We start from the raw sequence: 71,257 nt of genomic DNA on the forward strand, positions 1-71,257 counted from the left end.
TTCTTTGGTGGTCTCCCATCCAAATATTGGCCAAGGCTGACCCTGCTTAGCTTCTAAGATCGAACAAAACTGAGATAGCCTGGGCTATCCAGGGCAGAATGGAAGTGCTTTTAGCTAACAATAAGGAGCTGCCTGCCTCCTGATCATATTTTGCTGAGTTCTCCATGGATGACTGATGACCACTTCAAATGGTACAAAGCTGGGAGACTTAAGAGAAAGTAGAAGACCTGCATGCTTCCAGTTCTATAGCACTTTCAGATCTTACATTTATTAATGTATTTAGATATCAATATGCTACTTTTTCTAACTTGTTGGGACCCAAAGCAGCTGACAACATTTTCCTCACATTCCTCAGTTCTTACTCTTGCAACAGTAATCCTAGGCTGAGAGACTGATTGGCCAGAATCCCCTAGCAAGTCTGTATTAAAGGGGAATCCAGGATGTTTACTTGTTGACTTTGTTTGTATCCCACTTTTCTCCCCAATGGGGATTCAAAAGTGGTTGTTGGGAACCCTAAGTGTATGCTGCAAATTCATCTCTCTTTGAGTATAAAATAGGATTGCCAACTACCTAGAGAAAAAATGTCTTGCCCCTTTAATAGAGGCTTAATTCGTGGAAATGGGCAGCTGAAGCTTTTCAAGGCATGGAGGTAACTATTACCAACTAAATAACATGCCTTTAAGCCCCTGTTAAAGGGGCAGGGCATTTTCTCTGAGTGGTTGGGGACCCTAAAAAAGTATTCCACCTTATACCCCAGTCTAAATCTATTGCTCATAAACATAATTGTATACCTGTAAGTTCTAGTATTATGGGAAAAGGAAAAAAATTCTTCTGTACCCACTTTCTCTACCTCATGCATAATCTTACACATCTTTATCTAATCACCCTTTAATTTTTTTATCCCCTCTAATTCAAAAGCCTCAAGGTCTTTTCTCAAAGGGAAGGTGCTCCAGTCCTCTAACCACAAAAACACAGAACTGGAAGGGACTCTAAGGGTCATGTAGTCCAACACAGGAAATTTACAGCTGCTCCCCCACACTCCTCTAGGATCCAGGACCGGATCTACATGTTTTTTGAGGGGGGGGCAACATGAAAAAATGATGCCCCCTTATGGGCCATTCTATCTTATGGTCCCATAGAATACAGTGGACTCAATACCCAATTTGGCACCCCTCCCTCCATTGGCGCCCGGGGCAAGCACCCCCCTCTGCCCCCTCCCTAGATCTGGCCCTGCCAGGATCCATGGGCCAATCTGGCCTGGAGAAAATTCCTTTGTGACCCCAAAGTGGCAATTGGCATTACCTTGGGCATGTAAGAAAGGATGACAAGAAACAAGCATTGGCTCATCCCTTCCTGTCCTCCCTTTCACTCTCTGTCTAAATTCATAGTGAGTCAACATGCTGGGTGCTGTAATGTTCTGTGCACTTTTTCTACATCTTAAAAAAATGTATCTCAAAGGGGATTTCAAAGGGAAAAATCATGGCCTGACGCATGGCATCTAAGAGAACTCAGTCATCTTATCATTTGAGTAACTCCTACAACACTCCAGCCCTTAGATCATCTTAGTTGCCCTGGTCTGTGTCTTTTCTATCAGAACAATATCTTCTTCTTGTTTTTTGAAACAGGATGGTCAAAACCTATCCTCAGTTCTGAAGTAGCAGGAATAAACCAAGTGCCTTTGAGCACTTGCAGAATGCTTTCATTCATGCTAATTAATTATAGTGCAACAAACCACTGCTGGAATTATGGGGTGGGACTTTATGTCAGAGGGTGCAGCCTAACAATAGGTTTGAACATTGACTTCTCTTTTTAAAAAATGAACTTATAGGAATGGAGGTTCTGAAAGGTATTAAAATTTAAAAAGGTAAGGGAAAGCAGCAGAAAAGAAATTCCAGGCAATGCTATGGGGAAAATATGAGGATTACAACACAGTTGATCCTGTAAGAGGTTTGTATGCATTAATTTTTTTTAAAAAGATGCTAGTGCCCAGTGCTGCATTTAAACGCCACTCTCTTGCCTTCTGTTCCTAAAATCCAGTATTGTTTATTTACAAACCAATTTGTTTTTTAATAGGTCAAGAAATGCATTCTACATATCCCCAGGGACTGGCACCTTCTTTTTGAAGCCACATTTTTTCCCTGTGGAAAGCACCTCCAAGGCAGGAATTAATGCGCAACTTGTAAGTCGATTGCCTTGTGAGATGCCTTGTGAGATGAGAGAACTGGATAACATATAGCCAGTTGCATCTTCCCACTGGAACATGTGCCAATGGGGTGTGTATTTTTCTTGTATAAAAGCATTTTCCACATAGGAAAAAGCATTTTCCATTCTGTGCTCTGGCTCAAAATTGAAAGTGGCATAGTATTAATTGGAGACTGACCCCCACACACACACTGTAATATGTCTCTGTTACTAGTATCTATTGTCAGATATTTAAAAAATTAAAATTCCAGCAGGGTAGTCCCCTTTGTCTGCAGTAGCAATGATAACAGCACACAACATCTTATTGCCACTAAATACCAAAATATTTATTATTGCACCAGCTTTTGTGAGCCCACTTCAGGTATATGGAGTCAAGATGCACCTTTAAGACCAACAAAGTTTTATTCAGAATGTAAGCTTACATTCTGAATAAAACTTTGTTGGTCTTAAAGGTTCAACTGAACTCCTACTTTGTTCTACTGCTTCAGACCAACACGGCTGCCCACTTGGATCTATCTTCAGGTATATGAAGTTTTTTAACGCCCATGCATCCGACAAAGTTACACGGCAATAAATGTGTTAGTCGTTACAGTGTTACCAGGGTCTTATTATTGAGGGGGAAGTACAGTAGCGCTGTGCCACTATTCCCACGTAACAAAATACGTGTGTTGAACTGCGTGTATAAAAACGAAAAACAGCTCTTTTTTTTCCTACCCCCTCCCCATCTCCCCGCTAATTAGTTAGCGACGACTGAAATGCGTTGGGGGTGAGGCACTACGCTCTCATGCTGGGTTCTTTGGAGGGGTTCTTGTTTCCCTCTCCCACTGACCAGATTTGTCTCCGCGTCAGCGAGTGTTGTAGCGGGGTCTGCTTTTCTGCTGGCACAGGAAGGGGATGGAGGAGAAGAGAGAAAGATGGAAGGCTGGATGTAGCGCTGGAGAGGGAAGCTGGAAGAAGGGATTAGTCGAAGCCGACAGATCGGAAACCGCAAGGCTCCGGACTGCTGGAGCTGCTGGCAAGAGAAGCCTCTTTGTGATCTTGCAGCCTGGACTGTGCAGCCAGTGGTACGTCTGCTTCCACCGCCGGATCTTTGCCAAGGGGTGGGGGGGGGAGAGGGGGAAATCTTTCATGTCCGACTGAAGTGGAGACTGTGTGTCGCTCGTTTACTGGATATAGCTCCCCCCAAGCCTGGTAGCCCCGGAGACTGGCAGTGAGCATTTTCCCACTGAGCAGCGAGGGTCCCCGGGTAATTGTGGCGCTGGGTAGAGCAGCGTCACCATCTTTGCCCCGCAGGGGCCGTTGCTTTTACCCCTCTTCCTGATTTCCCGTAGTTTGGGGATGCTAGATTAGCCGACGAGACCCAGACTTCTTTTTACTGCACCTCTTAGGAGACGTTAACTATACGGAGTAACCCGCGTTTCTAGCTAGCCTAGGGCAACTTCATGTTATGGTATGAAAATCCTGCCGTGTATGCAATAACCTACTGCCTTTGTGGCACACGTGGCTCTGTGTGTACACAGAATGGAAACGCCTGCAATGGCTGTCATCACGGTTGACAATCTCAGCACAGTTTTTTTCACTGATTCCTGAATGAAAATATAAAACAAATGGAGAGATGTGGTGCAGTTTTGTTTTGGGGCTTTTGTCGGAATCGTTTTCCTTTCTTTAATAGATGCTGGCTGCCCTGTTTGTCTCAAAGATAGAAAGTCTATAAAAGAGATAGAACAATACCTTTTTTTTTTTTTTTGGAAGCGTATACAAGTGTTAAATATGCCAGATTTCTCTGTCCATCAAAGCATTCTATGAAAAATACAGGGTGTATTTTTGTAATTGCATGGCATAGGTAGGGACAGGAAAAGCCAATTCCCTTTTTCTGGTAAATCTGCTTGCCTTGAAACTGGTTTAGGGATAGTCCCTTAACAGTCTGTTATTTTCTAGTATTTGGAGACTGAGATTACCAGAAGTGTTGGGGGGTTTTGTTTTTATAGCACACTTTTCTCTACCTTAAGGAGTCTCAAAGCTGCTTGCAGTTTCCTTCCCTTCCTCTTCCCACAACAGGAATGTTGTGAGGCTGAGAGAGTTCTGAGAGAAATGTGACTGGCCCAGGGTCATGGTTTCCTGTGGAGGGACGGGGAAATCAATCCCAGTTCTCCAAATTAGACTCCACTGCTGTTAACCGCTACACCACAGCTGGCTCTCTACACACCAGCCTATATATGTCTCATGCTGCCTTACACTGACTCATATAATTGGTCCATTTATTGTCTAGTCTGATGGGCAGAGGCCTTCCAGGGTCTCAGTCTGTGAAGTCTCCCATTTAACTAAAGGAGTCAGGGATTAAACCTAGCTGTTTCTGCATGCAAAGCTCTTCTGATAAACCACAATCCCAGGAAGAACTCATTCATTCACTTCCCCACAGTTATATCCTGCCCTTCCCCAACGGAGTTTATACTGATTAGATATTCTCATTTCTTTTCATTATATCAAACCTGTGAAAAGGGTTAGGCTGAGAGAGAATGACTGGCCCAAGATCACCCATCAAGTTTAAAGGCATAAGCAAAGATTTGAACCCAGATATCCACAGTCAAGTTCTCCCTACTCTAACCACTATACCTGTCAATATTTGATGATTTATAAGATAAGGATGGTTTTAAACCACTTATAGTGGAGTATAGTGGTTAGAATGTCAGACTAACATTTGGGCAAACCAGTTTCAAATCCCCAAGCTGCCATGAGTGACTGTCGCAACTGTCTAATCTTAGCCTGCCTCACAGGGTTGTTGCTGTGGGGATAAAACAAAGGAGGGGGGAATGATGTAAGTCATTTTGGGTCCCCATTGCCGGGGGGGGGGGAAGTGGAGAATAAATAATTTTTGAAATGTTCTCTGAAAGGAAACCTATCCAGCATTTCTTTGTGTAAGGAAAGTAATATGGTAGACTGGAGTCCATTTGAAACCCGTTTCCCTGTTGTTTTTCTTTCTGAAATAGACTGCCTTGTATCCATATGCCAAGCCCTTACATCCTGTTGAGAGCAAAGGAATGGCTACAGCAGAGCTGGCTCAGGTAGGTAGGAGGTCTTCCAAATATTATTTAGAGGGCTTCCTTTGGGTTTTTTTTTCTTATTTGCTACTGCAGGTGGAAAGAGGGACTGTTGTAAGAACTGGGTGGGAGACACAACCTCCTTGGAACACCTTAAGATACTGGCAAGATCTCTGGGTTCAGATTTCACACCTTTATCTGCAGTTCATCTATAGTGCTCAGGCAGGCATTGTATCTGTGACCAGCTATGTTCACTCCCCAGTCCTTTGCAGAGGAAGGGAACAATGCAAGTATGATAATTCAATTTACAGCAGCAGTAACTGGGATCAGAACAGAATCAAACATGTCCACATTACAACTATTAATTAACTTAATCCTGATTTTCTGCCATCAATTGGCTTGGAATACAGCACACAATTGAAAGGCAATGGAAGTGACAGTTAAAATTCAATTACATGTGTTTCTTGTAGAGGAATGTGCCTAACTGCTTCCTGCCTTCTGAGGGCTTCACTGATTACCTTGAAAGATAGCTTGATAAATGTCTTGGAGCTTTGGCAGGCAGGATATATGCCCCAAGGAAAGAAGGCAGCATAGCATAGCCCCATCTTGTCAGTTCCCTGAAGACAGGCAGGGTCAGTATTTGGATGGGAGACCACCAAGGAAGACTCTGTGGATGACAGCAACAGTAAACCACCTCTGCTTCTCACTTGACTTGAAAGTTCCTTGCTGGAGTCACCACAAGTTGCTTGTGATGTAACAGCACTTATCTACATAACATATGGCCCAGTTAGCGATATGGTGTGAGTGGCAGCATTCAGCTTCCTACAAACCTGAAATTTCAGCTTAAAATAAAAGATCAAGTTGCTTTCTATTTCTTATTGCTGTTAATGTATTTTTAAAAAGGTGTCACTGATTGCCACTGACATCCCAGAGACTGGAAATGTGGCCAAATAAGACTTCCAGGGTTTGAGGGAGGAGGTGTTGCTCTTTACACCCCTCCTTGACTTAACTAGCACATTTGACCTGCTCTGTCTCTGGCCTAGGCCAATTAACCCCTCGCTGGGCAACCTGGTGGGCCCCAGTTCCCTGCAGCTCATTGTACTGGTGCTGAATTTAGTACAGACACCCAATCAGCACAGCTCACTGCATCCCAGAACTCCTGAGCTCAGGCCAGCAGCTGGGATTACAGGCTCCTGCCACCATGCCCAGCCACTCCCTTGACAAGCAAAACTGGAATAAAATGATGAAGAATAGTTGCATAAATTATATCACCCTGGAGAAAATTGTGCAAATGGGGTCAGGTGGTTCTTGGTGTCCAATTGAACTCTTTTTAGCATGAAGTATGTGTGCCCTGGGGCACAGGTGTTTACACCCTGCAAGTCAGCCTGGGGAGATTGTTGGTAGAGCTACAGACACTGAATTGGGACTATTGCTGTTTCAGGAGCTGGATACATCTGAGGAGGATGACAAAGAAAGGGAGACAAAGTTGAGTTTGCCTGATCCTAGGCAAGCATCCCTCATAAGCAATAATGAAGAGAACTGTGCAGCACTTCCAGGTAAAGATTTGATGTATATTTGAGGCTCTGCTTAGCCCCTGGACAGTTGCAATGGAATCTGACAATGATCCATAGAATTTCTTGGCAAATCCTTCTTCTTGTACCTTCTTTGTGTTAAGATAACTTGTATATTTTAACCGTGTACCTTGTATATCTTAACACCACCCTTCCTCATGTATATAGGGCTGGCAGCAAGTGTGCTAAGAGTTTCTTGTTCCAGCTAAAGAGATATTTGTTTAACCCCACTTTCTCTATTTTATTTAGATTCTTCTTATGCCCCTTTCAATGTTTAACAGGCTCTGGCTTTTCCCACATTTAGTATGTTTTGATTTGTTCACAAAAGAGAAGCTAGAGTTTAACCTGCTACTCATTTTTTCATCTTGTGCCAGTGAATTTTAATTTCTTGTATTATATGGAGTTTTTGACCTCTCTGTCAGTTCTTTGAACCTATGAAGCTGCCTTATACTGATCCATACCGAGTGGGCTTTCAAAGTCAATCTTGTCTACTCTGACTCACAGCAGATCTCCAGGGTCTCAGGGTCTTTCCCATAATCTCTTACCTGATCCTTTTAACTGGAACTGCCAGGGATTGAACCTAGGAATTTCTGCATGCAAAGCAGGTGCTGTGCCTCTGAGCCACAGCTCCATCTTTCTGTGTCCAGCATGAATTTTCCTGTGTTTTGTCAAATTAACCCACAGGCTCTCCTGCTGGAGATGCCCTTCCATCAGATACCTTTAAGTTTCAGTTTTCTAATCCTTCTCCCACCTGAGACCCAAAGATTTCAGTTTCCCAATCAGTCATGGAAACAGACCTTCCAGATTAGAATTGTTGTATAGTTGACCTAGTGAAAATCTGTGAAAGACTCACCCGCATGTGGATTTCTTTTCAGGAAGTGAGAATGAAGAGGAGAATCCAGGCAGTGTGGTGTCTCAGGTGCTTTTGCCAGGAGGCTGCAGAAGGAGGATATTCTTGGAACTTAAGAAAGGGGAAACCCATGAGAAGAAGGGGAAAAGCTATTCTGGAGAAAGGTGGACTAGCCCTCCTTCCTATATAGAAATCCTTGGAGATGCTAAAAGTTCTGCGGCCCACCAGGTACCCATTCCCTATAACAAGGAGCATGGGAAAATCCTTGCAGCCAGGCCCTCCAACCTCATCACCCAGCAGAGGCTTCACAGGACCAAGAAGCTCCACCAGTGTGCCGACTGCGGGAGAGGCTTTGGCGTCTTTTCAAATCTTATCCGCCACCAGAGGACCCACATTGGGGGAAAAACCCATAAATGTCCTGATTGCGGGAAAGGGTTTGTACACAGCTCGGCCCTTGTCACTCACCAGCGTATCCACACAGGGGAAAAGCCATATGCCTGCAATGAGTGTGGGAAAAGCTTCAATGTGGTGTCCAACCTCTTGCGGCACCAGAGGAGCCACACGGGAGAGAAGCCTTACCAGTGCCCTGACTGTGGGCGCTGTTGCAGCCAAAGGTCTCACCTGATCACCCACCGGCGCCTCCACACCGGGGAGAGGCCTTACCAGTGCCTGGAGTGCGGAAAAAGCTTCAACGTTAGCTCTGACCTGATCAAGCATCGGAGAATCCACACAGGTGAGAAGCCCTATGAGTGCCATTACTGTGGAAAGCGCTTCAGTGGCAGCTCCAACCTCATCACGCACCAGAGGCTCCACACTGGCGAGAAACCCTATGTCTGCCCCGAGTGCGGCAAAAGCTTCACTATCAGCTCCAAGCTGATCTCCCACCAGCGAATCCACATAGCAGAGAAACCGTTTGATTGCACAGACTGTGGAAAGAGCCTTACTGAAAGGCCCCACCTCTCCAGACACCAGCCCAGCCCCTACCACCGCGAGAAACGCTTCAAATGCATTGACTGTGGGAAGAGTTTCACTACCAGCTCCTACCTCATCACCCATCAACGGACCCACACTGGGGAGACTCCCTACATCTGTGGAGACTGTGGGAAAAGCTTCACAGTCATCTCCAACCTGGCCAGACACCAGAGGATCCACACAGGTGAGAAGCCCTATAAGTGCCCGGACTGTGGAAGGAGCTACAGCCAGCGGGCCCACCTGACAACACACCTGAGAGTCCACACTGGGGAGAAGCCCTATGTCTGCTCTGACTGCGGGAAGAGCTTCCATGTCAACTCGTCCCTCACCAAGCACCGAAGAATTCACACCGGCGAGAAGCCCTACATGTGTCCTGACTGTGGAAAAACTTTCAGCCAGAGCTCCAACGTCATCACTCATCAGAAGCTCCACCATGGAGGTAGCCTCCTTGGTGGCCCTATTAGGGTCCTTCAAATCCAATAGTTCTTCACATTTCTATGGAGAGGCTGTTGCCTATCTAATAATCTGGCTGCCTTTCACGAACATAATGGAAGGTATCTTCCCTTGCCTTGCTTCAGTTGCCTACCTCCTGTTGAATTGTGGGTAGGGATTCCCCTCTTCCTTTGCAGTGGATCAGATCGCCTGCTGTCATTAACTGCTCAGGCTAGGGGAGAGGAAGATGCATTGAAAACTTCTGCTTGACTAGCAATCACACTCCAAATTGGCTGGAACCCTTCATGTGGGAAGAAGAAGAAGAGACTGGATTTATACCCCGGCTTTCACTCAGAGTCTCTGAGTGGCTTACAATCTCCTTTTCTTTCCTCTCCCTACAACGAACACCCTGAGAGGCTGCAGCCAGCTTGCTTAGTTCCCATCAGAGAACCTTTCTAGCCCAGAGTTGTTGATGTTCTGAATTCAAGGAAAGCAGTGTTTCCTCTAAGCTGTGCGTTTGAGTAGCTGCTCAGCAACCCAGGAAGCCCTGCTCAGCAGCAATCTGGAGCCACTCAACGTCTTGCACTGCCCACTGCCCATTTTAAGATCACAGCACTTATATTCTACTTGGATGTGAACTGCTCTGCTCAGTAGGGAAGAAAAATTAGAGGGGACATGGAAGGAAAGCCTTCCTGTCTGTTCATTATGTCCTATTAACTATAAGACAATTTCACTTGGGAGAGGAATCTCCTTTTGTTGAGGGAATTATGTGTTGGGAAATTGGAGCCAGTCTTCAAATCCGCAGAGACTTTTTGGCTCAGGAGAAGCCCTTAAGCCCCCAGCAGAACCCAATAATTCTTCTACCTAATGAAGAAGCGCTTGAGCTTTGGCCTTCCAGGAAAAAGAACTGTGGCACTTTTAAGCTGTTTAGAGCAATCCCCATTGGCCTTTTTGGGATTTAATTTAACAGCAGCTGGTCCTGAACTATTCCTTTGGGTCTGGTGGTGGAGGGATCAGCCCCTTGGGTAAAAATAACTTCTAGAACAGTGGTGTCGAACTCAATTGTTATGCAGGCCAGATCTAACATAAATGAGACCTTGTTGGGCCGGGCCATGTGTATACCTATTTAAGATTAGGTAGCGGAGATATAAACTTTATAAAGGACACAAACAAACACAATTAAATATTTTTTTAAAAAAAATCTTAAAACATTAGCACTTGTTGGTCTTAAAGGTGCTTTCTTTGTATTTCTCCTGTGGGATCCAGGGAATAGGGCAAAGAAAGCTGTAGCTCTTTTCTTCCTTCCCCAGGAGACTGAGGGGAGGAGCCTCAGCCAATAGAAGGAAGAGAGACTTGGCTCAGTAGCTCTGCTGTGCGATTGAGAGAGCCTGGAAGAACAAGCTCTGCCTTTCCCCTTCCTCCCCAAGGGAAGAGTCTCAGCCTATGGAGAAAATAGAAGTTTTGCTCTGTAGCTCCTGTGCGATTGAGCAAGCCTTGAAAAGTAAGTTGTTATGCAGAAGGAAGCAAGAGAGAGGGAGAATGAAGCTGATGACAGCCAGTTGCTCGGGGGCCTGATAGGAGCCCTCCAGGGGCCTGATTCAGCCCCTGGGCTCCATGCTTGACACCCCTGATCTAAAAGGATCAGTTAGTATGTGATGTGAAAGACCTTTGGTGGAGAGCTTGGAGACCCACTGCCAATCAGAATAGGCAATCCTGACCAGGATAGCCCAAGGATCTGACCCAGTATATAAGATAGCCTCATGAGGAATATTGTGGATTTCATGCTAAGACGTGTTTGGTGCCTGTCATATGATAATAAAAGAATGGTTTTGTTAGTTGCATTGTATTTTTTTTCTTCATTGGTTTACCTGTAATGCACGTGGGATTATTGCAAATGACCTGTTTGTTCTGGAGTCTTTGACTCACTAGATTTTATGCAGTGATTGTATTTGCTATGGCTGCACCCGTAGTTCTCAAAACAAACCTACAGAGTTGACCAAACATAAAAAGACATGAGCTGGGAATCTCTTTACAAAAGTTGCTTGTAAAGGCTGACCCTGCCTTGCTGTGGTAACATAGCCTTCCTATGGTAACACAGCTTTACCTAGGTTTGGTCTCAGTAGCTCCCCAAGTAACACCAGGGCTTTTTTTTCCTGCCAAAGCCCACAGGAGCAGAGCTCCACCTGGGCTGGCCAGGGCTCCAGCTGGTCCAACCCGCTATGCAGCAGCCACATGCTCCCAGACCAGGCAGTGTGGCCTAGTATGCAAATCAACTCCTGCTTGGCTTTTCCTACAAAAAAAAAAAAAGCACTGAGTAACACACACCAGAAAGCAAAGGAAGGCTTTAGTGAAGAAATCCAAGAAAAGGTATAAAAACAAGGCATGTAGTTCAGTGACATTGAAATGCACAAAAATAACAAAAAACAGTGAGCCATTGATTCTCTCTCATCTTAACTTACCTCACAGGGTTCTAAATGGAGGTGAGGAGAACAAATCTCAAAGGTGTTTCAGGGTCTCTGCTGGAGAGAAGAGTGGGGTATACATATTTAAATACACACATAAAATAAGATTTCTTGCACTCACAAGCAACTAGATTCAAAGAAGGTGAGATTCTTACAAATAAAAATGCTGAAACTCAAGCCCAGATATTGGGGTTTCCCACCATTAGTATACTTGACCATGCTAGATGACAATACAGTCATCAGGAATAGTGGTGAGGTACTGTTTTTTTAAAAAAAATTCATTAAGGTTGTTTGAACGTATAACACTTCCATATACCAAGTCATTTCATTGAGACATCTAGCTCATTAGTCTTGCTGACTTCAGAATCTCAAAGAAAGCTCTTCCCTTACACCTGCAGCCAGAGATCCTTTCCTTCAATGAAGATGCAACTCAAGACCCTCTACCCGCAAAGCCATAAGAACAAAAGCCTAGCTTAAGTGCAGGCCTCATTTTGGGCAGGAGTTCACAGGAGCAGAGCTCCAGAATTTCTAAATTTTGTTGTGCTTTCTCCCCGCCACCCCCAAATACTTGTTTCAGGGCTCCATTGTCCAACCCCTGTGAGAATTTTGCTGAACTCTAAGATTCGACAAACTTTCTAATATTTCCCACACACAAAAAATAGGAAAATAACCAAAACATATAAAGCAGACAGATGGAAATCTTCATCATGCCACTGTGGCCACATAGGAGAAAGTAATTTAAAAAGTATGATGGGAGTAAGGTTTTATTATGACAATTATAATTCAAGAAGCCTTTTAAGGTAGATGCTGAGTTGATATAATTTAGTACACCTTCCAGTGATGTCGGGGGGGGTGTGGTATAAGCAAATGAGTTGTGCTAATGAGCTCCAGGACCTCTTTTCCATTAAATGACTCCTGAACAAGTTGAATTACTGCTTTGTAACAAAAACAAGTCAACGAGGATTTGGCAAGATCTCTGTAGTTGCAGCTTTTAAATCATTTTTTATATGAAATACATCAAAGTAGTGTGTTAGTTAAGAGCCCCATGGCGCAGAGTGGTAAAACTGCAGTATTGCAGTTGAAGCCCTCTGCTCATGACCTGAGTTCGATCCCAGCAGAAGCTGGTTCAGGTGGTAGGGTCCAGGTTGACTCAGCCTTCCATCCTTCCGAGGTCGGTAAAATGAGTACCCAGCTTGCTGGGGGGAAAGCGTAGATGACTGAGGAAGGCAATGGCAAACCACCCCGTAAAAAGTCTGCCTTGAAAACGTGAAAGCAGTGTCACCCCAGAGTCGAAAATAACTGGTGCTTGCACAGAGGACTACCTTTACCTTAGTGTGTGAGTAACATGCTGGATGTTAGATTCAGGTGGGGTAGCCATGTTGGTCTGAAGCAGCAGAACAAAGTTTGAGTCCAGTGGCACCTTTAAGACCAACAACGTTTAAAAAATAAATAAAGCTTTGTTGGTCTTAAAGGTGCCACTGAACTCAAACGTTGTTTTCCAAGATGTTGCATGTCTTATTCTGGAGGCGGCATCAAGCATGACACCCTCTCTGACTGCCCTCTGCTATCCCACTGAGCTTAAAACCACTGCAATTTCTGAGCATATAGCAAGCTCAGAAATTGAAATGTTCAATATTACCTACAATAGAAGAATATCTGGTGAAGATGATGGAACTTACTGAGATGATGGAACTTATCTTTTTGGGTAAAATTATTGAGAGGGCAGTAGCACTACAGCTACAAAGTTTTCTGGATGACGCTTCCATCCTAGACCCCCACCAGTCTGACTTCCACCCAGGTCATGGGATGAAGACAGTGTTGGTAGCCCTGGTGGATGACCTCCAGCGGTATCTGGACCGAGGCGGCTCGGCAGTACTGATGTTGTTAGACCTATTGGCTGTGTTCAATACAGTTGACCATCGGTTGCTGACCCGCTGCCTCGCCGACGCAGAGATTCAGGACTTGGCCTTGCAATGGCTTTCCTCTTTCCTAGATGGTCGGGGACAAAGGGTGGCAATTTGGGGGAGAATCATCCCGGAGGCACGCACTTAAATGTGGAGTGCCTCAGGGGGCAGTGCTCTCCCCATGCTGTTTAACATCTACATGCGCCCCCTTGCTCAGATTGCCCAGAGGTATGGGTTGGGTTGCCACCAGTACGCTGATGACACCCAGCTCTATCTGTTGATGGATGGACGGTCTGGCGGTGTCCCAGAAAATCTGGACGTGGCGTTGCAAGCTGTGGCAGGATGGCTTAGACTGAGTCGCTTGAAGCTGAATCCAACGAAAACAGAGGTCCTTTCCCTGAGTCGCAGCGATCTAGGCAGGGAAATCCCCTTACCAGCATTTGACAGTATGCCACTGACAATGGTGCACAGTCAGAAGCTTGGGGGTGCTGCTGGGGCCTGCCTTGACAATGGAGGCCCAGATAGCAGCCATTGCAAAATCCACTTTTTTCCATCTTAGGCAGGTGAGGCAGTTGGTCCCCTTCCTTGAACGCACCGACCTGGCAACTGTGATCCATGCAACGGTCACCTCGAGACTGGACTACTGTAATGCCCTCTACTTGGGGCTGCCCCTGTCTTAGTGTTTCAAACACTTTTATTAGTAACATATGGTAATAAATTTCAATTTCTTACTTCATTAATAATTACCTTTTTAAAATCTATCCCATATATTACTTTCTACCCACCCCTCCCCCCGTTACTTGACCCCCGCCGGAGTCATATACTTAAAATCTTAATATTAAAGGTACCCTTAATTAATAAGAACCAAAATTAATATCCTCCTCCCTCTTGTACTTAGTCATTATCAAAAATTGTCCAATGTCCTTTTATTTTCCACTCTTTTTCTATGTAACTTCTGAACATTTTTCACTCCATCTTAAATACTTCTAAATCATAGTCTCTTAAGGTCCTTGTTAACTTGTCCATTTCACTCCATGTCATAACTTTTACAATCCAATCCCATTTCACTGGTATTTTTTCTTGCTTCCACAACTGCGCATACAATGTCCTAGCAGCTGAGAGCAAGTACCAAAATAAAGTTCTATCTTCTTTTGGAAATTTTTCCATTTGTAATCCCAACAGAAAAGTCTCTACAACTTTGTTAAATTTGTATCCCAAGATCTTAGAAATCTCTTGTTGAATCATCTGCCAGTACTTTTTCGCTCTTTCACAAGTCCACCACATATGGTAGAAAGAACCTTCATGTTGTTTACATTTCCAACATCTATCTGGCATCTTATTGTTCATCTTTGCCAACTTTTTAGGAGTCATATACCATCTGTACATCATCTTAAAACAGTTTTCTTTAATACTCTGACATGTTGAGAGTTTCATAGAGTTCTTCCACAAATAGTCCCATGCGTCCATCTGTATTTCTTTATTTACATTAATTGCCCACTTAATCATTTGAGATTTCACTACTTCATCTTCCGTAGACCATTTTAAAAGTAACATAGATTTTTGAAATTAATTTTTCATTATCTCCAAGCAGAACTTTTCCATTTCTGTTTGTTCTCATCTTATTCCTTCAGTTTTAACATCACTTTCTACCAAACTTTTTATTTGTTGCATTTGAAACCAATCATACTTATTATTCAACTCTTCAGAAGTTTTCAATTCTATTTTACCGCTTTGGATTTTTAATAATTGACTACATGACATCTCTTTTTTCCTCTCCTGTCTCAGCTGTTATTCTTATTACTTCTGCTGGCACTATCCATAGTGGTTTTCTCTCATCGCCATATTTCTTATACTTCATCCAAACATTTAGTAGATTATTTCTTATATTATGGTGAGGAAAAAAACCATCCGACTTTTTTTCCCATAGTACTTATAAGCGTGCCAGCCGAATTTATTTCAACCTTCCAACGTTAAAGGTTTTTTATTCAACAGCGTCACTCAATCTTTTATCCACACAAGACAAACTGCTTCATGATATAATCTTAAATCTGGTAGTTGAAATCCTCCTCTTTCTTTAGCATCTGTTAAAACTTTCATTTTAATCCTTGTTTTTTTCCAGGCCCATACAAATTCTGAAATCTTTCTTTGCCATTTATTAAATTGTTTACTGTCTTTCACAATCGGAATAGTTTGAAACAAATACATTATTCTTGGCAAAATGTTCATCTTAATTGTAGCTATTCTACCAAGCAGTGACAAATTAAGCTTGTTCCATTTTATCATATCTTCGTCCATTTTACACCATAACTTTTCATAATTGGTTTTAAACAAATCAATATTCTTCATTGTTATTTCCACGCCCAAATATTTTACTTTAGGGGTAACTTCACATCCCGTTAATCTCGGCAATTCCTTTTGTTTACTTACTTGCATATTTTTACACAAAATTTTTGACTTTTCTTTATTAACATAAAGTCCCGCCAATTCTCCAAAATCTTGTATTTTGGCTAACAACAAAGGTGTTACTTGCATAGGATTTTCATTTATAAACATTATATCATCTGCAAATGCTCTATATTTATAGGAAAATCCTTTAATTCTCATTCTTTCAATTTCTTCATCATCTTGTATTTGCATCAATAAGATTTCAAGAGTCATTATAAACAACAATGGTGAAAGTGGACAACCTTGCCTTGTACCTTTGCTGATTATCATTTCTTTTGTAACATCTGCATTTATACATAACCTTGCACGTTGTTCAGAATAAATTGCTTTTATCATTCTTATAAAGTTTCCCCCCAACTTTATTTTCTCCATTACTGCAAACATAAAATCCCAATTCAAATTATCAAAAGCTTTCTCTGTGTCTGCAAAGAATAATGCAACTTCCTTCTCTGGATGTCTTTCATAGTATTCTACAATATTTACAACAGTTCTAACAGCTCTAACAGTTCTAACAGTTACAACAGCTCTGTTGTGAGCCGCCCTGAGCCACTTTTGTGGGAAGGGCGGAATACAAATCATAGAATAAAATAAATAAATAAATAAATAAATAAATAATATTGTCTCTTATTTGCCTTTTAGGGAGAAAACCCACTTGGTTTTCCTTTATAAAATTTATTAGATATTGTTTAAGTCGTTCTGCTAAGATTCTTGTGTATATCTTATAATCATTGTTTAATAATGAGATTGGTCTATAGTTCTTTACATTAGTGACATCTCTATCTTCCTTTGGAATCAACGAAATTACTGCTTCCTTCCATGTATTTGGTATTTTCCCATTTATTCTTATCACATTCATTAATTTTTGAAGTTTCGGTATTAATTCTTCTTTAAACGTTTTTAAAATTTTTGCCATAAATCCATCTGGTCCAGGAGCCTTTCCAATTTTCATTGCATTAATTACTACTTCAATTTCTATTTTTTCAATTGGATCATTCAAAACTTTTTCCATATAATCAGTTAAGGGTGTTATTTTAATCTTCTGCAAATACGCTTCCATCTTTTCCTTCTTTACTTTAACACCTTTAAATAGTTTAGCATAATATTTAAAAAAATCTCTCTTTATTCCTTCTTGATCTACCATCTCTCTTCCATCAGCCACAATTTTATTAATAATTTTACTTTCTCTCTTCTTCTTCAATTGCCAGGCCAAATGTTTTCCAGGTTTATTCGCTCCCTCGAAAGATTTCTGGTTTTAATTTTTTCAAATTCCATTCCAATTCTTTATTTAACAGATCTCATTTGTGCTTGCAATATTGTAATCTCCCTTAGAATATTTTTTTTTCCTGGCCTTTTCCTTAATTCACCTTCTTTTTTTTTAATTTCATTTTGAATGTCCAACATCTGTTTATCTTTTGCTCTCTTGTCTTTATTATTCAATGTTATTAGTAATCCTCTCATTACTGCCTTGTAGGCATCCCATACCATCTGAAATTCTATATCCTCTCTGTCATTTACTTGGAAGTACGCTTTGGTTTCATTTTCTAGAGATGTCATTATTTCTTTATTTTGTAGTAAATCTTCATTTAATCTCCATCTTCTTGACTTTTTTGACAGTTTTGTAATCCACATTATTGGGTTATGATCAGCTCCTATTTTAGGTAATATCTCTATTTTCTTTGTTATAACCCCCAAATCTTTAGTACCCCACAACATGTCAATTCTAGAGAAACAGCTATGTCTAGCTGAAAAAAGGTATAGTCCCATACTTCAGGATTAAACTTCCTCCATATATCTTCCAAACTCTCCTGTTTGACCAATTCAAAAAAAGGCTTTGGCAATTTCCCTTTATCGGTTTTTTTTCTTCCAAGATCTATCTATTGTATTCTGAATTGTTCCGTTAAAGTCCCCCATCAATAAAATTTGCTCATAGGTAACTTCATCAAGATGTTGTGTAATATTTTTAAAGAAAATGTCTTTAGCACCATTTGGAGCATAAAGTCCCAGCAACAACATTTTTTTGGCATTCAAAGTAATTTCTACCACTATATATCTTCCATCCTTATCTTTAAATACCAAATTTTGGGTCTAATTCTTGTTTAATATAAAATACTACTCCTCTCTTCTGTTCAGCCAATGTAAAAAATTCTAGTCCCAATTGTTTATTCCCTAAAAATTTATAATCCTTTTGTCTAATATGCACTTCTTGCAAACATACTATATTACAATTTTGGTTTTTTTATCCAATTAAACGTTGCCTTTCTTTTTTGTGGTGAATTTAGTCCATTTACATTCCAAGGTATCAATTTGTAATCCATCATGGTGCAAATTCTTTATTGTCTTCATAAAATCTATGCAGTTCCTGTGTATTTGTGATTGTAATCCTTTTCCCTTGAAGTTCAAAGCTCAAACCTTCAGGTATTATCCATCTATACCTCATTCCATTGTCACGTAGTTTTTCTGTCAATTTTTTATATGCCTTTCTGTCAGCTAACACTTGTCTTGGTAGTTCTTTTATCATTCTTACTCTACTGCCTCCCACTGTCAATGTCTTTTCAAAGTTTTTATTCATGATTTTTCCCACCATTTCTTTTGTCATAAATCTTATGACCACATCTCTTGGCAGATTATTCTTTTTTGCATAGAGTGAATTTACTCTATACATATAGTCATACATATTCCTATTGTCACTTTTTCTTGTAATTTTAATAAGGTGGAGTCATGTGTTTTCACTCTCTCTTCCACTTCTTGTACTTTCTTTGTTATTACCACAGTGTCATTTCTGAGATTCTCTATTTCTTTTTTTAATTCTTTCTTTGAGTCCTCAAAATCCTTTTTTATTTCTTTTTTTAGAGGCAGTTATCATTTCTTTCACCCCCTTCATTATCCTAGCTTCTGTTGCATCTAATTGGGCTTGTATTTTCTCTATTGAAGCAGACCTAGCACGAGTTTGTTTCGGGTCTGACATATAAAAGAAATCAAAAATTTTAATCTCACCAAATTAAATTTGAACCATCAGGTTTGATAAAGTGAAGCTTGCCCTTTCCAATGCACCCAATTTCGCTGTCCTCTGAGCCTCCCAGGCTCAGATATTAATGTTTAAAATTTTTATTTCTCCCAAAATGGCAGTCACAACTTTTGCTTCACTTAAAATTTTTTCCCTTTTTTCCCTTTTACCAGTTCAAATCTTCTTATCTACTATCCAACAGTAGTAATTTTTTAATTGCCAAATCTGTTAACTCCACCAAATTTTAATGTCCCAATCACTTTAAAAACAATGTTAAAACTTAGTCCTCCCAACAACAATGGCCACCGATGTTTCTCTCTGGTATTATAATCCTAGAGTAGGCTGTTTGCTTTTTGACTTCCTTCTTCTTCCTCCAATACTTCCTGCTTTTCTTGCCTTCAAATCTCGTTTCACTGGTAGAGAAATCTCACGATATCTGACGTATTTCCTGTGTTGACTGCGAACGCTGCAGATCTGTGACGATGGGGCTGCCTCCTCAACCACAGATAGACTAAACAATAAATTCCTTTCTTCTTTTAACACTGTCTTTTAAGTTTACAAAGTTCAAATTTAGCCCTTTATCTTCTTCTCCGTCCTTTCAGGCTTTCAGTATTTCCAACTCCCACCTTTTACTTTTGTTTTGTTTAACTTTAATTAGTCCCAGAATGAAGAAATAGCAAATAGTACCTTTTTTCCGTAGTTTATCCAAATCAACAGCAGTCCTTTGCAGATTAGATGTTTAAAATTGTAAAAGAAAGTTTGGATCCTGCCGAGCTTATGCCAAATTGATGACTCTGGAAACTTCTGCAGATGATGAATATGCAACTCCTCTTCGGAGATCCCTCAAAGCCTCAAAGGAGCCCCCCCCCCCCGGGACTCCCTTTCAGCCAAGGTAATTCTCCTCAAAGTATCTGTGCATATCTTGGACAATTCTCTAGCTGAGAAATGTAGGCAGAAGGCATTAATTTGCCTTTTACTACCCTGAACAAAAGTGCCAGCCTGCCCCCGTTAGGGAAAGCAACTCAGCTCGCCATTTTCTAATCCTGGAAGTCAGGGCTGCCCCTTTCTTGAACCCAGAAACTGCAGCTAGTGCAGAACGCAGCAGCCAGGCTGCTATTGGGGCTTCCCAGGTGGGAGCACATACAGCCGGGACTGTGGGAACTGCACTGGCTGCAATAGTATACTGGATTTGCACAAGGTGCTGGTTATCACCTTTAAAGCCCTGTATGGCCTTGGACCTGCTTACCTTAGGGACCGTCTCTCCCCACACATTCCCCAGAGAGTACTTAGATCTGGATTTCAAAATCTATTAGCAATCCCCGGGCTGAAGGAGGCCAGATTAAAGACCACTAGAGGAGGGGGCCTTCTCGATTGCAGCCCCCTTCAACTACCAGAGGAAGTGAGGGCCTTGTGGGACCTTGCTCAGTTCCACAAGGCCTGTGAGACCACTTTCTTCCGGTTGGCTTTCAACTGACACTGAGCCTTGCATCATAGGGAAATTGAAGAAATACTGTGTCATGAGCCCTGACAAGGAGGAGCTGGAAGGGTTGCCCGCCAGTTCCTCATCTGAACAAACAGCAGCTGGCCCATCAATCACTCTCCAGGCACCAGTGTCAGCTGTTGACGATCAATCTCCTCCAAGCTCTCCTCCCATCTCAAGAGTTCGAAGCAGGCTCCGGAAAGAACTTTCAGAGCGAAGACATGAGGCACGCCGATGCTTCAGGTCTCTCAGCCCTGAATTCTAGCAGAGTCACTGCCACCCAGGGAGCAGGCTGGTTGAGACTCCCATATAGCTCCCACCCAGGACCTTGTAACCTTGTGGAAACAACAAGTCCATTCTCTGGTTTGCATCCACGCTCCTTCCTGATTCCTGATCCTGAACTGCTTGATTTCCTTGGCACCCTGACCTTTTGGCTTTTGGACATTGACTTCTGATTCCGGTTTGTGATTCTGCATTGGTGACCTGGCTCCTGCTTGACTTCCTGGACTTTGACCTTGGACTGGCTATGGACTCCTGCCTGCCTGCACCCTGTAAAACTATATAACATCTAAGAGACTAGCACCAAATTATTCCAACTGTTTTAATTATTGAATGTGTAAGAGTGGTAAAGCTGCAATACTGCAGTCGTAGCCCTCTGCTCACAACCTGAGTTCGAGCAGAAGCTGGGTTTTCAGGTAGCCGGCTCCAGGTTGACTCAGCCTTCCATCCTTCCGAGGTCAGCTTTCTGGGGGGGCAAGTGTAGATGACTGGAGAAGGCAATGGCAAACCCCCCGTAAAAAAGTCTGCCGTGAAAACATTGTGAAAGCAATGTCACCCCAAAGTCGAAAACAACTGGTGCTTGCACAGGGGACAATCTTTAGCTTTTTAAATTTTATAATATGTATGGATTTTAATTGTTTGTTGTGGTTTTATACTGTGAGCCACCCTGAGCCTGCTTTGGTGGGGAGGGCGGGATATAAATCAAATAAAGTATAAGTATAGCCAAACTTACTTCTTTGATCAAAGATAAGACATTATGATCATTATCTATATTTATTGCTAACTGGAAAACCCATATAGACTTTTTGCAAACTGAAAAAGATGAATTGATTACGTGGTTCTGAAGAATGAGAGGAAAAGACCATAGATAAAGGAGTGATCTATTATGTAGCTATAGAGAGTGTGATTAGATTAAACTAAATTGCCAGTCGTAGATGAAAATCTAAAGATATTCCCGTATTTTCCTTCTACTTTTCATGTTTTCCTCCCCCCCCCTTTTTTTTTGTATTCTAATTTTTCTTTTTCCTGTACGTTGTTTTTTAAATCTTAGTAAAAGTTGGCATAACAGAACCATTGCTTGCCCTTCCCTGCCCCGCCGAAGATGGTCCATGGGTTAAATCAACAGAGGAGCTGATCCTAGATAGGTAAGAAAAACGGCGAAGGAAACAGTCAGGCCACCTTCCTGTCCTGTCCTCCTCTCGTTCCCCGCCCCTCTCTTCCGGCGATAAATTACAATTGGGTAGTGTCAGCTTGCAGCCTTGACTAAGAAGGCTCCAAAGGGATAGATCGGTGGCTGCAAAAGCCGGATAACCTGGTTGTGTTGAGGGCAGCTCAGAAGCAGGAGACGGAACCCTGGAAGAAGGATATCTCATAGCTAGAGGCTCCCCTCCCAAGATCTGAGCCAGGGGTGTGCTCACCTGTGCAGGTCACCCAAACATCATCCTGTCATTGGGTTTCCGTCCAGATCTCGGGCAGAGACAGGTAAGAAGCCAGGGGAGAGGAGGGAAGTCAGAACGCGTCCTATGTGGTCATTGTTTAGCACCCTGTCATATGAAAACTGCCTTAACACTGAGTCAAAATGCTGGGCTTTCTCGTCCAGAATTATCTGCTCCCACTAACGAAGCTTTCTCCCAGATCTCTAGTAGATACTGTCCCCAGCTCCTTTAACTGGAACTATCAAGGGTGGAATTTGCAGTCTCCTGCACGCCAAGGAAATATTCTGCTTCACTGGGATGCAGGCGCTTTTTGCAGCGCTGTTCTGACTGTGAGGGAGGTAAATGCAGGTATTCTGTGCTACTTCAGAGTTATACCACACTGCCTTTCACAGAATCAGCCTACCAAATTCTGTGAAAAGTAGCAACATTCTGTCCCTTCTCTGTGAGATGTTTTTCTAGGGTGGCCACCCTCCAGGTGGGGCCTGGAGATCTCCAAGAATTATACTTCATCTCCAGACTAGAGAGATCAGTTTCTGTGAAGAAAATGGCTGCCACACCCCACCCTCCCTAGGCTGCACTCCGAAATCTCCAGGAATTTCCCAACCCAAAGGTAGTAACCCTAATAAGAGTTCAAAGGTGGAATTTGACAAATGCAAGGCACATGACCTGATCAATGTATTTTTAAAAATAATGATGAAATGGGCTTTCCTGCTCAGTAAAGACCTGCTGTTCGGTGACTGTGAGAGCAGAATAGTTTCTGTGTTTGGTGGGAGTCCCAGAGCAGCTCTACACAGTGCTAGGAACAAAATAGGGGTGAGGTTACATTTTCTAGTTACTGAAAGGAAGACATCACAACTTCAGTTCTCAGTCCTGAACCAGGATGGAGGCATATATTTTGGGAAAAGCTGAGAAGAACAGCATGCTTCTAGATAAAGGGAACTGTCCCTTCCAGTGTTCTGCACTCTCCCTGAGTGTATCACAGACTCATGTAACAAGTTTCAGTTAATATAGGTTCCCTGCCTTGTATTCATTCAGTCCCATATCCTTGTCATTCTGTCTTTTCGTATCAGATCCAGGGTTGGTTTTTTCCTTGTCATTTCTGTTTATTTGATATCATCTCCACCACCTTTCATGTTATGCATAAGCTGTTCACCTCATAAAGTATTCTGGAGATGGAAGATAAACTAGCATATTATCTAGTCCAACCTCCTGCTCCAAGATGTGTGGAAAGAGCCAGCACAAGTTGAGTTTTCAGTAGGGGGACATTGGGTTGTGATGGGCAGAGGGGCTTGGATGTGAAAAGTTCTGGGTGAGCTCCCAGTTTTGACATGAAGATTATAAGTGGGTCTTGGACCAGGTATTTTTCCTCAGCCTGACCTACACTGTTGTTGGGGCATGGGGCTTTGAGTGATTTCATGTATGAATATCGCCCTGAGCTTCTCAGAGAAAAAGTGGGATATAAGCATGAAGAACAAGTGTCTTATGACATCATTTTAGGTGCCCTTTCTCCAGGGGCAATTTATCAAGTTATGTAATTCTTGCGTGATTGTGTGAGCGTGTGAATCAACCCACAGGTTGAATGTTTTGCCATCAAGTCACAACTGACTTATGGTGATCATGTTTTCAAGGCAAGAGACATTCAGAGGTGGTTAACCATTGCCTATCTCCATGTCAGAGCCCTGGTTATTCCTTGGAGGATTCCTATCTAAATAATAGCCAGGACCAACCCTGCTTAGCTTCCAAGATCTGATGAGATCAGGCTAACCCAGGCTATCCAAGCCAATAATACAATTTTGGTATAGTGGTTAAGTGTACGAACTTTTATCTGGGAGAACTGGGTTTGATTCCCCACTCCTCCACTTGCAGCTGCTGGAATGGCCTTGGGTTAGCCATAGCTATCTCAGGAGCTGTCCTTGAAAGGGCAGCTTCTGTGAGAGATCTCTCAGCCCCACCTACTTCACAGGGTGTCTGTTGCAGGGGAAGAAGATAAAGGAGATTGTAAGCCACTCTGAGACTCTGATTCAGCAAGAAGGGTGGGGTATAAATCTATGGTCATCTTCTTCTTAATATAAAAGGCTATTCTTAAAGGTTACATAGTATTGACTTGAATCCACTGAGGATTTGCATGAATGAAAGGGAGGAAGAGAATAGTAGGTTTTTCTTCCCCATTTTCTTCTACCTTAAGGAGTCTCAAAGCAGCTTACTTTTCCATCCCCTTCCTCTCCCTACAACAGGTCCCTTGTGAGCAATGTTCCCTCTAAGCTGCAGAGTCTTGTGAGCAAAAATTCTACTTTCTGAGCTACTGGTATTAAAGTTGTGAGCTACTGCATACATTATTGCATTCTGGGGTCATCCTTCCTGAGCTAAGACAAAAATGTGTGAGCTGGAGGCTAAAAATCTGTGAGCTAGCTCACGCTAACTCAGCTTAGCGGGAACAATGCTTGTGAGGTAGGTGGGACCAAGAGAGTTCTCAGAGAAGCATGACTGGCCCAAAGTCACCCAGCAGGATTCATGTGGAGGAGGAGTGGGGAATCAAAGCCGGTTCTCCAGATTAGAGTCTGCCACTCTTAACCACTATGCCACACTGAAGGATGACTGTCACCCCTTCCCTCTGAACCACCCATGCTGCTCCGGTGGGGTGGGGGGGGGGAGAAGGTCCCTGTACATATTTGCGGAAAGGTTTGTAGGGTTTTTTGTAATTTGAAATATTTTTAATTTTTTGATTATTTTGGATCTCTTCAGGGAGAAAAGCAGCCTAAAAATGCTTAAATAAATAAATTTGTTACAGGACTTTTATTGTAGAAAACTCCCAAGCAGGAACTCATTTGCATATTAGGCCACACTCCTGATGTCACCATTGTTTCTCAGCCCAGCAGGACCTCATTTGCATATTAGGCCAAGCCCCTGACACCAATCCAGCTGGAACTCTGTTCCTGTGCGTTCCTGCTCAAAAAAAAGTCCTGGATGCCTGGGCAGGAGAGGAAATCTTCATAAGTTATAGCTCTTTGTTTACAGCAGACTTGCTTATTCATAGCCCACCTTCCTCCTGTAGACAGCATCTCTAGAGTTCCCAGAGATCTCTCCCACCCAGACCTTGCCCAGCCCCAGACCTGCATAGTTTCAGCATGGGGGCACCTGTGGCCAGGCTAACTCTGCAAGACTGGAACTTCCAGGAAGTTTTTTAAAATTTTTACGTGAGCCTGTCTTCCTCATGTCTGTATTTACTTCATTTCTAGTCCACTTTTTCTCATTGAGACTTAAGGTGGGTTATACAGTTAAAAATAATGCAGTAAGTACCAAATAGATTACAAAAATTCAAGAACAGCATGCTAAACAGCATAACATACAAGGAACAATGCATAAGAAATCTCATCCCTTCTCCTTCTGACAACATTCAGTGGCTGATAATTATACTGACATGCCCTCTTTCAAATCCTTTCTCTAGATTAAATATATCGCTTGCCCAGCATTTTTTAATGTGATTCATATTCCATGTCTTTATTGATGGCATTTGTTCCCATGCTTTCTCCCCAGAACTCAAAGTATATATTAGATCATATCATTTTTCACAACATTCCTGCAGGCCAAGAGATGAGAAATTGTTCCAGTGAACATGAAGTCATCATAGTACAGTTTCCATTTCCCTGGGTGCCGTCTCATTCAAGCATCTGTAGAACAAAAGGCTTTTCACAGTTCATCATACTATACTTAAGAACAGCCCTGCTGGATCAGACCAGTGGTCCATGTAGTCCAGTGTCCTGTCTCACACAGTAGCCAACCAGTTGCCTTGGAGGGCTAAAAAGCAGGGCAGAGAGGCCAAGGCCTTCCCCTCATGTTGGTTGCTTTATACACAATCTGAGATTGAGGCAGAAAATGTTCACATCTCATGGTGCAGAATCTAGATTTTTACAAAATTCTATCAGCTGGGTAGATTTTAAAAAGGTATTGAATTTCCAAGAATTTTGAACGTCAATGCTGGAACAGATACATGTGAAATGAATATTGTCCCCTTTTTTTGTGGTGGCTAAAACTAATCACAGAACTCCCCATCAGGGTGAAATATGTGTCACATAAGCTGATAGTGCATTACTTCTACACTTTTCCTAAGGATCAGATTGCCAGTGTGACAGTGACTATGTAGAGACTGTAAGGAATGTGCTTCCATTGAGATCTATTTTGGCACAGTCTTGGCACTTAGTAAAAACTGAATTTCATTTGCAGTTCTAGAAGTGCGGAGAAGAATTAAAAAATGGAAGACCAGGACCCAACAGGATCCAAAGCAAAAGAGAAACCAGAGACAGATCTCCCCATCATCAATGTCAACACAGCTGGAAATGTTCCAACTGAAAGGAGTCCACAGGAAACTGAACGGGCACCAGATGAGGTGGCTTCACTAGAGGCTAAACAGGCAACCACCAAGGAGGCTCCTCAAATAGCTCAACAGATACTGGAGAAGATAGTCCTACCAGAGACTAATCAGGCATTGGAGGAAAGGACCCAGCAGCAAGATTTCCATAAGGCAGCCAAATCCCGGAGGAAACCTCTGGTGCCTACCCGGTGGGATAACACTAAAACATTTCAGACTTCCTTCCCAAGAACAGCTGATACCGTCCACTGTCTTAGAGAAGACAGGGTAACTCGAACTCTGACAGATCTCAGCAATGAAGCTATGGAAGCCTACAGCAGCTTGGGCTCCTCCAGGCAAGCAAAGGATGAGCTCTTGGATGGAGATGCCATCAGCCTGGAATTACGGCGCCGGCAATTCAGGCAGTTCTGCTACCTGGAGGCTGAGGGCCCCCGAGAAGTTTGCAGCCAACTCCGGGACCTTTGCTATCAGTGGCTGCAGCCAGAGAAACACACTAAAGAGCAGATCTTGGAGTTCCTGATCTTAGAGCAGTTCCTGGCCATACTGCCACAGGAAGTGCAGTTCTGGGTGAGGAAACGGGACCCAGAGACCTGTGCCCAAGCTGTCACCCTGGTGGAGGTTTTTGCCTTGAAACTGCAAGAGGATGAGAGATGGGACCAGCAGGTGAGTGTGGCTTACAGTGGCAATCTGGCAAGCCCTGTGGCAAAATTCTCACAGCCGTGGGATTGTAAACCTGGGATCTATTAGTATAGACCCACTGGTGGTATCATTCTTCCCCCTCTTAAAAGACTGACTGGACTGGGAATCTGGTCCCATTTCCTTCCTGCCTAACTTTAGTAGGACTTTGAGCTAGGCCAGGGGCTGCTCTTGGTTAAGTGTGATGGTGGCAAAATTTGACTGCACTCTGCTGGGGCATTTTCTTTCTGAACCTTTTGGTTGTCCTGAACTGTGTCCCTGCTTTTTTAATTCAGGTGCCAGGCCCACTGGAAAAGGTGGCGGTGAATTTCTCCAAAGCAGACCCCTTGAAAATGCAGCTGTACATGGTGGCCATGCAAGAGGGTGAAAGAATAGCCAGTTTGCTGGGTAAGGATGGACTGTGCCCTTAATTTGTGTTGCAGAGTTCACAGGGAAGAAGAATAAATCTTATTGAGCCCCACTTGAAACGTGTTGGGGAGATGGTGGGTAGCCACCCCTCTCAATGTACATTGGGGCTTTCAGAACAGTGCAGTGGCTTATGGCGCCTGCCAGGGCCTACATCTATTTATTTCTTAAAATATTTCTATCCCACATTATCAAGGTGGCTAACAAAGCAGCAAGATAGATCAAGACGGGTAGCCCTGTTAGTCTGTCTGTAGAAATAGAAAAGAGTAAGAGTCTAACAGCACCATAAAGATTAACAAAATTTGTGGTAGGGAACAAGCTTTCCTGAGGCACTACTCACTTCTTCAGTTGCTTCTTCTTGAGATACTTCAGATACTTCTTCAGATACTACTTCTGTGGAAGGCAACATATGAAGCTGCCTTATACTGACTCAAACCCTTGATCCATCAAAGTCAGTATTGTCTACTCAGACTGGCAGCAGCTCTCCAGGGTCTCAAGCTAAGGTTTTTCATGCCTATTTGCCTGGACCCTTTTTTAGTGGAGATGCTGGGAATTGAACCTGGGACCTTCTGCTTACCAAGCAGATGCTCTACCACTGAGCCGCTGTCCCTGAAGAAGAGCAAGGATGCATGAAAGATCATCCCCTACCACAAATTTTGTTAGTCTTCAAGGTACTATTACTTTTTTCTAAAGGAAGAAAACGTTACATACCCTTGCAAACAATATGACAGTCGATGAAGAAAACAGCTCACAAGGTACAAACACAGCTGAACTCTCCACCAAACAGAATTTGAAATAAAACCATTTTGCAAGCCCTCTGTAATGCAGAAAGTGAAGGTACGCGCTGCACCCACTCTGAGAAGCCATTCCAAGGGACCAGCCCTGCCACAGGAAAAGTCTGTAACCCCATTGTTGCCAGACAGTCCTAGGAAAAGGTGCCATAACAAGAATGCCTGGGAGATGTGGTTTGATAAGTCTGAGGGCCCTAGGCTGTATAAAGGCTTTAAAGGTAATAAGCAGCACTTTGAACTAGGCCCAGAAGTGTCTTCAGCACTTCAGTCTGAGATACATTGGGCCAGTTGTTTGGAATGGACTTGTGGTTGTTGTGGATATCAGGTTCGAGGGTGGTCTTTAATTTGGGGACAGGGCTTTTCATAGCCCTGTGTGGTTGGACCTCCAATAAGAATGATAGTGGGCATTGTAAGAAGAACATAGTGAGGGATGATTGGCTAACTCAGTTAACAAACCCATTTCTTTGACTTCTTCCCCACAAACACCCAATATCATTTCTGAAGAGTGTAATGAAATGAAAAGGACAAATAGCTCAGCAAAGCTTTTATCCAGCTTATTGTGGCAAGGAGTGAAATCCAGGTGTCTGGGTATTTCCTGAAGGCTTTAAGAATGCTCACTTCATGCAGTTCTGTTGTCTTTACCAATACTTAAAAAAAAAAAATTGTAAGACCAGAGACGTCTTTCAGTATTCTCATTTATTCATCAGGATGGTGAACATGGTAGAGGCAGTCCTGGTTTTGAAAATGTTACTTATCATTTGTAATAGTTTTCTATGTTAGTATACAATAGAATGTCAGACAGTCTCATTCTACTTGTGGTGTTTTCTTGTTAGCTGCTTGGGGCCCCACTGGGGAGAAAAATAAGATATAAATATTTAAATCAGCGAATCCACTCTTCCAGCAGGTGATGTCCATGTGAGTGAGAACAAGGAAGCAAATCTTCAGCCAGAAAGACCAGAGCAAATGGATTGCAACCAGGTGTTGCTGGAAAAAGGCAAAGCGAAAGTCTTCCTGTTTCCCAAGATGGAAGGAGTGCCTGGAAGTCAGCAAGCCATTAAAGACTGTGATGAGATTCCTGAAGTGGAAAAGATGTCTGGAAATCAGTGGCATCAGGGAAACCACCTAGAACAAGCAGTGGGAAAAAACTATCTTTCTGAAAAGGAGAAAAGTTTTAAAGAAAGCACTTTGCAAGAGGGACTTGACCAAGGTAGGAGAAAAAGGACAGAAATGGAGAGTGAGAAAACCTCCAACCAGGGTGCTGACCCTCTTAAAAACTTGAATGTCCAGACTGGGAAAAAGCCATACAAGTGCTCCTATTGTGGGAAAATCTTCAACCATGCCTCCGCCCACTTGGTCCATGAGAGGATCCACACAGGAGAAAAGCCATATAATTGCCTGGAGTGTGGGCAGAACTTCAGTCGCCAGTCACACCTTACCAGACACCACAGAATCCACACAGGAGAGAAACCGCACACCTGCTCTGAGTGTGGGAAGAACTTCAGTCGGAAAGCGCACCTTATTGAGCATGAGAGGACTCACACAGGAGAGAAACCATTTGTGTGCTCTACTTGTGGGAAAAGCTTCAATTACCGGTCCCTCCTCAAAGAACATGCAAGGATCCACACGGGAGAGAAGCCATACAAATGTTCAGACTGTGGGAAGAGCTTCAACCGGAGAGAGAGCTTTATTATTCACGAGCGAACTCACACAGGAGAGAAGCCATATGAGTGCCTAGACTGTGGGAAAAGGTTCAGCCAGCGATCAAACATCACTACCCATGAGAAAACTCACATGGGAGAGGGAAAATATAAATGTTCAGAGTGTGGGAAAAGCTTCTGCAATTCCACTGGCCTCCTTAGACACCAGAAAATCCATACAGAGGAAAAGCTATGTTAAAACATTCAAATGTGCAGGAATAAGGACACAAGGTGGTCTTCAGATGGCAAGTGACAGGTCTCATGAATGAGGGCACTCCCATAGTAACAAGTAAAACAACCTTGTATATGGAAAGCTGGCATTTCAGGGAAAGAAGTTTTAGTCTAGCCACTTGCTTCATAGGAAGAGGAGCACTCCAGGCCTGTATCATGGTCTTTCTGTCCATCTGAATCCAAATGTACTAAAAGGGAAAGCCCTGTAAGTAGCCTGATGTTAAACTGTAAGAAGGAAAAACCACTCACAATGGGATAGTAAGGAAAATGTCAGTATGAGTATTAGTACTTTTAAAAAATCCTCAAGCTGTAGAGACACCTTGATGTGGTTCCACTGATCTGGAAGTCCCCATGGTGTTCAAATGTCAGCTACGGAAAACAAAGATCAGAAAACATAAGCCATGGTGTCGTATGAGAACTAACTCTGATGCCATTGTCTGTGATGGGACCAGACCCTTTCATGCAGGCTCCCATCATACTGACCACTAGAAAATTCAGCGCAGATGCTGAATATGGCATGAACTGTCTTGGTGTTATCTGCCTTCCTAACTATGCACTAGAAAAATAGCAGTGAATGTACCTGAGCAATGGAGAAACTTTATTTCTTGTCTACATATGCAATTGCCAATAAGTTATATGACATCAGTGACTGCCCTGATTGCATTCTTCTTTTATATGTTGCATTTCTTTGTGTCCCCACAAGCTGGGTTTGGGGACGGGCACATCCTTGCTCTCTGTTTGTGAGTAGGTGGTTGAGAGGTGTGCAGCTGCTTGCACATGATGGCATGTCAGACCTCTCCTTCAAGCTCAGTCCCTTTACCTTTCCACTCCTAACCTTGTTTTATATACCCTGATCAAGCTTACCTTGTTTACAGTACAAATGTAATTCTCCAAAGCGAAAGAAAAAAAAATACACTCCAACTGCAAGGACACGTGGAAATGTCCCATAGTATCAGCTGGTGTATTTTTGCCACACCTAAGACTGTCTTCCGAACCAATCTTTTACTCCTCTGCTATCCCCTCAAGCGTCCACTATACTCAAGCATCCACTATAAAACACAGCTTGAGAAATTCATTGTAGCAAGGAGACTGTAACATTCTAATAGATGGTTCCAGAGGAGTTGGTGATCAAATTGTCATCTTAGGTTAAACAATGGATGGTGATGGATAAATAGGAGTGCGGGGAAAATGGAAACATTGCATCCTGCCTTTTCCCCTTCCACTTAAATTTCACTCTCATGTTCCAGTATGTCCTGGCATAGCATAAATAAAAATATATTTGTACTGAACTGGATTCCCTGGGCAGAGCTTGTTTTCTAGGATGCCAGAAGCAGCGTGGGAAAATGTTGTGTGCTCCTCTGAGCTGGAGGTGGAGTTGTTCTTGAATGGTAAATTGCATGTTTAGGAAATGAAGTGAATTGCTTTGTGTTGTTGCAGGGAATATTTATCTGTCAACATAGCTAGTGAGAGAAAATGCATCCATGTATTTAAGAGCAATCTGTCACATGTTTATCCCACCCTTCCTCCAAGGAGTTCTGGGTAGTAGACATGATTCACATTTCCTCCAGTTTATCCTCATAACTACATGAGATTGATTAGGATCCATTGAGCTTCATGGTCAAGTGGGGGATTAGAATTCAGGACTTCCCAGTCACTGCCTCTTAAGACAAATTTCTTAGGCAAAGGTATATGTATGTGCCTAGGGCTGGAGAAAAAAGTTTCATATACCGGAATCAAATTTTCAAGAATCAAACACTGTGACTGAGAGGCAGAGCATCTGTTTGGTGTTCAGAAGGTCCAAAATTCAATCCCTGGCATCACCAGTTTAAAAAATCAGGTAGTGGATCCATTGAAAGACCTTTGTTTAAGACCCTGAAGAGCTGCTGCCAGTCTGATTAGACAATATTGATCTTGATTCAATAAAAGGCAGCTTCATGTTTTCAGATACACTTATGGTAACTTAATTCCATATCCAATCCACTATCCCTGGGTAGTGTGTTTTTCTAAAAAAAAATGAAATTCCTCTTAATCTGGTATTAGACTTCTAGGCTGCCCTTTTTTACTATATAAATTTACTTTTCTCAAAAAAAAATAGGATACAAAAGGAAAGAGGGATTGGGGAAGATGAAATTTGTAAAAAGGTTTACAGATATATACAACCAAAGAAGTCAACTGTATTCAGGGCTTTTTTTGTAGCAGGAACTCCTTTGCATATTAGGCCACACCCCCTGATGTAGCCAATCCTCCAAGAGCTTACAGGGCCTACTGTAAGCTCCAGGAGGATTGGCTACATCAGGGGTGTGTGGCCAAATATGCAAAGGAGTTCCTGCTACAAAAAAGTCCTGACATATTAATAAAATACATTTCTCATATATGAAGGCAGACAATAAAATGTAACAACAATATTCAAAGATATTTCTCTCTTTTCAAAATTAAACAGGGCGCTTTATGATCTTCCAATCTGACATCATATTATACAGTTTTAATTTAATTTTGATTCTCCTGTCTTAAATAGTTTTAGCTGCAGCGTTTCTAAGGTATTTAAGGAAGAAAAAGATAAGGAACTTTTACAAATATTAAAGGCAATATAAAAATTGATTATTAAGTCTAAGTAAATCGTTATACTATTATAACATTACCAATAATGCTGTTCTCTTGAATATGTTTTTGTAATTCTCAAACAAAAAAAGGACGTTATAAGGAAGGATATATAAAGAAGAAGATGATGATATTGGATTTATATCCTGCCCTCCACTCCGAAGAGTCTCAGAGTGGCTCACAATCTCCTTTACCTTCCTCCTCCACAATAGACACCCTGTGAGGTAGGTGGGGCTGGAGAGGGCTCTCACAGCAGCTGCCCTTTCAAGGACAACCTCTGCCAGAGCTATGGCTGACCCAAGGCCATGCCAGCAGGTGCAAGTGGAGAAGTGGGGAATCAAACCCGCTTCTCCCAGATAAGAGTCCGCACACTTAACCACTACACCAAACTGGCTCTCCTAAACAAGATGTATAAACAGTTCTCTCTGTGCTTTGTATAAATTTGAAGTACTCACATAGTCATTTAAACCAAGTTAGAGTTAAAAGAATTAACAAAATTCCATATACCATTAAAAATCATCAATACATTCCCAGTTTAAGTATGTAGAATCATAGAGTTGGAAGGGACCTCTAGGGTCATCTAGTCCAACCCCCGTCACAATGCAGGAAACTCACAAACACTTCCCCCTAAATTCACAGGATCTTCATTGCTGTCAGATGGCCATCTAGCCGCTGTTTAAAAACCTCCAAGGAAGGAGAGCCCACCACCTCCCGAGGAAGCCCGTTTTTCTGAGGAATCGTTCTAATGGCCAGGAAGTTCTGTCTAATGTTGAGTCAGAAACTCTTAATTTCAACCCACTGGTTCTGGTCCTTCCTTCCAGGGCCACAGAAAACAATTCCACACCATTCTCTATATGACAGTCCTTCAGATCCTTGACAATGGTGATCATATCACCTGTCAGCCACCTCCTCTCCAGGCTAAACATCCCCAACTCCTTTAACCTTTCCTCAGAGGACTTAGTCTCCAGACTCCTCATCATCTTTGTCACCTTCCTCTGGACATGTTCCAGCTTGTCTATATCCTTCTTAAAATGTGGTGCCCAAAACTGAACACAATACTCCAGGTGAGGTCTTACCAGAGCAGAGTAAAGTGATACCATCACATCATGTGATCTGCACACTATACTTCTGGATACAGCCCAAAACTGCATTTGCCTTTTTAGCCACCGCATCACAATCTTATGGTCAGTGTATGATCCACTAAGACCCCTAGATCCTTTTCGCACAAACTACTGCTAAGACAAGTCTCCCCCATCCTATAGCCATGCATTGGATTTTTCCTTCCTAAATGCAGAATTTTACATTTATCCCTGTTAAAATCTATTTTATTGATTTTAGCCCAGTTTTCCAGCCTGTCAAGGTCATCCTGTATCCTGTTTCTGTCTTTTACTGTATTTGCAACCCCTCCCAATTTCGTATCATCTGCAAATTTAATAAGCATTCCCTCTATGCTTTCATCCAAATCATTGATAAAGATGTTGAACAAAACAGGTCCCAGGACAGATCCTTGAGGCACTCCACTTGTCACTCCTCTCCAAGAGAATGAGGAACCATTCACACGCACTCTTTGGGTGCAATCTGTCAACCAGTTACAGATCTACCTAACAGTAACAGGATCCAAACCACATGTGATTATAAAACACTGACAATGCTAACAACCATCAGTTATCTAAGAAGTCAAAAGCTAATTCTGCACAATTGGCTGCCCTTCTTTATACAGTCATTTGGGTGGAGGCCTTGTGCTACTCGGTGGGATTTAGACCTGTTGCATGTATGCAAGAGAATGAGAGGGCAGCAGAGATCAGAGGAAGGGGAAAGGTTCTGCCCCCCCTCCCTCCGGTCTTGCTTTACCAGTTGCTTGCTTTACCAGTTTTCTATTTTGCCACAGAGAGAGTTGTCAATGTAGGGAAACATTGTCAAATGTGCTATTTCAACTGCAGTGTGAAGTGATATTGTCCATTCTACTCACTCAGCATTCTATTACTTGATAGTACACAGAAAGCTGCCTTATACTGAGTCAACCCATTGGTCCAGCAAAGTCATTCTTGCCTGCCCTGACTGGCTGTGTTTCCCTGGGGTGAAAGTCTTTCCCATCACCTACTACCTGACCCTTTTAAGAAGCATGTTGGGGAATGAGCCCTGAAACTGTCGGCGTATAATACAGGTGCTCTGCCACTGAACCACAGTCCTACCTCCACCTTTTGCATGTGTGAATCAGGCCTTCCTTCTGACACCACAGGCAGAGAATTGTGCTTCCTGCAGCTTAGAACACCAGACATGAGTGATTTCTACAGACCTGTACTTGCTGTCAGTTCATGGTAAGAAATCTGTAGATCTGGGGCCAAGGGGGGAGGGTGCTTTACTGTCCACCCATATTTGTGTTCTCTGTGATGGCTCTTTATTTAATTTAAAAGAACTTCCAAACACTGCCAAAACCATCTGTTGCTATCACATCTGTGTGGGCAGGTGGAATGCAGTGAAACAACACGAAGGAGGGAGAATGTAATGCACAGTTCCAGACTGTCAGTGTGGGGGAGAGAATAATAATTTTGAATGTTCTACATAAAAAACCCTCTGCAAATAGAAAACCAGCAGGCTGGGCAAATGGCTGAAATATTACTTTTTGTTCTGATGAGCTAGTTTGCTATTATTCAGAGATTTTTTTTAAAGGCTGTTTCGATGCAGAAGTTTTCCTCTGCCTTCACTTCCAAACCGGAGCCCTTGGAGGGGGGGCAGGAGGGTGCATCAGTGTGACATCATGTTCCTATTGTCCTCTTTCTAGATTTTAACCACTCTCTATACTTTTTCCCAAAGCTGCTTTACTCAGTCTGTTTCAAAGGCTCCAGGCACACCAGCACATCTATGGGACAAATAGTACACATTTTACTCCTACAAAGGACCCGTACACATCAGCTCCTGTTTTCCTCCAATGGGTCTCTTGCAGACGCCATTTTCCCAATATTATTTTCCTGCTGTTTATTCATACATGCCCGTTCAAATCCCCCTGAGGTCAGTTAGGCTGAGAGAAGGAGCATCTGGCCCAAAGTCACCACCCAGCTTCCATGAAATGAATGGAGATTTGAACCCGCATCTCCCATCCAATGTTCCAAAAGCAAGGGGGTGGGGATCAGTATAAACTATGATGTTAAAATAAAAATCACTGCAACATCCTCATCCTTTCCTGGCGGTCACGAAGCCTTTCTTCCAACAGAGGGCGCTGCTTAACGCTGGCTGCCTAGAAGATTTCACTTTTCCCAACTAGCAGAACTGCTGATCTTCCTGGGTTGTCCAAACTGGTGCGCTTTCTAGATCAGGCACGAAGTAAGGATTATTTCCACACTATGTTGGGCGAAAGATTCTGGGGAGAGGACCCTAGCGGGAACTGGCCCTAACTAGACCCTCCTTGTATTGAAGCAGCCTTGACGTGCGTGAATAAATGCTTTTAGAAGGTATGCCAGGACGAAGGAGGCATTAGCTAACAAAACAGACTGGGAAAACTGAGGGTTACGAGACCCACCAGATGCGCGTGAAAAAGAAGCGTCGGTTTCTTTAATCTGTGGAAGAAGAAAAAAAGGGAGCGGTGCGGCTTTTTCATGGGAGGCCATTTGGTACCGGGAGGGTGAGGGATCCATCGGGGTGAGAAACGGGGCGGGTTGGAGAACCAACTGAATGGTTTCGAGCAGGATGACAGCTGGTCAAGGAATGACAACTTCCCACGAAGGCTTAAAGGAGCCTCCGCGTCCAGAGGCCATCATGGGCTCCTGAATATACCTGCCGCTAGAGAGCAATGGCGGTCGGAGAGGGGCTTTTCGGGGCAAGCTGGTTGGACTGTGGGTTGCCGGCTTCCAGGTGGTGGTGAATGGAGATCTTCTGCTATTGCAACTGGTCTCCAGGCGATAGAGGTCTGTTCACCCAGAGAAAATGGCCGCTTGGGAAGGTGGCTTCTTTGATATTATACTCCAACGAAGTCCGTCCCATCCCCAAGCCCCGCCCTCCGCTGGCTCCACCCCCAAAATCTCTAGGTACTTTCCCCCAAGCTGAAGGGGGGAGGGAGGGGTCTTTGTCTGATCCAGCGAAGCCTCTGCGGCTGCTGATGGTGATTCTTTTTTGCTGTTTCATTAAGGTAGCTTATTAGGTCCTTATAATTCATAGGGTCACCGATCATAAGTCAGAAGTGACTTGACAACACCTTACATTAGATAAATGGGTAAGCTAGCATGAGAAGTCATGGGGGGGGGGGTCAATTGACAATATCATTTTGCATCCATCAAAACTGTAAAGTCTTCCTAGATATGCATCATGCCTTTGCATCCTTTATAAGCATCCTTTACAACACCCTTCCCTCCTTCTGACTGGGATATAAGGATCTCCATTCCTACTTGTATCTGATGAAGGGAGCTTTGACTCTAGAAAGCTTATATCTTGAAAATCTTGTCCATCTCTTCCGACCTCTAATTTAAATTGATTCAGGTTTCCCCACAGTCCAACCACATTGGATTTAACTTTCAGCCTTCATGAATGCCTCTTTGCCATAGAAGACTCCAGGGCTTTTTTGTAGCAGGAACTCCTTTGCATATTAGGCCACACACCCCTGATGTAGCCAATCCTCCAAGAGCTTACAGAGCTCTTATTACAGGGCCTGCTCTAAGCTCTAGGAGGATTGGCTACATCAGGGGGTTGTGGCCTAATATGCAAAGGAGTTATTTATCATATATCAATCAATCACCTTTTATTTGTATCCCTTCCTCTCTGCCGAAGCAGGCTCAGGGCGGCTAACAACAAGAATGCAATATGTACATTGTACAATACAACATTTTAACTACAATTAATTAAAATCAATTAAAATTCTAAAAACAGTAAAATTAATATTTTTGTGCTATTACCTAGATGGCAAACTTTACTTAGCAGTTCTAATCAGTGAAGGCCATTTGAAACAAGATGGTCTTGCAGGCCCTGCGGAACTGTTCAAAGTCCCGCAGGGCCCGCATTTCTTCTGGAAGTTGATTCCATAATTGTGGAGCCATAACAGAGAAAGCCTGAGTGCGGGTACTTTGGAGATTTACCTCTTTTGGCTCTGGGATAATCAGCAGGTTCTTCCCTGCTGACCTCAGTGCTCTCTGGGGTTCGTGTGGGGAGAGACGGTCCCTAAGGTAGGCAGGTCCTCGGCCATATAGGGCTTTAATGACCACCACTTTGTAACGAATCCGGTAAATAACTGGTAGCCAGTGCAGTTCACGCAGCCCCGGCTGTATGTGCTCCCACTTTGGGAGCCCCAGCAGCAGTCTAGCAGCCGCATTCTGCACTAGCTGCAGCTTCCGGGTTCGGCACACAGGCAGCCCCATGTAGAGGGCATTACAGTAATCTAATCTTGAGGTGACCGTTGCATGGATCACTGTTGCCAGGTCCTGACACTCTAGGAAGGGAGCCAACTGCCTCGCCCGCCTCAGGTGAAAGAAGGCTGACTTGGCAGTGGCTGCTATCTGGGCCTCCATTGATAATGAAGGCTCCAGTAGGACTCCCAGGCTCTTGACCCCGTCAAAGACCAGGAGAGGTATTTCCCCTCCCAGAGCGCCCCGGCCCAAGCAAAGGACCTCTGTCTTCACTGGATTCAATTTCAGCCCACTCAGCCTTAACCAAGTTGCCACGGCCTGCAGTGCCAGGTCCAAATTCTCTGGGACGCATCCAGGCCGGCCATCCATTAGCAGATAGAGCTGGGTGTCATCTGCATATTGGTGACACCCAAGTCCATACCTCCTGGCAATCTGGGCAAGGGGGCGCATATAGATATTAAATAGCATCGGCGATAGGACTGCTTCCTGAGGCACCCCACAATGTAGTGTGCGTCTCTGGGAGAGCTCACCCCCGATTACCACCTTTTGTCCCCGATCCTCGAGGAAGGAGGAGAGCCATTGTAGGGCCAACCCCCCAACCCCGACATCGGCGTTGGGGTTGTACCTATCTCTCCTCCAGTGACATGTGCACACCTTTCTTTCCCCTCCTTTTTAAAATCCATCTTTCTTTTTAAAAAAAACCCTCACACCAGTTCAAAATGAATGGCAGGCAAGGCAGCATTCTCTCAGTCATAGCCTCTCCAAACCCCTCTGCAATGCAGACACTACAACATTAGTCCACTGGACAAGGATATTGCAGGGCTACTGCACTGCGTGAAGTGATACAGTCTTAAGTACCAATCTGTAAAGTGTTGTAGGGCATTAAAACCAATATTTTTTCTCTGAGAAGGAACGACCTCTATGAGTGAGTAATTAAATTGTAGAATTCACTGCTAGGGGATGCCACCAGGACAGGGACTAGGCAGATTCAGGGGTCAGTTGATGGTACAAGCCGTGGTGACTGAAGGGGCCTTCATATCCTGAGGCAGCAGCAAGCTTCTGAATGCCAGTGTTAGGAAGCAGCAGCAAGGGAGGGCCTCAGCCTCAGTGTCCTGTTTGCCCTCCAGGACACTGGTTGGCCACTCTGTGAAACAGGATGTTGGACTAGATGCACCACCATTAGGTGAATTATTTTTTCTGCATAGGTAGAGAAGGGATTTCCCAAGAAAGCCATTTGTATGACCTGAGTTTGATCCTAGCGGAAGCTGGTTTCAAGTAGCCAGCTCAAGGTTGACTCAGCCTTCCATCCTTCCGAGGTTGGTAAAATGAGTAGCCAACTTGCTGGTGAGAAAGTGTAGATGACTGGGGAAGGCAATGGCAAACCACCCCGTAAAAAAGTCTGCCATGAAAACATCGTGATGTGACGTCACCCCAGAGTGAGGTCTTGCACAGGGGACTACCTTTAACTTTAGTTGCTGCAGTATTTTAGGGGCATTGTCTGTCTTTTAAATTTTATTGGTATTTTATTCATTAGAGATTATTTCTTTTCTTTTTTTTAATGGGCCTTACTGTATTTGGGTAAGTTTGAAGCCACCTGAGAACTTTCAGCATGGCTGGGCAAAGAAATCTCCCACTATTGCTCTCTAATGACATAGAGATGCTTAAAATATTTTTTTTAAACTGTCCACGCATGTGCAGAACGGATGACACCACACTGACTTTTAGTCTTCCTTTCCCAGGAGCTGGCCACTTCATGGCAAGTAGCTGTGTTCTTCACTGAGAGAGAGGGATAGTTCTACTGGACCAAGGGCAAAAAGCAGCTAACAAGAACATTATGCAGGACAAGAATGTGGCCTCTCTGGGTAAGGATTTCTCTGCCATTTATCCTGTCAACCAGTTTGGTATAGTAGTTAAAAGCAGTGGACTGTAATCTGGAGAACCGGGTTTGATTCCCCACTCCTCCACATGCAGCTGCTGGGTGACCTTGGGTCAGTCCCAGTTCTCTCAGAGCTGTTCTTTCAAGAGTAGTTCTCAGAGCTCTCTCAGCCTTACCTACCTCAAAGGGTGTCTGTTGTGGAGAAAGGAAGGAGATTGTAAGCCTCTCTGAGACTCCAAGTGAAGGGCTCTCTCAGCCTTACCTACCTCAAAGGGTGTCTGTTGTGGAGAAAGGAAGGAGATTGTAAGCCTCTCTGAGACTCCAAGTGAAGGGCTCTCTCAGCCTTACCTACCTCAAAGGGTGTCTGTTGTGGAGAAAGGAAGGAGATTGTAAGCCTCTCTGAGACTCCAAGTGAAGGGCAATGTATAAATTCTCCTCCTCCTCCTTTGTCCCTAGGCCACCAGTATCAGGAAATATTTGCCCGTGATACAGTCCAGCCTTATGCACATTGACTCAGGAGATCCACTGGTCAATGGAACTTACATCCCAACTTGTGTTTATATAGGATTGCAGTCTTGATAACTTAAGGAGAGAGGGGCTATTGCTTAGTAGTGGAGTATGTGCTTTGCACACATGCATAAAATCCCTGGTATCTCCAGCAAAAAGTATCTTAGGAAGCAAAGCCAGCAAAAGCACCTTCTAGAGCCCCTGCCAGTCAGAGGTCATGATACTGTACTGTGGAGACATGTGGACCAATGGCCCAGCTTGGTGCAGAACAGGTTCTTATTTCTTTAAAGAAGTGTAGTGAAGTGATTGGAGTAGGATCCAGGAGTCTTGGATTCAGGTTTGAGAGCTAGTATAAGGGTTGGAGCATCGTGGAAGCCTGTTTGGTGACCTTGGGCCAGTCTCTAGATGCTTTCACACGGCAACTGTTTGCAAGTGGATTTTGCTGTTCTTACACAGTAAAAATCCAATTGCAAAGCACATTGATTAGTATGTGTGAACTCACCCACTGTCTCCCAACCTAACCTGCTTCACAAGGTTATTGTTGTATGGACAAAGCTTATCATGATCTCAGTGCTGGACAAAATGATGAACTGAAATTCCTTCTCTTGCTTGAAAACCAGGGTTCTAAACTATGACTTGGTCCCTGGACAGTACTAATCAATTCTAAGATTCATTGATTTACTTAATCATTTCACTGCCATGTTTGTCCCCAAAGCATCATACAAGAAATTTCTCAAACAACTTAGTATCATTTAGACAAGCAAGACGAACAAACAACTCATCTTGGACAGGGTCTACATTGGTTGGACTGGCTGTCATAGGTCCCAGGCTGTGAGCCTTGGACCCAGAGATCTTGGGCTGTTGACCTAGGGCTCACATCTCTAGCCATGCCCAGACTTTCATACCTGCAGATAGAAAGGAGAAAACTACGATGCGATACAGCTGGCCAGATGTTCCCAAAGTGTCTAGCCAAATGATATGTGATGTTGGCTGAATTGGGGGGGAGGGGGGTTCCGCTGACCTAACTTGCAGTCACATGTACTGTTGAGGGGGGGAGACCTACTGAAGTGCCTGTTGCTTGCAAAGGCTCATGATTGCTGCGAGGGGGAGGAGGGGCTTTAGGCTTCCCTCCTTTGCTGTTTTCTTAAGTAAAAATAGCTGCAGTGGGCTCCTGTTTGCCCCTTTCTTGCACTCCACACATCCTGGGGATCATGTGACTAAGGATATATGCAACCCAAGAAAGGGGCAAACAAATAGCCCCTCCCCAGCGATCTCTGCTTTGGTGTAGCCCCTCCTCTCCTCTCACAGTGTTCACAAGCCTCCATGAGCAACAGGCAGTTGGGAAGATGAGTCATCCATGGTACATATGACTGCAATCTGGGTCAAATCACATATACTGTTTAACTACACCCAGAATAATCCCGCCCCCCCCCCCCATGTTCTGTGTTTGTGAACCTCTCCGAGGTATCCAACTGGCCCATATACATTTTGCATATAGAATGCTGGCCTGTATGCATTTTGGTATGATCCAGCAAGATTTTATGTCAGAGCGTGTGAATGTATATTAAGCAACAGCACATATTTGCTTTGGGGCAGGCTTTCAGCCCATTTAATGTTAGCAGTGTTGGCCTTTGATGTGGGAAGTAATTCACAGCTGGATTCTTTCTCTGTCTGAGCAGATGATGAGCTGCTAAGTGAGGACAAGGAGGAGAGTTCTCATCAGGAAAGTCCAGGCTGTACAGAAGCCCGTGGAATGCTATTGGGGAATTCCCAAGTCCCCCAGCTGGAAAACGCCCATGAGAAACAGATTGGTATAGTGCAATGGCAGGAGAATTCCTCAGATGATACCTGGTCTAAACTCTCTCCTGGTCGAGAAAGTATCATTCAGCTGAATGCATCATTAATTCAAGAAACCGTATGCAAAAGAAAACAAGAGCATGTGCGTTCTGACTATGGGAACACTTTCACTCAAAGCTCCTGCCTTATCGGTCGCCAGATAAAACATGCAATAGGAAGGCCCTTCTCATGTGCTGAGTGTGGGAAAAGCTTCAATAAGAGCTCACACCTTGCTGTACATCAGAGAATCCACACGGGTGAGAAGCCCTATGGCTGTGCAGAGTGTGGCAAAGGCTTCTGTAGCAGTTCCCAGCTAATTTCACACCAGAGAATTCACACCGGAGAAAAAACATGTTTGTGTACCGATTGTGGCAGAAGCTTCTATTCTGCCTCTGAACTAAGCAGACATCGGAGAATTCACACTGGAGAAAAACCCTACATCTGTGACAAGTGCAGGAAAAGCTTCTCTAGCATCTCAGACCTCAGCAGACATCAGAGAATCCACACCGGTGAGCGATCTTATGAATGTCCCAGTTGCAGGAGAGGCTTCACCCAGAAATCACACATGATTACTCATCAGAGAATCCACACTGGAGAAAAACCATTCACATGCCCGGAATGTGGAGAAAGTTTCAGTATAAAGTCAGGCCTACAAAGCCATCAGCGAGTACACACATCAGAAAAGCCTTATGTCTGTGTGGTATGTGAGAAGAGCTTTGGCTGGGCCTCTGTTTTGCTCAGACACCAGAGAATTCACACAGGAGAGAAACCCTATAGGTGCCCTGACTGTGGGGAAAGCTTCACTCAGAGCTCACACCTTAGCAGTCATAAGCAAGTCCACATGACTGAGAAGCCTTATGCATGTCTGGACTGTGGTAAAAGCTTTAGGAGGACCTCAGAGCTCATTGCTCACCAGAAAACTCACATGGAGGAGAAGCCGTACCCATGCAATCAGTGTTCAAAAAGTTTCAGTAAAAGCTCAGAACTCCTGGCACATCAAAGAAGCCACATGGGAGAAAAACCTTTTTCATGCACAATGTGCAAAAAAAATTTCATTAGGAGTTCACAGCTAATTGCACACCAAAGAATCCATACAGGGGAAAAGCCTTACGCCTGCAGTGAGTGTAGTAAAAGTTTCTGTTACACATCAAATCTGAACAGGCATAAAAAAATCCATACAGGGGAGAGAGCCTACAGATGCTCCACCTGTGGGAAAAGGTTCTCCCAGAGGTCAAACTTGACCAAACATCAGAGCATCCACACAGGTGAAAATCTCTATAAATCCAATGACTGTGGACAAAGCTTTAGCATTAAATCAGGCCTCCTTCGCCATCAGCAAGTTCATGCAGAAGAGAAATCTCAAGCATATGTCAACACTGGATGTGAAGACCTTCATTCAGATCCCAGCAGTGCTACTAACAAAACTGAGAATCCACTTGAAAGTGAGCAGTCACCATAAACACTACAGTGCTATGAAATCTACATGGGGTAGAAACTACTGGACACAACCAAAGAAGACTCTCTGTCTCTGGTAGGCAGCTGGTAGGTTAGAGGCACACAGAGAATTGGTTCTGAGGATCATCTCAGTTGCTTGGCAGTCATGCAGGGGATATGAGGACTCTTCAAGCATAAAATTCCATCTGATCTATTCACAGGATTTTTTTTCTTTAATCCTTAGTCAGTATCTTTTAGTATAATTTGAAGCATTTCTTGAGCCATCTGGATCGTTCTTTTCAGAAATTAAATTTATTCCAAACATGCAGGTATCTCTGTTGCAGGGGATATTCCTTGTTTTGTGCTTGGGGCACTCTAGAATCAGGATGATGTGGGTTAATTCAGCGCATCTGGAGAGGGACCCTGGGGATCAGCAAGTCCTTTGCAAGGGCAGAGGACAAACCCTTCTCATGGCCATCCAGATAATATGAAAATGGAGCCAGCATTCTAGGAATAGGAGGAAACTGCTTGCCTCAGGGAAGGGGACAGAATCAGCTGGTCTTTTTCTATTTATATGAGCAACCCTGGAAGTTGTTCCAAGCCCCTTCCTCCCCTGTTTAGCTGGCCGCTGGCTAGAAGCTATTTGTGGTGGTGGAAAGTTTGCCATCAAATTGCAGCTGACTTATGGTGATCCCGCGAAGAGCCCCGTGGCGCAGAGTGTTAAAGCTGCAGCACTGCAGTCCTAAACTTTGCTCACGACCTGAGTTCAATCCCCGGCGGAAACTTGGTTTTCAGGTAATCGGCTTGAGATTGACTCAGCCTTCCACCCTTCCGAGGTTGGTAAAATGGAGTACTCAGCTTGCTGGGGGGAAAGTGTAGATGACTGGGGAAGGCAATGGCAAACCACCCCGTAAAAAGTCTGTCGTGAAAATGTTGTGAAAGCAACGTCACCCCAGAGTCAAAAATGACTGGTGCTTGCACAGGGGACCTTTTGCTTTCCTTTCCTATGGTGATCCCATAGGGTTTCCAAGGCAAGAGATGAACAGAGGTAGTTTGCCATTGCCTGCCTCTGTGTAGCAACCCCAGACTTCCTTGGTGGTCTCCCATCAGGGCCAGTCCTTCCAAAATATGATGAGATTGTGCTAGCCTGGGCTATGTGAGGTCGGGACAGAAGTTATTTACCAATAAGAATCGTTTCTTGCTGTCTCTAGCACAAACTTCCTCCCAATCTAGGTGTCAGATTGATTAGGACTTGGGTCAGGGCCTTTGGACTTGTGGTCCTATGGAAAGAGCTGCTGCCTGAGACCTGGATCTGAAATCCACGTACAGATAATACACACATTTTTAGGTCAGCTTGCCTTTAAAATGCAGCTGATCTGATTCTCATTCTTGAGAACAGTAGAGGATGGACACATTTTGAACGAGGTGTGGCTGTTGTAAGGGCTGGCGATGGAGGGCTTTTGGGTGTCCTAAAAATGTCAATAAAATTGGGTGTTGTTTGATTGCTAATGGTTGAAATTGGCTGGGTGATCTAGAAGGTCTGTATGGGGGGGGGGGGAATCCTGTTTTAAGTCTGCACATTGAGGGATGGAGAATATGGAACAGTGCTCTTGGGACTATAACACTTGAGAATGCATGGTTGCAAATGGCATGTTTGAAAGCATTTCCATATGTTAAATCACACACACAAAAATGGCACAATGGGGAGAACGCCGAGCAAGAGTGTTTGCTTTCTGTAACCAAAGAATGCTAGGCATGAGAAAGCACATACTCATACGGCTGGCATTCTGCAGTGAGGGCCTCCAGCGGTGAGCTCTGCATCCAGCTCTTCAGGTTTGCATGCAAATTCCACAATCCAACTGGAGTCCATAAGTAATCGAGCTAGCTCCTGCCGGCTGCTATTCCACATGCTCATGGATACCACCATTCCCATAGACAAGGGCTGGGTTCTCTTAATATAAGTGGTTATGAAAAGAGAATTCATCAGTTGATGATTATCCTGGATTAAGCATTTTGAATAGTATCCTCTTGGAAGCCTTTCTTTATTTGCTCAGCCACCGCTACAAAGACTATGAGCCAGTGGGTACATTTGGAATGCTGATACATGGTGGTGGGCACAGCCATAAAATGACTGCCACCAGGGCTTTTTTTTTTTTGTAGCAGGAACTCCTTTGCATATTAGGCCACACACCCTTGATGTAGCCAATCCTCCTGGAGCTTACAGTAGGCTCTGTATGAAGAGCCCTGTAAGCTCTTGGAGGATTGGCTACATCAAGGGTGTGTGGTGAAATATGCAAATGAGTTCCTGCCACCAAAAAAGTCCTGGCTGCCACAAAAATGGCTGCTGCAGTGGGTGGAGCCAGCCACTAGATGGCTGCTGCAGCTTATCTCCAGTCACCCAGTGAAGATCCTTGTGCTGTGGTGGCAGCTGCTGCCCTTATAGTGAACATACGTGTATCCTGTCAACGCATGTGTACATCTTTTTTGCCAACCTGTTCGTTTATGAATGAAACCAGGAACCAGTACCTGATTAAATGTGCGGTTTGTTATCACATTCAGCTGTATATGCGTTGACTGTCCGTAACATAAAAATTATTTGACACACACACCCAAAGAACAATCAAGCGTACGGTACATTATTCATGTTATATTGTACATGCTTTCACTGTAACTTGCAAGTAGGACTGCGATGGATTTGCACGCAGATAGTGTCCTCCGAGGGAGACTTTCATAACGCGTGAAGCGGCAGAAAGAGAAGCGAACTCCTCTGCGGAGGTGATCCCATGCCAGCCAGTGGATTCAGCGTAATACTCAGCCTCTGGATGTCCTGAAAAGACTTCACAAGCAACTACAATCCTGGGCAGTGTTGCAGTCCGGCTTGGAAACAGCTACGGTACAGGAAGGGGTTGGACTTACTCAAGCAAGTGAGTGTGCGTGGCTCGGACAGAAGAGCAGATCCGGGGCGGAGGGAAAGACACAGAACAAAAGAAGCAGAGTCGTACCGTTCATAAGCCTGTCATTTGTGTGTATTTGTTTTAAATAAATTATTTGTGCTGATCGCTTCTGCATTTGGGAATACATTGTGGAAGAAGTTGCAGTCTCGCGTTGCCCGCCTCGCCCCTTGATCTGGGCCTGAGCAGTCTCTGACGACGATCCTCGGAGTTCGACCCAAGTGAAAACTGCCGCAGCCTGGAATCGCCTTCTAAGTGTTAGCCGTCATTAACTAGTGAGTATCCGGGACACTCCAGGTAATACTGCAGGAACGATTTGGAGAGAAAAGCAAGAACCTGGAGGACGTTATATTTTGCCTGCCCCCCCCCCCCCCAAAAGAGGAAGCAATGAAGTCGCAATTAGGGTGTGAAGGTTCAATATGTCAAAAAATGTGGATGATCCTGCCTCCTAGAAGTTGCATTTTAATATTTTATAACCTTAGCTGTTTCTTTCATGGAGTCATGAAATATATCTCCCAAATATATGACTGATTTTCCAAGCTCGATGTCTTCTTAGATTTGAATAGGAGAATTAAGCAAAGTAGAACTGTTAAACAGTTTACCTTAAAATATTTCCGTTTGGCAGAATTCCTGTCTGATGGTAACTTGGAGGATATTCTTGGATAAAATGAGAAATTTGGTCCTTTATCTGATAAAGGGAAATCTTTTAGAAGATATCCCATATGGGTAGCTGTGTTAGTCTATGGCAGGAAAATAAAGCAGGAGTCCAGTGGCACCTTAAAAACTAGCAACATGTATTTTAACACAAGCATCTGATGAAGTGAGTGCTAACTCACAACTGTTTATTCAAGAATAATTGTTGTCTGCCTTTAAGAAGCCACTGGACTACTGTTTTATTTAGGAAGGTATGACACTGAGAAAGCATCTCACCATTTCATAATATAATACTAATGAGCCATTCTGATTTATATTAGCAAACTCTGCCAACTGATAACCTGAATCATTTTATATAAAATCTAGCTAGCTAGGTGTAAACCAGGATGCTCCAAATTCAAAAGCCACTTCAGGAGCTTACAGGGTGGCTATATGAAGTTTACCACCTCTACTTTTTGCAATATGTGTGTGTTTGTATAGAGGGGTAAGAACAATTCCCTATTCTAATATAACATTATAAGGATTGCTGGGATAGTGTATACAATGCTTTGAATACTCTAAAGCACATCATCATTTCTTCATTATTGTAGCATGGTAAGGTGCAGGTTGCATACCTACAACCTTTTTGAACCTGTGGGCACCTTTTGAATTCTGACACAGGGTGGTGGGTACAGCCACAAAACGCCCACAAGGTGGGTAGCGGAGCCAGCCATACATACAGAGGAAGCCCAAGTACAAGGGTTGAGAGGAGTAAATTTTAGGGTTGCCGATCCCCAGTTGGGGGCAGGGGATCCCCTGGTTTGGGAGCCCTCCCCCCACCTCAGGGTTATCAGAAAGTGGGGTGGGGGAGGAAATGTCCACTGCGCACTCCATTGTACCCTGTAGAGACCAGTTCCCAGAGGGTTTAATGGAGAATCAATCTGGGGCTCTGAGTGGGCTGTTTTTTGAGTTAGAGGCACCAGATTTTCAGCATAGCATCTGGTACTTCTCCTCAAACCCCCCCCCCACCAAGTTTCAAAAAGTTTGGACCAGGGAGTCCAATTCTATGTGCCCCAAAAGAAGTTGCCCCATCCTCCATTAATTTGAATGAATGGAAGGTATTGAAAAGGAGAACGGTCCCTTTAAATATGATGGCTGTCAGAAAAGAAGAACTCGCTTATATTGTAGTGATACAGCACCACGAAATGGTTTTAAAATCTTAAATTGTAATTATGTTTTATTGGTTTTTATTGGCTTTAACTTGTGAATATGAATGTTGTCAGCCACCCTGAGTTAGCTTGTGGAGAGGGCGGGATAGAAATTTAAAGTAATAAATAAATAATAAATAAATAATGGCCAGAACCCCCTTCAGAATTCAGTCCTGCTTGTCACAACGTTGCTCTTGGTTCCACCCCCAAAATCTCCTGGGTCCACCCCTAGAGTCCCCAGATATTTCTTGAATTGGACCTGGCAACCCTAAGTCAATTTTAAAAATACGCTGGGAAAGAGGAGTCTGAGAGAGAATAAAACCAACACTATAGTGGCAGCTATTGCTGAAATGTTCTTTTAATCTGCACAGCCAATTAGATCTCAAGGAGGCAATTGGAAGGTGTACTGGACAGGAGCCCCACCCAGCACCACTCACTTTCTAGAAACACTTGGCGGGCACTAGCAAGTGTTGTCAGGTGCCATGGAGGCACCACATTAGGAACTCCTGTGCTAGACTGTTGTCCACACGGCACAGTGCTTAGCATGGCAAACTGGGGAGACTCAGGTCTTCCACAAAGTTCATTGGGTGACCTTCAGCTGATTACCCTTTCTTAGCCAAACCTACCTCACAGGGTGGTTGTTCTAAGGATAAAATGGAGGGGGAGGGAGTAGAGCCAGATAGCTATGCCCCATGGCTAGCATATCTATGTGGTTTATTGGATTTGTTTTGCGGATGTTGGCTTTATGTTCCCTGATGTCAGGAATGAGACACTGCCCTTTTAAGAATGAGAAGGTACAAAAGAAGGTTTGTGGCTCCAGGGTAGAGCACATGAACTATATATGGAGAGCCTCAGGGTTCAGTCCCTGTTACATGAGTCTTGAGTAGCAAATACTGCATTTCAGATTTTCTGCAGGCCAGAGCTGGGGGGGGGGGGGGTGAGAGTGTGTGAAATTATATGCTTTTTGTTGCAGCTCCTGTTTGCTGTTCACAGCTCTCCCGAATTGACTTATGAGGAGGAAGCCTTTGTGTATTGGTTCCCGCCCCCCCCCCCCCCTACTCGCTAAGAATCTGGTCTGATCTGAGACAGTCTTTGTTTATAGCTTCCATCAATTGTCTCACTTAAGCAGACTTTTATTTGTCTCTTCCATCTGTACTCCGCAAGCAATCATATTTTTGCCTACCTTGCAGGGTTGTTGTATAGATTACTGATAACATACATGAAATGATAAGTAATCAAAAGGTGTCATGTCAAATTCTATTTTGGTACTGTACCTTTGCATGGGACAATGTAAACCATACAAAAGACCTGTACCTAGAGCCCCTCTTTAATAGAACTGATATCCAGGATTAACTTAGAATCAAAGAATTGGAAGGTACCTCTAGGATCATCTAATCCAACTGCCTGCACAATGCAGGAAATTCGCAAGTATCTCCCACACACATACATACATCCCCAGTGACTCCTGCTCCATGCCCAGAAGATAGCAAAAGCCTCCAGTATCCCTTGCTAAACTGGCTTGGGAAAAAATTGCTGACTGACCCCAAAGAATCAGTCAGCAGGCATTTCCCTGGGCATGCAGGAAACAGCCATGATTACTCTTTCTAAGCACTGGTGCAAACCTTCCTGCTCTCCTCATGACCTGCCTAATTCACTGAATCAACATTGCTGTCAGATGGCCATCTAGCCTCTGTTTAAAAACCTCCAAGGAAGGAGAGCCCACCACCTCCCAAGGAAGCCTCTTCCACTGAAGAACTGCTCTGTCAGGAAGTTCTTCATGATGTTTAGCCAAAAACTCTTTTGATTTAATTTCAACCCATTGGTTCTGGTCTGACCTTCTGGGGCAACTGAAAACAACTCTGCAGCATCCTCTATATGACAGCCCTTAAAGTACCTGAAGATAGTGATCATATCTCCTCTCAGTTGTCTCCTCTCTAGGCTAAACATACCGAGCTCCCTCAGTCTTTCCTCATAGGGTTTGGTCTCCAGACCCCTCACTATCTTTGTTGTCCTCCTCTAGACATGTTCCTTCTTGTCTCTATTCTTCTTAAACTGTAGTGCCCCAAACTGAACAAAGTACTCTAGGTGAGGTCTAACCAGATCAGAGTAAAGTGATATCACTTCACATGATCTGGACACTATACTTCTGTTAATACAGCCCAATATTGCATTTGCCTTTTTAGCCACCACATCACGCTGTTGACTCATGTTCAATGCTCAGTCCATTAAGATCCCTAGATCCTTTTCATACCTACTATTGTCAAGACAAGTCTCTCTCATCTTATTATCATGCAATTGATTATTCCTACCTAAATGCAGAGCTTTACATTCATCCCCATTAAAATTATTTTGTTTTAGCCCAGTTTTCCAGCCTGTCAAGATCATTCTGTACCCTGTCTCTGCCTTCTATTGTATTTGCAACTCCTTCTAATTTAGTATCATCTGCAAATTTAATAAGCATTCCCTCTATTCCTTCATCCAAATCATTAATAAAGATGTTGAACAAAACAGGTCCCAGGGCAGATCCTTGAGGCATCCACTTGTCACTCCTCTCCAAGAGGATGAGGAACCATTCACAAGCACGCTTTGGGTACAATCTGTCAAGCAGTTACAGATCCAGTTACAGATCCAGTAACAACATTTTACCACCTTGTCAACAAGGATAGTATGTGAAACCTTATCAAAAGCCTTACTGAAATCAAGATAAACTATGTCTACAAAACTCCCCTGATCAAAAAAAAAAGATAAGGTTGGTCTGACGTGATGTTCTTGAGAAACCCATGCTGGCTCCTAGTGATAACAGCTGTTCTTTCTAAATGTTCTAGTATTTACTGTTTGATTATTTATTCTAAAACTTTTCCAGATATAGATGTCAAGTTGATGGGTTGGTTGTTACTCGGATCCTCCTTTTTCCCCTTCTTGAAGATGGGGACAAGATTTGCTCCAATCTCCTGGCACCTCACCTGTTCTGGAATGCTACAAAATAATGGACAGACACTCAGAAATTACATCTGCAAGTTCTTTTAGTACCCTTGGATGCAGTTCATCTGGCCCCGAGGACTTAGTTTAAAGAAACTAGATGTTTATGTACTATCCCCTATGCTGATCATAAGCTGCAACTCCCTTCCCTCATCATGTGTTCTGTTTTTGCCATGTTGAGCACCATTTCCCCCACAAGAGAAGACTGAGAAGTTGGAATTGAGCAGTTCTGCCCTCTCTTCATCACCTGTTACAATTTTACTTTCCTGTCCTCACAGTGGGCCTACATGCTCTTGCTCTTTTTCTTACTTTGAACATAAGAAAAGAACTCTTTTTGTTGTTTTAGCATCTCTCACTAGCCTAAGCTCATACTGAGCTTTAGCTTTTCTAACTCTTTGCTCTATAAGCACTGGTTATTTGTTTATATTTATCCTTGGTTGTAAGCAGGACGTTTTTTGTAGAAGGAATGTCTTTGCATAAGAGCTTACAGGGCTCTTAACACAAGGTCTTCTGTAAGCTCCAGGAGGATTGGCTACATCATGGGTGTGTGGCCTGGAGAGCCAGTTTGGTGTAGTGGTTAAGTGTGCGGACTCTTATCTGGGAGAACCGGGTTTGATTCCCCACTCCTTCACTTGCACCTGCTAGCATGGCCTTGGGTCAGCCATAGCTCTGGCAGAGGTTGTCCTTGAAAGGGCAGCTGCTGTGAGAGCCCTCTCCAGCCCCACCCACCTCACAGGGTGTCTGTTGTGAGGGGAGAAGATAAAGGAGATTGTAAGCCGCTCTGAGTCTCTGATTCAGGGAGAAGGGCGGGATATAAATCTGCAATTCTTCTTCTTCTTCTTCTAGTATGCAAAGGAGTTCCTGCTACAAAAAATGCCCTGGTTATAAGACCCTCTTTCCATTTCCTAAATCTTTGTTATTTCCCAAGTCTTTAAGTTGGTCTTAAAGGTGAAATTGACTCCTATTTTGTTCTTTAGAGAACTGTTTATGGAGGCATCTTGGCTTCATTAGGCTCCTCCCAGTTTTCTTTCTCATAGGAATTGTTTGTGCTTTCAATATTTCACTTTTAAGACTATTTGACTGTTTCTTACTTTTGTCAAATCACTCCTCAAAACAACCCCCCCTTTTTCTATTAGGGCTTTGCCACAATCCCTCTCCCCTAGTGAAACCAAGGTTGCTTTCCCACTGAGGTTTTATTCTGGATCGGCATTCAAACTGGAGCATGGTTTTCCTTTGTTTTGTTTAGCAAAATACATGATGTCCCAGTATTTTGCTGCAGTCTTTTGCAAACCTACTTTGAAACAGTTGAACAAAGCAGGAGTCAAGTTGCACCTTTAAGACCAACCAATTTTTATTTAGAACGTAAGCTTTTGTGTGCTCTTTAAGCACACTTCATCAGACGAGGAATCCGGCACAGTGAGCTCATCTCTCTTATCACCCCTGCTTATCACCAATTCCCTCCTGCCTTTTTGTTGTCTTCCCTGTGCCAGATGATATATTGCATGCTGTCTTTTTGCATTCTGTATACATATAGCCTGGATAGCCCAGGCTAGCCCAATCTTGTCAAATCTTGGAAGCTAAGCAGGGTCAGCCTTGGTTGATATTTGGATGGGAGACCACCAAGGGGTACCAGGGTTGCTACGTAGAAGCAGGCAGTGGCAAGCCACCTATGAATGTTCCTTGCCTATGGGGTTGTCATAAGTCAGCTGTGACTTGACAGCAAATATGTGTGTGAATAATGATGATGACAGTTTTCCCACTTCGTTCTTCCATTGCACAGAATGGCTCACCTTATGAATGTCTCTCTGTTCCTACAGGTTAGAGATGGTGAAGGAGGAAGAGAACCTGATAATAGAGGAGCAGATCTCCCAGGAGGAGGAGGTGGAGAATTTGGTGCAAATAGTTCCTCATCCAGAGGAAGGTCTTGAACAAGCTGAAGAATCCCTGCCAGAAGAATATGAAATAAATGTTTTCCAGATTCCGGGGGACAACGAGCCCTGTTACAGCGAATTTGTTCCTGACAGCCAGCAAGTTTACATCCCAAAGAAGAGGCGGCGCAGGACAGTGTCACCTGCAGGAACAGCTGTGGAATCCAGCAAAACCACAGTTCAGAATAAGGCCCCAAAGGGAGGAAGAGTCTACAAGTGCCCTGATTGTGGAAAAATTTTCAAACGGTGCTCACCTCTCATCAGACACCGAAGAACCCACACTGGAGAGAAACCATACATGTGCCGGGAGTGCTTGAAACGCTTCAGTGACAGCTCGGCCCTTGTGAAACACCAAAGAATCCATGCAGGGGAGAAACCTTATACCTGTCCTGAGTGTGGGAAGAGCTTTTCCCAAAGCTCAACCCTTATTGCACATCAGAGAATACATACTGGAGAGAAACCTTACAAGTGCCCTGACTGTGGGAAGAGCTTCAGCGTCAGCTCCAACCTTGTTGCTCATCAAAGAATCCACACTGGGGAGAAGCCTTTTGGCTGTCCTGTCTGTTTGAAAGGCTTTCTGGTCAGCTCCCATCTTATTAGGCACCTGAGAATCCACACAGCAGAGAAACCTTATATTTGCCGAGAATGTGGGGAATGCTTTACTCAGAGCTCCCACCTTGTTGTACATAAAAGAATTCACACTGGAGAAAAACCTTACTTGTGTTCAGAGTGTGGGAAGAACTACCGTGGGATCTCTGATTTGATCCAACATCAGAGAATTCATACAGGAGAGAAGCCCTACAAGTGCTCTGAGTGTGGGAAATGCTTCAGCCAGAGTTCATGTCTTAAGAAGCACCAGAGAATCCACACAGGGGAGAAACCTTATGTGTGCCTTGAATGTGGGAAGAGGTTCAATCGGAATTCACATTTAACTAGACATCAGAAAACCCATATGGGGTAATTCCAAAGAATAATTCTCTGTCAAGACTGGAAGCTCATCTCCAAAATTCCAACTGCTATGAGAACTAAAGCCAGTTTTCTCAAATAGTTAGCCTTTCCCTTCCCTTCCCTTCCAAAGTCTCCCACAATCTCACATCCTGGCTGAGATCGGAGATGCTGCCATATCATTTTAAAATGTCATTTAGCTCTGGTTAATCTCTGGTTCCCAGATTTCCTGTTTTCCATTTTGTAACTGGATCATAGAATCTTTCCTTGGATTATCTATATTGGGGCTGGGGGGAGGTATTACCTGTTAATAAGTTGTCTTCAGAGATATTATCTCCTGAACTTGCCTATAAGCTGTAGATCTCTAGATTCCTTTGATGGCCTTTGATGAGGCCATATGGTTTCTGATTCGTTGTTCCCAACCCCTACAAAGTTGTGGTGGAGGAAGAAAGACAATGAGACCTTGACTTACCATAACTTAGAACAACCCTTGTTGTGATGCTAACATCCTCCCTCTTCTCTATTGTGGGTGGAGAAGGAACAAACTTATACACTTCCCCTATTGGATCTGCTGTGTGTCTCTGTACTGCTGTTCTTTACGGCTAGTGGGAGGTTGCGTGATTTTAAAAAACCCTGAATCTCCATAAACTGGCTCATGATAGGGTTTGCCATACTGCAAAATGGGCAGTCACTGATATACTGATTTGCCTGTTGTTCTAGTGGTAGGTGACAGGGCTTTGACTGCTGTGAAGTCTGTGATAAGTGTGGAGTCATTTATTCTGTCTCTAGGCATAAAGTCATGATATCTCTGACCTAAGCCTATTCTTCAGTTCCTCAGCCCCAGCATTCAATCTGCTACAGTGTCTCATGGTACCCTATGAAACAGGAAAAGGTTCTCATTAAACGCCTTTTAGGATATTTGGTCTGTCTGATCCCTAGCATGCATTGTGGTCTTGCAGTAGGAACATCTGAGGCTGAAATTTTCAAATGTATTCTTTTCCTTTTTTAATTCCCCCCCCCGCCTTTTCAGTGGGAACTTTTGATAATTGCGTGGGGTGAGGTATGTGATTTTAAGTGACTTTAGTATTGCAGCTAAGAGACTGAGCTATTGCAAAGTCCCTGGTTCAAATGTCTCTACATCTGTGAACTTGTTAGGTAGCCTTATGCAAGGCGCACCCATTCAGCCTCCACCCTTTATCTGCAACATGGAGGAGGTTGTTGTAAGCATTACTACAGAACAATGTATGCGAAGTGCTCTGAACACTCTAAAAGTATTACATAAATGCTAATAGTCATTGCTACTATTTTCATTTGGAGGGTGGGGATCTTGAGTGTGGGATGATGGTGTAGTCATTTGCATGGGAAAGTTTGTGGGCTTCATTGATGGTTCCACATACACTTTGCTGTTCATCTATACTAGGGCTGCCAGCTTTTAAATGAGTCCCTCTAGTTGTCTCTTTAATATCAGTTTTATATGCAGTACCAAGTGGTCTTATTTACCTCCATGCCATGAAAAGTTTGGCTGTCCATTTCCACACATTAAGCCTCTACTGAAAGTGCAGAACATTTTTCTTCTGACCATTTAATAACCCTAATCTCTGACCAGTTTCACACTAGATCTTTAATCCTGGTTTAGCCCTGTCCCCAAGATGACATTCTACACTAGAATCATAGGATCAGAGAAACCAACTATGATCCTATGATTTTAGTATAGAGTCAGCTTGGGGACAGGGCTAAACCAGGATTAAAGGTCTAGTGCAAAATTGGTCTCTGTTATTTTTTAAGTTTATGCACTAGAGGCTAGTGTAAGGTAACGATTAGGAGACTTAACAGTGCAATCATAAAGACACTTTCCTAGGAGTAAGCCCCATTGAGCAGGCTGTAGTAGAATTCAGAGTAGACCTGCTTAGGATTGCTCTCTTAAGGTTGCAATCCTAAGGACCCTCTTCTGGGAGTGAGTCCCAATTATTAACATGGGACTTTCTTCTGAGGAAACATGTTTAGAATTGCTCCCTGCAGGAGTCAGCAAGATTCTGGCTGAAGTCTTATGTCTGCTGCCCGTGCTCAGATAAAGCTATCCTTTTTTGCAGACAGCAGATAGGAGCATAAATCTACCTTACAGGGCTGTTTTAGGTATAACAAAATGATAATGTGTGTGAAGCGCTTTGAACACTCCGAAGCATAATATAAACATACAAATGGTTCTTACTGACTCCCCTGCACCAAGATGCAAAAGATTTAATGTGGGGAGGGGATGGCAGGAGGAGCGTCAGCTAGAAGAGAGGGGCTCCAGAGCTGAGAGACGGCCTTAAAAGATACGCCTGAGGAGCTGCAGAAAAGGGGCCCATTGCCTGGAGAACCCCCCAGAAGTGATCCACATGGAAAACATTGCAATGCTTTCCTCATCCATCTCTGGTTTGCGTCTGAATGCTCCAATGCCTGCTGCATTTTCTTTCCTGAAGACGACTTCTGGTAAACGCCACTCAGTGCATAAGGAAGCAAAGTGGTTTGTCTTCTCCTCACCCCCTGCGCTCAGTTTGTTTTGGATATCCCCAAAAGATGACATGTTCCAAAATGTACACAGAACCCTGTGCTTTGGGTTCTAATTTAAATATAATAAATACAGTGCTTTGAGGGAAAACAAAAACTGGGTTTAATCTTGTTTCATTCTTTGGACGTGTTGTATGAAATGTTCTACGGTTATACAACTTTGGGAGTCTTTTAAGTGCAAAGAGGGCAGAAAAAATCTAATGCTTCAAATGGATAATGCCAATTTGGACCATAATCATAGATGACAGTGACTAGGGCTTTTTTTGTAGCAGGAACTCCTTTGCATATTAGACCTCAAACCCCTGATGTAGCCAATCCTCCAAGAGCTTACAGGGGCTACTGTAAACTCTTGGAGGATTGGCTACATCAGGGAGTTCCTGCCACAAAAAAAGCCCTGACAGTGACAATTGAAAAAGGGTACAAAGGAGAGCTCCAGTGATGATAAAGGGACTCTGGAAGGCTTATAATCAATGATAGAGTAATTAGAGGGTTAGACTAGGCGTGAAAAGATCCAAATCTCCGCTCAGTGTAAAAATCACTAGATGACCTTGGGTCAGATTGTCTTTCAATTTAACCTACCTCACAGGGTTGTTGTGAGGATAAAATGGGAAAGGAACAACCAGGTATATTGCCCCAAATTCCTCTGAAAAGGAACAGAATAAAAATAATCTACTAAATCTAATTAAAAACCTAATAAAGAGGGAACTGAATCCAGACAGCTTTTAGAAAATGAAAGACTGTAAGCATAATAATGTTTTGCGAATATCCATCACAGACATTTTTTTTCCTTTTCAAGCTCTCTGCAGCCTTGACCTTCCCCGTCTCTGTTTTGTTATCTTGAAATATCTTTGCTTATGACCCTCCAAGTCTGTTGCCTCAGCTACCAAGAGGCAATGTTCTTTTCCACTAGGGATATGGAAGCAATGAGAACATGCAAATAGCGAAGGGAAATTGATTTTATTAAGTAGCTTAAGAACCACAAAATTATATGCTTATATCCTGTCAGCAGTCAGGAAATCCTAGAGAACAGCAACAGACAAACCTGAACTGGCCAGCTGCACAGCACTCATCTGCAGTTTCAGTTGGTGATGAGGTTCAATTTCAGAAGTTAAGAGTGGTTAAATTTATTTCAAAGGGGTGTTTAAAACTGGTTGAAAGTCTTTTTTTCCTGATTCCAGGTGCATGAAACAAGATGGAGAGAGAGAGAAGAGTGACTCCATTTATTCAATGAGAAAAGACTCTTTGTACATGTTCAGATACACTGTATTGTAAACAGGGGCCAGACTTAGTGCTGAAAGCATTCTGAGTGCTGAGGAGCCCTTCCTCAAAACAAATACCTTGCAGGTTCACCAGGCCAGTTGCAGGTGTAGAGCTTGTGGGCACTTTTAAAATTCTGACACAGCCAATGGGTACAGAAACAAAATGGCTGCTGCAGGAGGGTGGAGCAAGCCACAAAATGGCTACTTCAGCTTATCTTGTGCTGTGGTGGCAGCTGATGCCAAAGCTATTTCTAAAAAAAATCTGCACAGACAATCAGATCTCCATTGGGAAGTCTTGCTAGGCAAAAGTTAGGTGTCCCTGCCCATTTTCTAAAAACACTTGCCAGGCACCAGGAAAGATGTCTGCGGGCACTATGGTGCCCATGGTTACTATTTCAGGGCCTAGAGGCGTAGACACAAAGCCTATTGACATTTCCAGTCTAAAATGGGGAGGCTTTCCAACTCTCAGCAGCCTATGCAACGTATACAGAGGATTCATCACAGAGGTGCTGAGGGAGACAGCGATGCCACCGTGCACTGTTAGCCATGTTTCTATCTCTGTGAGAGTCCCACTTTCTTCTGGGGGTTTTATGTGAACCCCACCAACCTTTTTTCCTTTGTCCTCCACCTCCCACAATCTGCTGTTGCTGTTTTGGAGCACAGATTGGGAAGGGGGACCTTTTGGTGTTTTCCAGATCGAGTGAAGTCTTCATTTGTGTTATTATTATGACACCTACGGTAGGCGACCTACCCAAAAGAACTCAAGATAAGTCCCAGACAACTGAAAAATGTTGTTCAGTCGCACAGTCGAGTCCGACTCTTTGCGACCCCATGGACAAAGTCACGCCAGGCCCTCCTGTTTTCCAACATCCTCCGAAGTCTGCTCAAATTCGTGTTTGTTACATCAGTAATGCTGTCCAGCCATCTTATCTTTTGCCGTCCCCTTCTTCTTTTGCCTTCTGTCTTTCCTAGCATCAGGATCTTCTCCAGGGAGTGCTCCCTTCTCATTTGGTGGCCAAAGTATTTGAGTTTCAGCATCTGACCTTCCAGTGAACAGTCTGGGTTGATTTCTCTTAGGACTGACTGATTTGATCTTCTTGCAGTCCAAGGGCCTCTCAAGAGTCTTCTCCAGCACCACATCTCAAAAGCATCTATTCTTCTGCACTCGGCCTTCCTTATGGTCCAGCTCTCACAGCCATACATTACTACTGGGAATACCATCGCTTTAACTATACAGACTTTTGTTGGCAGGGTGATGTCTCTATTTTTTATTATACTGCCCAAGTTCACCATAGCTGTCCTCCCAAGGAGCAACCGTCTTTTAATTTCATGGCTACAGTCACCATCTGCAGTGATCTTGGATCCCAGAAATATGACGTCTCACTACTTCCGTGTCTTCCCCTTCTATTTGCCAAAGTTTGATGGGGTTTGATTAGCTTTTTTGATGTTGAGTTTCAAACCTACTTTTGTGCTCTCCTCTTTCACCCTCAACAAGAGGTTCTTTAGGTCCTCTTCATTTTCCGCCATTAGAGTAGTGTCATCTGCATATCTGAGGTTGTTGATGTTTTTCTCGGCAATCTTATTCCAGCTTGTGCTTCTTCCAGGCCAGCATTCCGCATGATGTACTCTGCATATAAATTGAATAAGCAGTGTGACAATATGCATCCTTGTCAAACTCCTTTTCCTATTCTAAACCAATCAGTTGTTCCATATCCCATTCTGACAGTTGCTTCTTGACCCTTATACAGGTTTCTCAGGAGACGTGTGAGCTGGTCTGGTACTCCCATCTCTTTAAGGACTTGCCACAGTTTGTTGTGATCCACACAATCAAAGGCTTTAGCATAGTCAATGGAGCAGAAATAAGACTTTTTCTGTTACTCCCATGCTTTCTCCATAATCCATCGAATGTTGGCAATTTGATCTCTAGTTCCTCTACCTCTCTGAAACCCAGCTTGAACTTCTGGTAGCTCCCAATCTACATACTGCTGAAGCCTAGCTTGTAGGATCTTTCACATGACCTTGCTGTCATGTGAAATGAAGGCAATGGTGCGATAGTTTGAACATTCCTTGGCATTACCCTTCTTTGGGATTGGAATATAAACCAATCATTTCCAATCCTGTGGCCACTGTTGTGTTTTTCAAATTTGTTGATATAATGTGTGCATGAAACTGAAACTGAAAAATATATAAATAAAAAAGAGTCCCAGTAGCACCTTAAAAATTGTGGTAGAATATAAGCATCCATGAGTCACTGCTCACTTCTGATCTTCAGTGAATCACGAAACCTACCACAGATTTTATTAGTCTTTAAGGTGCTTTTTTCTACTGCTACAGACAGACTAACACAGCTACCAATCTTGAAATGCATGGGAGTAAGGCAGTCCATGCTCCTAAAAACCGTTAAACAGTAGCAGAAATAAAATGTAAATCTATCCAATTTTTTAAAAAAAGAATCTACCAAAACAAAAAACTCATGTTTGTGCAGGAAGCCAGAGAGAACACTTTAGAAATCAGCAAATTCTAAAGTGAATTTCTTGCTAAGTACTTTGACAAGAACAATAATAGGCACAAAACTTCAGACTTTGGGAGTATGGGAACCTCTTATGTTTGGAGTTGCTGACTCAGGGCAGTTGGTCAATAGCATCCACAGTGATAATTCTGGTTAGGGGATCTTTAAAAATCCACTTATACAAAGAATTTTTTATGACACTTTGGAAGTTGTAAGAGAAGAAGACAGCACCAAAGACAGGGAGATAAAGAGCAATGGTGCAAAGAGTAGAGAAAGTATTTTATCAGTTAAAATGTCCTGTGCATTTTACATACACTTCTTCGGAGGGGTGGGGGGTGTCTGTAAGAATGTAAATAAAACAAGGAATAATACTTTGCCTTTATGAACCAGACTTAAGAAACTTAGTAAAAAGACAGTAGAACACTGAGCATGTGAAAAGTGCGTAAGTATATTCAGAACCATAGATCCATGAGTTTGTTTCAGACACTAAAAAGGTGTAATGTATGGATGGAAACACAGATCTTGAAACAAAATTTATATAGTTCTCTCCAAAACTTTCATTTAAAAAATGTACAATTAACCTGTAAAACTGTATAGGTAGCCAAAGCTGTTCCAATAGCAACAAAACATCAGAATGAGAAGCTTGATGATCTTGAGTCAGTTCTTATTTTATATGAGAGATCACAGTTTGAAGCTTTCTTTTCATCTATGATGGACAAGAGCTATTAGTCTCAAAATCCACTCTGCCTCTTATTTCATTAATAAATGGGGTGAAATATACGTTGACACTTAGGCCCAACTGACCTTGGGGTTCATTTCAACAAGTCAATTTTCATGCATTAGCAGAAGAAAAGCCTTCAGCACACAGCACAAATAAAAAGGAGTTTTACATTTAATTGTGTAAAAACATTCAAACACACAGGATGCATGTAATAGAAACATCCAGTATCAAGCAACGGCTAAAAAAAAGTTAAGTAGTGAAACAGGCTTGTGAATCTCAAAAATGAAGCCACAGCTCATTAGCAAAAGATCCTTGGAACAAGCCCATGGAAAAGTCACCATCAAGCAGGAGTTGCTTCCATCTTCCTGGAGGGCTTGCCATGTCACCAAGCCAGGTACTGTCATCCAATCTGCCAGGTTGGTAAAAAATGCTGACTCCTTTCAGATAAAATGGGTGGGGAACCCTTTTTCTGCCAGGGGCCATTTGGATATTTATAACATCATGTGCAGGCCATTCAAAATTATCAACTTAAGAAACAGTGCTCCGTTGAGGTAGAACAATTCAGGCTGGCAAAATTAATGCAAATAATTGTTTTTCTATTTGAAGTCATGTGGGAAGAGCCTAATTTGGAACACACACACAGGCACATACCCCAACCCACCGCCCTAGGCAAATGCCTAGGTCCAGGGCTCTTTTTGGTAGAAAAAGCCAGCAGGAACTCATTAGTATATTAGACCACATCTCCTAATATTAGGTCACACACTCATTAGCATATTAGGTCACACCATCTGGGATAATCAAGTGCAAATTGAACTGGTGGTAGCTGGGTAAAAAAGGAAAATAAAGAAAGGAGAATAAAGGGAAATAAAGTAATGGGAAGAAAGGGGAATAAAGAAATAAATGGGGGAATAAATGGAAATAAAGGGGAGAAGAAAGAAATAAAGAAATGGGAATAAAGGGAAATAAAGAAAGGTGGGGAAGAAATGGGGGAAGAAAGGGTAATAAATGAAAATAAAGAAGGGGAAGAAAGAAAGAAATTGAGGGAAGAAATGGAAACAAAGGGGTATTAAGGGAAACAAATAAATGGGGAGAAGAAATAGAAAGAAAGGGAAATAAAGAAATGAGGGGGAAACTTACCTGAACTGTTACAGTGATTTTTCCAGGCCCTGCTTTGATCCTGGCTGGCCAGCCAGGCCTCAGAGAGGCCACTGCATGGCTGGGCCCCATGATCCCTGCTAGCCAGCTAACCCCCGAGGAAGCTGCTGCACAGTGTGGCTGTGCCTCACAATCCTCACTAGCCAGCTGGGCCCCAGGGAGGCCGCCATGTGGCTCGGCCCAGCAATCCCTGAGGACCAGACCAAGTGGTCCGTTTATGGCCCTCGGTATGGACATTCCCCACCCCTGAGATAAAAGGACCTTGCAGCTGCCAGCAGTTTTCTCAACCAAGCTGTATCTCCTCCACGAAGATGGATCCTGCTAAACTTATGACTCTTTCTGAATCATCAATGTTCACAAATGATAATGTTCCTCAGTCCTTATCCATTACAACACTTATGTCTCTTTGGTTGCTCTAGATGTAACCTCTCTTAATGCCTCCATCTGAGTATATTTGCATAATCTATTAAAGAAAGTGTTTTAATCAAAAGACACTATAGATCCCATCCACCGTCCCATCGTTCCTAACAACATGATTGGATTTTCCATTTAATTATAAATTGATTGGTAAGTTTGAAGGCATAGCCATGGGTTCCTCCATAGCACACAGGTAGTCAACTTGTACATGGGTATTTTGAAGAACAGTTTGTACATTCCAACAATCATCCTTTTTGGGGATTTATTATTCTTACATGGTGGCACTTCACTGATGACATTTTCTTGCTATGGAAAAGCAGTCAAGACAAATTATTGGCATTTCTCAACTGTCTTGATGTACAGGATGAGAACATCAGGTTTCAATTACATGTAAAGGACAGATTCAGGTGGGTAACTGTTGGTCTGAAGCAACAGAACAAAACTTGTGGCATCTCTAAGACCAACAAAGTTGAATTTTGAGCAGAAGCTTTCATCTGCATGCACACTTCTTTGGATACAAAGAAGTGTATCTGAAGAAGTCCGCATGCACACAAAAATTCGGTCTTAGGGGGGCCACTGGACTCAAACTTTGTTATGTAAAAGATTAATTTCTTTGGAATTACTGTTATCAGGGACAAAGATTTTGATGGGTTTATTTTTTAAAAAAGTGATAAAAATTAGGTATGATGACCCCCATCCACTTCATTTGAAGAATAATTTGCCATATAGACAGTTTTTTAAAGATCAGGCTGAACTGTCGTACTATACCGGATTTCCACAGGAAGGCTAGAACCGAATTTGGTAGCAAGGGTACCCACATCAGGTTTTGCTAACTACTGATTCCAAGGCTGCTACTTGCAACAGGAGGGTTTTGTTACAAACTAAGGGAAAAACTGATCTTGGGAGACTCACATGTAACTGGTGAAAGTTTTGGAGTGATGTATATAAATGTTGTCCCTGACCTGGATAGCCCAGTCTACCCAGATCTCAAAAACTAAGTAGGATGGACCCTGGCTGGTATTCAAATGAGAGACCTCCAAGAAATACAGAGTCATGATGTCAATGCAGGCAATGGCAAACCACCATCTCTTGTCACCATAAGTCAGCTGTGACTTGACCCTGATGATTGATGATTGAGAGAGAGAGAGAGAGAGAGAGAGAGAGAGAGAGAGATGATAGATAGATAGATAGATAGATAGATAGATAGATAGATAGATAGATAGATAGATAGATAGATAGATAGATAGATAGATAGATAGAGCTTATGTTTCCATCCATATATTGCACCTGTACTATAACCTAAACATGTTCATATATTTGTGGCTCTGGATACATTTACACACTTATCACAAGCTCAGTATTTTATTGTGGTTTAACTAAGTTTCTTAATTCTGCTTTTTAATGGTAATTGTCTCTCCTTGATTTATTTTTATTTTTATGGATCCCCCTGGAGAAGTGAATGCAAAATGCACAGGTGCATTAAACTGAATAAAATATTTTTCTACTCACTTTACCATTGCTCTTTGTGTTTTCCCACACACAGTCTGGAAGATCTGTTTGTATCAATTGTGCAGTGTATGCAGTGAGGGGAGGAGCTGAAGTACATGTGTTAAGACCCAGTTCCTCGCCTGAGAACTTAATGAAGTCCTGAACTCACCTGAAGAATAGTGGCACAATTGGGTCTTGTAGCAGAGTTTTGGACTTTTCAATTTAGGTTATGGGGGGGGGGGGATGAAATTACAGTGTGTGACTGCAATTAAAAAGGGAAATGTTCTGCTGGGGGTTATTAGGAAGAGGGCTGAAAATAAATCAGCCAGCATCATAATGCCCCTGTATAAATGTATGGAGTGATCTCATTCGGAATATAGTGAACAGTTCTGGTCACCACACCTCAAAAAAAGATATTATAGCACTGGAAAAAGTGCAGAAAAGGGCAACTAAAATAATAAAGGGGTTGGAACACCTTTCCTATGAAGAAAGGTTAAAGTGGTTAGGGCTCTTTAGCTTGGAGAAATGATGAGTGAGGAATGACATCACATGACAGAAGTTTACAAAATAAAGCAGGGGATAGAGAAGATAAAGAAGTACTTTTCTCCCTTTCTCACACAGTACAAAAAATTCTGGACACTCAATGAAATTAATGAGCCATGGGTTTATAACAGATAAAAGGAAGTATTTCTTCACCCAAAGTATAATTAACAGATGGAATTCATTGTCACAGGAAGTGGTGGCAGCTACAAGTGTAGACATCTTCAAGAGGGGATTGGATAAACATCTGGAGCAGAGGTCCATCAATGGCTATTAGTCACAAGGTACAGGCAGAACACTCTGTCGGGGGCAGTGATGCTCTGTATTCCTGATGTGTGGAGGGCAACAGTGGGAGGGCTTCTGGATCTCCTGATGGCACCTGGGGTTTGGTCATTGTGTGACACAGTGTTGGACTGGATGGGCCATTAGCCTGATCCAACATGGTTTCTCTTATGTTCCTATAAAATCATGCATTATGCAAGACACCTGCTGTTACAGTCACCTCTGGAATAAATGTTCCAGTGTGACTAGTGGTTGGATTCCGCCAAAAATTAAATGATCCCAAGATCCTGATGGCCTCCGATGATGGCTCCCTCCAGTTTTACTCCTGCTCCAGAAGCCTTTCGTCTGTAACAAGGCTGAAGCTGGTTCCTCCCTAGGCTCAGATCCTGGTTCCGAATTCTCCTAGAGATGCAAGGGCTGCATCTGAGGCCCCGCGGTATGCAAAGCGATGCCCTCCGCCACTGCGGCAAGTCCTTTAGCTAGATAACGGCAAAGGACCTCTGACCGGCGGCTTCCCCCTTTACCATCAATAAATCTCTGGCGTGCGTCAGCCTTCTTTCAACAGTTTGAATTAGCAGTCTCTCCTGCTCCCCGCCAATGACATCAGGGCTAATAGATGGGTGGATCCCTCCTCCTTGCTCCGTTAAGAGGAGGAGCAGCAGCTCCGGTTTGCTTTGGGGGCTGATGATCTCCCATCGGACAGACGAATAGGATACCGAAGGGCCCCTCCGAAGCGCGAAAGAAATCGCCGCTGCTGGAGCTAGCTGGGGGGTTGCGGCAGACGGGCAGGGCAGCGAGAGAGCTCGGGCAGGTGGCGGAGAGGAGAGGAGCGGCGCAGGGCGAGCAGGCGGGAGGGTTTTGCAGCAGTGAAATTGCAGCGAGCAGACCCAGCGGACCGGACGGCTGCAAAAGACTGCAGCGGCTTAGAAGAGGTTCTGCAGTGGCTTCATCTCGAAAGTAGGTGGTGGGGTGGGGTGGGGTGGGGAAGGGCAGGGGGCCTTCTCTCGCGTCCCCCAAAGCAAGCCAGCAATGTAGACTTGGGCGGCCTGTGGGGCTTGGTGATTTTGGTAAACAGAAGATGGAAGCGGCCTGAGCTTGGGGAAAGAAGCTGGCCTTTTGAAGGGGGAGGTATGTTGTGGTAACATTTGGTTTGAGGCTGTGTGACGCCTTCATAGGGTAAGATCATGGGAAGAGCAATGGGGGTGAGGCTAGGGTCTTGGTTTGCTGGGTGACCTTGAGGCAATCTCGCTTCCTCTCTCAGCCTCACATGATTGTTTTCAGGAGAATACGCAGGACAGGGGAGTGAAGCATGCTGCCCCCAGCCCCTTAGAGGAAAGGGGAGGGATAAAGAGGGCAGGGGCTGCTTCTTGAAAACTGAATTTCACTAGGGAGATATGCTTACCCCATGAGGTCTCTGTGGCATAAGACAATCTGAATGTCTGGGATGGCATGCCTTTTTTGCAGGCTTCTCTTGAGATCTGAAAAAGTGCGAATTTGGTGGCGCATGATGTGCTGTGCAGCATCTCTGTTGATCCACCCTCTCAGACCCAGTGCAGGTGCTGAGTGTAAAAAATGAAGGGAACTGGAAAAAATGAAGGGTTACATTTAGATCCAGACCATCCCTGTGCAGTTTGCAAGGGAAGCAGAGGTTTACGCACAAGAAGCCAGAAAGGTGGAGGCAGCACAGACAGGGTGGGGGTGGAAAACATCCCCATCATTACAAAGATCAAGTTACTTCCCCATTACTTTATATGGGTGTGAGAGTTGGACAGTGAAGAAAGCTGACAGGAAGAAAGTAGATTCCTTTGAAATGTGGTGTCAGAGAAAAGGTTACAGATACTATGGGCTGCCAAAACAACAACAAATAAGTAGGTTCTGGACCAAATCAAGCCTGGACTCTCCCTAGAAGCTCAAATGACTAAACTGAGGCTATTGTACTTTGGCTTAGTACTTTGTACTAAGCTGAGGCTATTGTTACATCTAGAGAGAACAACTCACTGGAAAAGACAATGATGCTAGGAAAAGTTGGACGCAACAGGGAAAGAGGATGACCCAACATGAGATGGAATGACTCCATCAAGGAAGCCATGGCCCTCTGTTGCAAAACCCGAGCAAGACTGTAAAGGTAGTATGTTTTGGAGGTCATTAATTCTTAGGGTCACCATAAGTCAGAAGCACCTGGACAGCACTTAACACACACATTACAAAAATGACAGGGGGTTAAGAACTTCTCTGAGCTACTGGGGGGAAGGTAGGATGTTGGATTAGGATTTTGGAGGACCAAGTTCGAATCCTGAATTTGGCACTGGTTGACTTAGGGCTGGGCATACATTTTCAGCCTAACCTGCTTCTATTGGTTGTCGTGAGAATAAAACGGAGGATAGGAGAATGATGTAAATCACTTTGGGCCCACCTTGGGGAGAAAGATGGAGGATGACATTTGTTATAAATCTTATTTTGCTTACAGCTCACCCCCAAAGAGGGATGGTCACTCTGGCTGCTGCTTCATTGGGTATTGCTGCAACTCTTTCAGCAAATGGCAGAAGTGCTCATTCAGACTAAGGTTAAATATTGCAAGCTCACGAGGCTATGGGATTGGCAAGCAGGGACAGACCCCCTGCTCTAAAATAATCAAGGGCTGTTTTCATCTGTCTGTGGCAGGCATGACCCATCAGAAAATGAAGCCAGGGACCTCAAAATTGGCCACCATCTTTAGGATGATAGTGGGAACTGCAGTGCCAAAACTGAAGGCAGTCCAAACATCCTGGTCCAGATTAGCTCCAGAACATCCCTCTGCTATTCTCAGTGGAAGTGACAGTTTATTCTCTAGAAGCCAGGAAAGTGGAAACAGCACAGAGAGGGAGGCTGAAACCCATCCCTTCTTTCACAAATCAAACTTTCAGACTATTTGCTGGTTAATAGGTCTTCCTGAGGACAATCCTCATCATTAGAATAAAACACTAATGGAAGCAGCACAGAAAGCTCTAGACTAGAGGAAGCAACTGTATGGAAAATACTTGTAGACAGGGCTTTTCTTTGCAGCAGGAACTCCGTGGCATATGAGGCCACACACCCCTGATGTAGCCAGTCCTCCAAGAGCTTACAGGACTCATCTTACAGGGCATACTGTAAGCTCTTGGAGGATTGGCTACATCAGGGGTGTGTGCCATAAAATGCAAAGGAGTTCCTACCAAAAAAAAAAAAAAAGCCCTGTTTACAGGAGAAAAAAATGTCCAAACACCACTTTTGGGGTTATCTGCAGAGCATAAAGCAACTATAAAACATTATTATAAATGCAGTTAGCTAAGAGGTTGGTGTATGTGTGCTGGTACACTGACAGTTCTGTAAAGGTTGTTAACTATGGAAAGGCATCCTGTGTGGTTAAAGCTGAAGATTAAGCCTTTTGTTTCTGCTTTTCCTTAATCCCAGACAAAAACAATGAAAAGAACATGCCATTTTCAACAAACATGTATAAGTGTATTACAGTGTAGAATAATCAAATGAATTAAATGAATTTGCAGTCCATGAATGGTGAAAACCTTTTCAGTCCAAAAACAGATGTTCTACAAATATAGTCCCACAGAGGGTGCTTTCCTCCTTTCTTCCACTAGCCAATGGAACTTCTCTTGAACAAGAGACAAACTTCCAAATAGGAGAGAAGGAACTTCTCTTGAACAAGAGACAAACTTCCAAATAGGAGAGAAGGATCCCTGAGCCCGACTTGCTGTTTGAATATAAGCAGTTTCATGTCTTCCTCAAGAGCTCCATCCTTTTTCAATTAATCTCTCAACAAAATTTCTTACAAGTGGAACACAGAAGCCTCCAGCAATCACACAGAGCGTAAGCTTCACTAGTATCTTTAGGCTGTTTGTTCAAATTATGCTCTGTGTGATTGCTGGAGGCTACTGTGTTCCACTTGTAAGAAATGTTGTTGAGGCAGGGCTCATGTGAGACTACCTGTCTCAGGTGGCTGATTTAGGGATACTGTTGAAGGGCAGCCAGTTAATAATGTGTTAGAATCCCTGCATCATGAATATGACAGAACAAAAGCTTAAATACAAAATCTAGAGCATTTACATTGTAAAATGTTATTGAAATTTGCCTTTATTGTATTAGAGTCTGCTTGGTGTAATGGTTACACAGTATTGGACTATGGCCATTCTCTCACTCTCTCTCCAATCCTATTTACTTAAAGCAGCAGCCAAGCATATACTAATTTGTGAAGGTATGATGAATAACCTATATCAAGGGTGGTCAAACTGTGGCTTTCACACATATTGTGTGGCTCTTGAAGCCCCCACCGCTTCCATCAGTCAGCTTAAAGAAGGCATTTTTCTCTTTTTTATCACTTCTCCAAGCCAGCAGGTACCTTTCCACCTCCCTCATCTGCCTTTGTTCCTTCCTGCTCTGAAGCATCTGATGTTTATTCTGTGTGGTTCTTATGTTAAGAAGGTTTGGCCACCATTGACCTATATGTTCCTCTTCCATTTAAGAACTTTCATGCAGGTAGGGTTGCCAGATCTGTGTTGGAAAATACCTGGAGACTTTGGGGATGGCTCTGGGAGAGGGCAGGGTTTGAGAAGGGGAGGGCCTCAGTGTGGTACAATGCCACAGACCCCATCTTTCAAAGTAGCCATTTTCTCCAGGGGAGCTGATCTCTGCCAGCTGGGGATCAGTTGTAAAAGCGGGAGACCTCCAGGCCCCACCTGGAGGCTGGCAACCATACACATAGGCTTCCCTATTAAATTTTTGCCTTTAATTTCCCTTTATTTTATTTCCTCCAATTCCCTCATCTTGCCTGACAATTCAGTCAGACCATCCTTGGCCTGCATGAGCTCAGATGTTCACTTGCTACAACGAAGAATGCAAGCAAAAAGGCCATTCTTGAGCATCTATCCACCTCCTGCTATTCCACTGCAAAGGCTGTAGGTCCCTGGTTTAGTGTGTGTTTCTGTTTCCAGATTCAGAAGAGGACATGGACAAAACAAAATTCATTCTCTTCACAGTCTGCATTGCTATAGTCATGTTCTGCCATTCTGGTAGGTGTCTTAAGAAAGTATTGTGTGCGAACTCAACTGCTGAATCTCCTATCCCTTACCGATGCTAATTTTTTCCAGTTAAATTTGAGCCCATTAGTTCTTTAGAGACTGACAAGATTTTCAAGGGAAAAGCTTTTGAGTCAACAATCCCTTCTTGTTAAACCTGGTGCCACTGACTCGAATCTTACTCTTCTGCTACTAACCAAAACAGTTATCCTCTGAAACTATTTTTTCCTACTGTCCCATTTAATCCTGCATTAGGCTCATTGCATATTCTACTTTACTCCTATTGATTTGTAATGTTTCTCATTCACTCTGCATGAATGGATTGCTCTTTCAGTTGGATTTTTTTTGTTTACACTGGCCTCTCTTTGTAATATTCTCCCTCCCCAATCAGGCCCAGCGTCATGCAACTGATGAAGGGAGCCTCTGGCTCACAAAACCTTACCTTGAAATAAATTCTGCTAGTCTTTAAGGGACTACTTGACTCCTGTGTAATTTTGGCACAACTGACTAACAGGACTACCCCTTTGGAATTTTAAATAGCTAACAGCTGTTTTTATATCAACCTGAATAGCCCAGACTAGCCAAGCTCTGTAAACCATGATTATTATTATACAGGATAGGCATTGTGCAGGGGGTTGGACTAGATGACCTGGAAGTTCCTTCCAACTCTACGATTAATAATTGGAAGGGAGACCACCAAAAAAGACTGGGATTGCTGTACAGAGGAAAGCAATGATGAATTACCTCTGCTGATCTCCAGCCTTGAAAACCCATTTACATATTAATAAAATAACTATGTCAAATT

General features: G+C 43.4%; 4 protein-coding genes across 6 annotated transcripts in view; all 4 read left to right on the forward strand.

Annotated features, from left to right (window-relative positions):
* The first annotated feature begins 643 nt into the window (after positions 1–643).
* On the forward strand, positions 644–31,550 carry LOC132571991 (zinc finger protein 160-like). Its single transcript, XM_060238783.1, has 7 exons — positions 644–649; positions 5,190–5,264; positions 7,659–9,115; positions 9,212–9,236; positions 26,325–27,104; positions 27,413–27,524; positions 29,235–31,550. Exons 1-7 carry the CDS (start codon positions 644–646, stop codon positions 30,227–30,229), a joined length of 3,450 nt encoding a protein of 1,149 aa, XP_060094766.1. The 3' UTR covers positions 30,230–31,550.
* A 4,559-nt stretch (positions 31,551–36,109) lies between these two features.
* On the forward strand, positions 36,110–44,166 carry LOC132572354 (zinc finger protein 345-like). Of its 3 annotated transcripts, none has more exons than XM_060239278.1 (3): positions 36,110–36,180; positions 39,929–40,051; positions 42,252–44,166. In XM_060239278.1, exons 2-3 carry the CDS (start codon positions 40,024–40,026, stop codon positions 43,865–43,867), a joined length of 1,644 nt encoding a protein of 547 aa, XP_060095261.1. In that variant the 5' UTR covers positions 36,110–36,180; positions 39,929–40,023; the 3' UTR covers positions 43,868–44,166. The 3 variants fall into 3 exon arrangements, with proteins under 3 accessions (XP_060095261.1, XP_060095263.1, XP_060095262.1); XM_060239280.1 differs by lacking the exon at positions 36,110–36,180 and adding an exon at positions 36,196–36,308; XM_060239279.1 differs by lacking the exon at positions 36,110–36,180 and adding an exon at positions 36,902–36,982.
* Positions 44,167–46,686: 2,520 nt separating this feature from the next.
* LOC132572363 (zinc finger protein 239-like) lies at positions 46,687–55,781 on the forward strand. Its single transcript, XM_060239290.1, has 2 exons — positions 46,687–47,068; positions 53,431–55,781. The coding sequence occupies exon 2, from the start codon at positions 53,438–53,440 to the stop codon at positions 54,500–54,502; it is 1,065 nt and encodes a 354-aa protein (XP_060095273.1). The 5' UTR covers positions 46,687–47,068; positions 53,431–53,437; the 3' UTR covers positions 54,503–55,781.
* Positions 55,782–70,362: 14,581 nt separating this feature from the next.
* The window catches only part of LOC132572369 (CD59 glycoprotein-like), a 4,971-nt gene continuing 4,076 nt past the window's right edge, over positions 70,363–71,257 (forward strand). Inside the window, exon 1 of the mRNA XM_060239301.1 lies at positions 70,363–70,446. Within this exon, the coding sequence (XP_060095284.1) occupies positions 70,383–70,446 (64 nt within the window). The 5' untranslated portion in view covers positions 70,363–70,382. The remainder of the gene's footprint in view (positions 70,447–71,257) is intronic.

This window comes from Heteronotia binoei, chromosome 5 (genome assembly GCF_032191835.1).
Source record: "Heteronotia binoei isolate CCM8104 ecotype False Entrance Well chromosome 5, APGP_CSIRO_Hbin_v1, whole genome shotgun sequence".
In the NCBI taxonomy this organism is placed as follows: Eukaryota; Metazoa; Chordata; class Lepidosauria; order Squamata; family Gekkonidae; genus Heteronotia; species Heteronotia binoei.

Excerpts from the sequence above, each read along its gene's own strand:
- LOC132571991 (XM_060238783.1), top strand. Across the intron at positions 27,105-27,412 it reads ATGAGAGATGGGACCAGCAG|GTGCCAGGCCCACTGGAAAA; the intron begins GTGAGTGTGGCT and ends TTTTTAATTCAG. Across the intron at positions 27,525-29,234 it reads AAGAATAGCCAGTTTGCTGG|CAGGTGATGTCCATGTGAGT; the intron begins GTAAGGATGGAC and ends CCACTCTTCCAG.
- LOC132572354 (XM_060239278.1), top strand. The coding sequence starts at position 40,024 with ATGCAGGACAAGAATGTGGCCTCTCTGG. Across the intron at positions 40,052-42,251 it reads CAAGAATGTGGCCTCTCTGG|ATGATGAGCTGCTAAGTGAG; the intron begins GTAAGGATTTCT and ends CTGTCTGAGCAG.
- LOC132572363 (XM_060239290.1), top strand. The coding sequence starts at position 53,438 with ATGGTGAAGGAGGAAGAGAACCTGATAATAGAGGAGCAGATCTCCCAG.